The 72,089-nt window shown below is 43.8% G+C and overlaps 2 protein-coding genes across 2 annotated transcripts; one reads left to right on the top strand and one right to left on the bottom strand.

Moving 5' to 3' along the window:
* The first annotated feature begins 8,641 nt into the window (after window positions 1-8,641).
* LOC117058962 (vomeronasal type-2 receptor 26-like) lies at window positions 8,642-9,541 on the top strand. The gene has a single exon (XM_033170389.1). It carries the CDS (start codon window positions 8,642-8,644, stop codon window positions 9,539-9,541), a length of 900 nt encoding a protein of 299 aa, XP_033026280.1.
* A 2,446-nt stretch (window positions 9,542-11,987) lies between these two features.
* Window positions 11,988-24,514, bottom strand: LOC117058965. The gene is made up of 5 exons (XM_033170393.1): window positions 24,448-24,514; window positions 24,009-24,358; window positions 22,602-22,776; window positions 22,200-22,504; window positions 11,988-11,996 (listed from the first exon to the last, which is right to left on the bottom strand). The coding sequence occupies exons 1-5, from the start codon at window positions 24,482-24,484 to the stop codon at window positions 11,988-11,990; spliced, it is 876 nt and encodes a 291-aa protein (XP_033026284.1). The 5' UTR covers window positions 24,485-24,514.
* Between the last annotated feature and the right edge of the window lie 47,575 nt (window positions 24,515-72,089).

Here is a 72,089-nt window from a genome sequence, read left to right on the forward strand (position 1 = left end):
CTGTAATAATTTTGAAAGCAACATTTCCTTCTTATGACTCACACAAGTGAGCAAAGCCAAACAGCAAAGGGGAACTTTATCCCCTGCTCTTTCTATCCCATCCCCAAATATGGTAGTCATGACCCACATACACAGCTGCCACGCATTCTTATCCTCCTAATTTTTCTCAATAAATTCTGCTGGCATTCAGTGATTTCTTCCTCCACTTTACCGCTTGCCAGTGGTGGTCTAGTAAGGACATTGTGACTGAACTCTGTCACATTATGCTTCCTCTATCACTGGCTAATACCAGAGAGGTTTGGAGCACTATGGCCAAATCGCCTCTGTAAATTATTGGTTGGGCTCTGACCCAGAACACCCTTAAAGAAAGGATAAGAACAGAAGAATAATTTTTTGGATCAGCCAGCACCCCATCCGTTCCACCATGTTTTTTCTTACAGTGGTTAATTAGGTTAATTAGGTGCCTATAGGGGAGCTTGCAAACACCACTCCTGCCATTTCCAACAACTAGTACAGTCATACATTGATCTCAAACAAATTGGCTGCTGAACAATCAAAACCTGGATGTAAGTGTTACGGCTTTCAAATAATTTTTGGAAGCCAAACGTCTGGTGCAGCTTCAGAAGCCGCACTTTGGAATGTTTTGGAAGTCGAACGGACTTATGGCATGGATTCTGTTCGACTTCCAAGGCACGACTGTATTCAGTGGACACAGAGCAGAGCAAACATGGCTAATAGCTATTGATGATCTTATCATCTGTGCATTGGTCCAATCATCTTTTAAAGTAATCCAAGTGATCATCTCTGCCTCTTTTGGGTTTGAATACCATAGCTGAACTATATACTCTTTGAATAAATACTTATACCCAAGAGACAAACAGAATAAACTCCTGTCATTTTGTGCTGAAGTAGTGCAAACACAATACTATCTTCCCAGCTTCACATTCTCACATGGAAAAGAAGATACTTCCTGCACTAATTTGTGATGGAATGACAAACTTCTTAAATTTCCCAGGGCCCGGATTTTTTTTAAAAAAAGTCACCAGCAAGGGTTTTTTCAAGTTTAATCATGTTACCCTCCCCTAACAAAACAACAACAACAACAACCTTTATTTCACCACCTGTGACCCTTGGGGTGTTGCACACACATTTCCAACGTAGCCCAGCCAGCATAACCAATAGTCCATCAATGAGAATGGAATAGACAGTTCAATAACACCGGAAAGGCCACTCCTGCCTCAGGCCCCCACTTTCCTGTTGGTATTTGCTCACCCTATAAATCATTCCTTGATCCACCATGGGGTAGAACTGGTAGGACTGGGGGTTGGAGAAGAACCAACATGTTTGCTATTAAAAGCTCAGTGCTACAGATATAATTAATTCACCCTGCAATTATCCATTTATTCGTATGGTGAAAACTCCAGGGCTTTCTTTCAAGCATGAACTTGCCACCAATAAACTAAAAGTTGTCATAAATAATTATCTGTGCCACTGGAAGCCTGAAGCTGGCAGGGCTCTATCAATTTCATTGCTGACTGTCTGCATGATTAGTTAAGGCTTCAAATCAGAGTGTTGGCCATCTCTGTGAGTATTTGAAACTCTCTGGATGCTGAAAGTAAGCCTGGGGAGTTTCCTTTCACGAAGTGAATATGCAGTTTGTTCAACATACTTAAGCCAGAATGTTGTTGTAGACAAGGCATAGGAGAGTGTGAAATAAAATCAAAATTTTGTTGCCATGATGTTGTGGCTAATGGTGCTTCTGTTCCTGTTGCCTGAAAATGCATGCAAAATAGATATTGTGAAGTGCCCTGCAATTGATCCCTTCCCTATTCCACATGAGTGGTACCAGCCAGGTGGCCTCCTCATCGGTGGAATGACTTCCCAGATCATTTACACTTCTGATGAACTATTATTCCTGGAACACCCATCTCAGAAGCTGTTTGAGATTTCAGAGTATGTGAATATTCTTGAGATGGCTATTAGGTTTTAAAAAATAGGACAACCATGAAAGCTTGTGCTAGGGTTGAACAAATGTGTTTAAAAAATGTAAACGTGTGAAAAAAATTGCAAAGGTTTGAACAGTGGTACCTTGGTTTACAACCATACTCCATTCCAGAGGTCCATTTGTAAACCAAAACAGGTTGTAACCCAAGGTGTGCTTTTGCCAATGGGGCCTCCCCCCCAAAATTGTTCGTAATCCAAAAAAGAAAAGATAAAAGGGTTGTAATCCAAAAAAAAGGTTGCAAACCAGGACACGCACTTCTGGGTTTGATGTGTTTGTAATCCAAAATGTATGCAAAGCAAGATGTATGCAAACCAAGGTACCGCTATACTAACGATGGTCTGGTTCCTATATGTTGTGCTGAGGAGTCATCATCACAACTTCAAATGCTGGGAATAGTTTGAACTTTTAAAAGCATTGTGTTATTTTTCTGGCAACTTCAGTCTTCCCAGCTAGTGCATGTCCAGGAATCCCTGTTGCTGGATATCCTGATGTAACATCCTCCCATTGGCTTTTCAGAAAATGCTGCAGCAAGTTCAGATACTGTGTTATTCTTCACACTAGTGTGAGCAGCCTGATACCTGTCCTATTTTCTTGTTAAATTAAAATGGTAAAAGAAGGAAAACCCTCAGCCACCTCATAGAGGTTTTAAGTACAGTAAGTTAAGTGCCAACCCATCAACCTCATTCTGAAAATTATCTGAAATGATCCTCCACCATCCCAGAATGAGCATAATATGGGTACATATAATCAAGATGGGGGGAGGGTGAATAGACCCCCCAAGATTGTGGAACCATTTGGGCCCTCCTTTAATTATATGTGGCATACATTGGTGGGGGTTGGCAATATCGGACATAATCTTACTTTTCTGCACTCGGGTCAAACATGCAGCATTGCACTTTCTATGCTTTTTCTATGAAACTTGATTTTATGCCCAGCTTTTCCCAGCTTATTTCCATCTGTCTACATATACTACCAACCCCATACACTTCCTTTTAACATTTTGAAAGCCATATCCCACCCCACCCCCTGTTATTGGCATTTGATTGTTTGTTTCCATTTTTAAACTCTAAGTGGGAATGGTGAATTAAAAAAAAAAAACTCACAGAAAGTATAGCCCACACTACAGTTGCTTCTTCTTCTTCTTCTTCTTCTTCTTCTTCTTCTTCTTCTTCTTCTTCTTCTTCTTCTTCTTCTTCTTCTTCTTCTCCTCCTCCTCCTCCTCCTCCTCCTCCTCCTCCTCCTCCTGCTTCTGAACACAAATCAGAAATAAATTTGGGACCACTAATGTTGTGAATTGTTTTGTTAAAGGCAAAGTGGGAACTATTGTAAACCTACCCACAATATGGAATTTTTATTGTATGTGTGTCTAATTTCAACTGATTTTATTCCTATCATATCCCTTTTGTAACCCCTTTGTACATAGCTTAGAAACTGTGGTGTTAATCGATATAAGAATGGTTGAAATAAATAGGGGAAGAAGAAATTCATTCATTTGAAGAATTATCCTCTGAAATAGTCATTTATCTTTACTGGCAGTGTGGTGACCAAGTTCTACCAACACGTCCTGACCTTGGCATACACCATCAATGAGATCAACAAGAACCCCAATGTCTTGACCAATGTCTCATTGGGATTCCACATCCATGACAGCTACTCCAATCCAAGGATGACCTATCGTGGCACTCTGGATGTGCTCTTCAAATCACATAGATTTGCCCCCAACTACAAATGTGACACCCAGAAAAACCTCATAGCTGTTATTGGTGGACTTGGATTTGATACCTCTTCTCTTATGGCAGAAATTCTAGATCTCTACAAGATTCCACAGGTAAGATATGTGCATGAGGAGGTGGAGACATTCACAGGCTGCACTCTTCTTTTGTAATTCTGTGAGTAGGTTTTCAATTACTACTACGACAGATAAGTGAAACATGTGCATTACTTTATAGCTCACTTATGGCTCATTTGCAGTAGAGGACAGGAAAAAACCACAGTATCAATCGTTTTACCACATGATTCCAAATTTAGTTCATCAGTACAATGGGATTGTGCACTTGCTTCTACATTTCAGATGGACATGGGTAGGGCTCATTGTTTTGGATGATGGCAGTGGAGAACATTTCTTGCAGACCCTGGAAGCATTGTTTTCCCAGCATGGAATCTGTTCAGCTTTCACACTAAGGCTTCCAGCACAAGCCCACTGGGATGAACTTGATGAAATTTTTCATGTGTTCTCAAATATCAATGGATCTTTCACAGACGATGGAGCCAATGTATATATAATCAATGGGCAGGCCGTGGCAATAGCATGGCTGAAAGCATGTATAACTCTACATGAATGTACAACTCCTGGAAATGTGGAGGTGCCTTCATTTACAAAAGTATGGATGATGACTACTCAGACTGATTTCTTAGCAACAGGCATTCAAAGAAACTGGGGGTTTCAGCTCTTCCAAGGTGCCATTTCCTTCACCATTCACACAAAAGAGCTTCCAGAATTTGAGGAATTTCTTCAGAAAATAAAACCTGGCTGGAACAAAGGGGATGGGTTTCTCAAGGATTTCTGGGAGCAAGCTTTTGACTGTTCATTTCCAGATACAAACATGACGTTGCCGGATAATGGGACATGTGGTGGAGATGAGAGGCTGGATAGTCTTCCTAGGCAACTTTTTGAAATGGACATGACTGGCCACAGCTATGGTATCTATAATGCTGTCCATGCTGTTGCTCATGCTTTGCATGCAATTTACTCAACTAGATCCAAGCACAGAGCAATGGTGGGTAGCAGAAGATTTGACCTTCAAGATATCCAGCCTTGGCAGGTAATGGCAGTGCAATTAAGCATGTTTATTACATAGTACATGTTGCTGCAGGAAACTACAACCAATTTTGAGTAAGTAACTGGTTGAATAAAATGGGCATGGGGGATGGAGAAGTTAAGAAAAGGGATCTCATTAACATGTAGCTGTGTTAGCTATTCCCTAGCCCACTCTTGAAGGCAGAGCAATTGCGTGGCAATTTCCTTCCCTCCCCGTGAGAAATAATGACACTTGACATATCATATAAGTTTAATGGGCGAAAAGGCCACAACTTTATTGGTTACGGATGTTGAGCGGTATTGGCTTAGGCATTGGACCCTAACCAACTATATCTGACCCCAACCCGTGTGTTGGAAGTCCGAGAAGGGTTAACCACCAGTAAGGAGCCCAGTGATACACATCGACTGGAACTCCCCCTGTGATCACCGTTAGGGGCATGCCTTAGACCCTAAAATCCCTAGGCTTCGGACAGGGCCATGCCTCCGGAATCCTTTAACGGAATACCCTTCGAAATGAGGGGCAGGTGATGGAGCTACCTCCCCATCTCACCTCTATAAAAAAATTTCCAATGCCTAACCACCAAAACCAATAGTTGTGACAAATTGCTATGTGGTAGGCAAAAAAACAAAAACAAAAAAAAACACCCTTGGCTAGCCCAAGTGGAAAAAGTCCTAACAGGCCCCTTGGCCAACCAAGATGACCAACTGAGGTCCATAGCAAGGTCAAGAGATAAACCTAAAGGGCGGGTGGGCAGGTGATCCGTTGCAGCTGGGGAGCGGGTCGAAAGAGGGAGGGGTTCCCGTCCATCTCCTTCTTAAAGGAAGCAGGACACGCCCCCCGGACAACCGGATTGGTCGGCCTGAGATTGATGCGGACGGGAATCCCACCAATCGTACAGGGGCTGAGCTCTCAGTCCCTGCATGCGTGATCGGGTTGTGACGCCCGCAACTCCACCTCCCGCTAAGGGCTGGAAGTGGCTTTCTCAGTATTGCCAAGTTCCCAATATTCTCCCTCTCACATCTTCTGAAGACAATAAATGCCATGCAAAGGTGGAAAAGAGCTCTTCGCTCTGTCCTAGATCAAATTATGCAATGAACATCAGGCAGGGAGAAACTTTACAATTCTTACTGCAAAATCTCCAAGGTCTAGTATCATCCATCCATCCATTCATTTACTTACTTACAGTATCATATGTATCCTCTTGTTTCAAAACCCTTTCTTCTTATCTTCTTTCTGTTAGCTCCATCTGTTTCTTCAAAACATTTCTTTCAACAACTCAGCTGGCGAAATGGTGTCCTTCAATGGTGACGGGGGAGTGGGAGGTGGATTTGACATAATGAACATAATCATATTCCCTAACAAGTCATTTCATAGAGTGAAAATTGGAAGAGTACTGGAGGACCTCAAAGCACTTGAAGGAAACATACTCACTCTTAATGAAGACATAATTGTGTGGCAAAAAGGTTTTAACCAGGTAGGGAATTCCACATATTTAGGGGAGGTGCTCTGTTCTCTGAATCGTTGGGTTTTTGGTGTTGGTAGGCCAATTCGACCACTGAGTCACAGTCTAATTTGTGGTGGGTCACAATACTACCATCTAAAAAATAATAATGTTAAAATTGTGCTGCCAGATGTGTGCTTCAGTTAAAAGTGGATCCTGAGTCTGAGAAAGTTGTAGACTACTGCACTGGATGTATCATTCAGGTGCAAGGACTTCCTTTGTCTACCTAATCTGAGGATATGATGAGTGATCAGGTTCTATAAAAGCTGGACTACCTAGCATATTCAAAAAGTAGATATGAGTGCTGAAAGATTTCTTTTCTTATTTTGAAAACGATGCTACATTTTTACCATGCCTAGCTTAAATATGGTAGAGCTCAGGTATGGTAGAGCTCAGGAGTAAATCCATGTAAGATGCCTTGAAGGAACACTATTTGGCACTGACTGTTTCTATAGAATATGGTACGTGGTTGAAACATCAGCTTCTTGATCTCTAGATGTGCAGTAGGACGTTTATGTAGCTATATCTGCATCTATTTGTTACAGTGACTAACAAAATTAGAAGTTAATTTTTAAAGCAAAATGTTTCAGGTGCCACCTCCCTCAGTCGCTCTGCTGTGGATCAAAGGCTGAGTGGATGGGCAAGTTTGTGTTTGTGTCCTTATGCATTCCATCCCAAACCCCCTTCTTGTCTATGAATAGGAGCGGCCTATTTCGGTCTGCAATGAACACTGCCATCCTGGGTACCAGAAGAAAATGAAGGAAGGAGGGAAATTTTGCTGTTATGACTGTGTTCCATGCTCAGAAGGGAAGTTTTCAGAACAGGATGGTAGGTGATGTAGAAATCTTTTTTTTTTCTTCTTCTCATTCCACAAGCTTAAGATATTATTATTATTATTATTATTATTATTATTATTATTCTGCCTAATGACCATTTGCAAGTAATAGGTTGCCCTATCGTTCATGTAACTAGTCATACTATCATGACATTTTACTCATGGCAGCACACCTCACATGTATAATATCACATGGTGGTGAGCAGAAAATGTACATTTTTTTTTGCTACTTCCCCAGTGCTTCCCCTTCCCTTTGCCTTATGTGAAGCATTGTTGATTAGTTGCTTCAAACATCTTGTTTAAACACATGTCTTTGTCCATTCTTCTCACAACCTAACCCATAGGATGAGACCCTGCTATTACAATTTTGCTGTTTTTATTTCTTTTATAATACTGTTTTACTGGCTTTTATATTTGTCTCTGTTAGACCACATTATTGCTTTTATTCTACTTTTTTAACCTGCTTAGAGATTTTTGAAATATTAAGCCGAATAGATATGCTTTAAAAAGCCAAGCAAAATGAGTACTTGAAGTGATATGTAGGAACATAGATAGATGATAGATAGATAGATAGATAGATAGATAGATAGATAGATAGATATAGATAGATGATACATAGATGATAGAGATAGATAGATAGATTATAGGTATAGATAAGATGATAGATCTCCTGTGTTTTCCACATTTTCAAAAATAAATGTATAAATAAGTTCACAAAATTATACATTTATATATCAGAGTAAGATCCAACAAAAAAAGTTCTGCTTTCTTCTCTACTTTTGCTTCTCAGTTGACACATACAAGATTGTGGTACACATATACTTTTAGCATATCTGAAAAATGAGTTGCTTGATCCCAGAAGGCATTCAGTAGGGCTCTGCATCGCTTTCCCAGTCTATACTGGGGCTCAAACCAGCACAAAAGGGTTGGCCCAAATCCAGGCTTCAGATCAGTGGTGAGCCCTGTTATTTAATTAGGACTTTAAATCCCTATTATGCATACATGCAGGAGGGGCGGGGCAGGGGAAGAAGGAACAAAAGTTGCTGGTGGGGAAGTGTGATACTGGTGGTAACCGGGACGGGAAGGATGGCAGTAGAGAGCTCCATGCTTTTCAAATATTTCATTAAAATGCCAATTATTGACTCCATCAAGGAGAGAACAGGAATGTGGCAATGCTCAAATTTTCTACTCATTTACTGAAACTTTATATACCTTGCCTTTCAGGGTGCAATCTTCCCAAGGTAGCACACATGCAAAATATTAAAATACATTTAAAAAATAAACATAATTAAATTACAACTTTAGGATCCTTCATATAGCACAGCTGGTGATAGAAGATGAGCACAAGTGTGATCGAGAGATTATTAAAAATAATTTTCATACGACCATGTACAGAAATGTATCTGTTCCAGGTCAGGGAAATCTTCCCCAAATTGAAATAAAAATTGGCACTGAAACTGGACCTCTTTCAATTTTTAGATATGGATGACTGCTTCAAATGTCAAGAAAATCAATATCCAAACAATTGCAGAGATGGCTGTATCCTCAAATCTAGAAACTTCCTTTCTTATGAGGAACCTTTAGGAATCATGCTATCTTCAGTTTCTATTTCTTTTTCCCTAATCACAGCTTTGGTACTAGGAACTTTTATTAAGCACAAAGATACTCCCATTGTCAAAGCCAACAACCGAGGCCTCACCTACACTCTCCTCGTCTCCCTCCTGCTCTGCTTCCTCTCTTCTTTGCTGTTCCTTGGACAACCTGGAAAAGTCACCTGCCTTCTCCGTCAACCCACTTTTGGCATCATCTTCTCAGTGGCTGTATCTTGTGTGTTGGCCAAAACCATCACCGTGGTTCTTGTTTTCTTAGCCACAAGGCCAGGATCCAGGCTGATGAAGTGGGTGGGCAAAAGACTGGGTCAAGCCATTGTCCTTTCATGCTCCCTGATTCAAGCAAGTATTTGTATAGGGTGGCTGGGAATCTCTCCCCCGTTCCCTGATTTAGACATGCACTCTGTAACAGAGGAAATCATTGTGCACTGTAATGAAGGATCAGTTGCCATGTTTTACTGTGTCCTGAGCTATTTGGGCCTCTTGGCCATCGTCAGTTTCATTGTGGCTTTTTTTGCACGGAAGTTACCAGATAGTTTTAATGAGGCCAAATTCATTACATTCAGTATGTTGGTGTTTTGCAGTGTTTGGTTGTCCTTTGTTCTGGCCTACCTGAGCTTAACAGGAAAATACATGGTGGTTGTGGAGGTCTTCTCCATCTTGGCCTCCAGTGCTGGGTTACTGGGTTGCATATTTTTCCCTAAATGCTACATCATTGTCCTGAGGCCCAAGCTGAACAACAGGGAGCAACTATTAAGGACAAAAACATAAAGAATCTGCTTGTCATCAGCTAAGTTGGTTTATAGGTAGTAGAGTAGATGTTTTAGCAGCAAAGACAACAAATTTAATTATATATATATATCACATTTCTGTTGCTGCACCAATTCAACACCATTCCAATTGTCATTTTTCTCCCAATGGCAACAGGACTGGTCCTGTTGTTTGCTATTATGATAAATGATTAAATGAACTGATCTGGGAAGCCTTGCAGTGTTCTATACTATACTATACTATACTATACTATAATAGTATACTATATTATAGGATAGAATGAGATGATTTCACCGCAGCTGTGACGGGTGAGCTCCGACTGCAGTTAGCAAGTCGGGGTGTACGCCGGTCTGGGGGGGGGTACGTTAGGCTAAAACGACCCCCAGAAGGCTTGGAAGGAAGCCCAAGCTAAAGGAACTTCGGCAGTGCTATTCGGGATCCCGGCACCCCTCGCCAGAAAAAAAAAAAAAAAACGGCTGAGGTGGGGGGGAACCAAGGCACAGAGAAGAACAACACGCAGACCGGCAGAAAGCCTCAGGTTACCGAAGCAGCGATAAGACGGTGAAATTTCTATTTTTATATCAAACTAACATAAAGTGGTGCCAGTGGGAAAGGATTGAAATAGAAGGGAAGAAAGGAGGAACGAGAATATAAAAGGGAAAGAAAAACCCTCCGCAGAGTGAACTGTAGTAAAAGGAAAAAGGGAGAGAAAATAAGCAGCGGAAGGGAAAATAGCGCTACCACAAATAAATAGGAAAACAGAAAACAGAAGAAGAATAGAAGGAATAAAAAGAGAACATAAAGAAGTCACTCAGACTGTAATTAACTCCATTAAAAGCACACTAACCGAAACGGACTTGAAACCAAACGAAGCAGAGTGGTGCAGGCAGTTGGCGATTGGGAGGGAGGAGCGTGAAGCAGCCGCTCTGAAATAAAACGCAGATCTCTGAAGGGAAGGCAAGGACAAGGGAAAAAGGATCGCTGTGGGGGAAAGAAGGAGGACAAAGCAAAAAAGATGGCGACGATGGTCTGAAAAAGCTGAGCTTCCACCAAGAAGAAGGAAGTAACAGAGACAAAGAGCGGAAGCAAGCTAGAGAAAGGAGGACACTGGCGGACTGGAAACAAGGAGCACAGCGACACCCACTGGACAGAGTAAGAAGGACAACTAGGAAAGAATTTAAAAGTGACAGAGGGACACCTGGTGGTCGGAAAAAGAACGTAAAATGTCTCAAGGAGTCAGGAAACAGACTGGAATTGTAAGTCAACAACAACAAAGAAGGAATTCAGGCTTGGAGCAGGAAATGGACTTGAGAGAACTTATTATGAGCCTGAAGGGGGACATTGGAGAAATGAAAAAAGGACTGGACGAAAAAATTAATATAATTGATGGGAAATTAGGAAAATTAGAAAGTACAATGGAAAAAAATGAGAAGGAAAATGAAGAAATAAAGGAGAAATTATCAGAAGTGTTGGAAGGAATGAAGGAGACGGATAAAAAAGTGCAAGAATTAAAGAACAAAAATCAGCAAATGGAAGAGGTGGTGAAAAAACTCAGTAAAGAACAAAGGGAATATAGAAAAGAAATAGATAGACTGAAAAAAGAGCTGGAGGACCTAAATATAATCCAGGAAGCTACCGGGGATGCTTTGTCAATGATACAGATGCAGATCAAACAGAAGACCTTGAGATTTAGAAATATTCCAGAGGAGGAAAAGGAAGATATTTGGAAGAAAATGATTGATATCTTAGCAAAGTGGCTACATCTGGAAGAAAAAGACATAATAGAACAGACAGAGAAAATCTTCAGGGTGAACTCCAGGAAAGCTAAAATGAACAAATGGCCAGCAGATTGTATAATTGAATTCACATCAAACTGGATGAGAGATAAGATTCTTCAAACAAAGAGTAAGAATAAATTAATGATAGATAAAAAAGAAATAATAATCATGAAAGAAATCCCACCAAGGCTGAGGAAAAAGAGACAGCAATTCCAATTCTTAACAAAAGCACTAAGGACAAAATCAATATCCTTCAGATGGGAATATCCAGTGGGGATCTCTTTCAACTTTAAAGGAAGAAGAAGACGATTTGAGACATTTGAGGAAGCGGATATATTCTGGAGGAAATACCGTGAAGAACTGGGAGGAGGGAAAAGTGAAGGAAGAACGGATGAAAGGAAAAAGGGAGAACTATCGGAGGAAGAAGAAGGAGCCAACCAAAAGGTGGAAGGATAAAGAACTGTGCCAGGGGTAATAACCAGACCAAAAATTAACACAAAATTCACTTCTTTTACCACCATAGAAAGCTTAAAGTCTTTCTATTGATCTTACAAGTTTTTAAATAATAAAGAATGAAATTTAAATTATTATCTTGGAATGTAAATGGTTTAAACAATAGGAGGAAAAGACAAAAAATAGAACGCATTCTAGATAAGCAAAAATGGGATTTAATCTGTCTGCAAGAGACACATGTTAATATTAAACATAAGAGAGTATTGGTAAAGCCAAGGCTAGGGGAAGAATTCATCTCATCTGATGTTAAAAAAAGGAGGGGGGTTGTAATATATGTTAAAAGTAAGTATGAACCCAAACTATTATATGAGGATGAAGAAGGGAGGATAGTGATTGTTAAAATAATATTAGAAGGAGAATCAATTGTAATTGCTGGTATCTATGGGCCAAATTATGGGAAATCTGAATTCTATGCCAAAGTAAGATCTCTGTTAATGGAATATATAGATATGAAAATTATCCTGCTAGGAGACCTGAATGGAGTAATGGAACCGGAACTGGACAGATTGCAGAAAGTGAGGGGGGGAAATGAAGGGAAGCTACCAAAAAGTTTTGTGGAAATGGTGAAGATTTTTGATTTAGTTGATATATGGAGACATAAACACCCTGTGGAAAAGGAATTTACTTATTTCTCAGATCCCAACGAATCTCACAGCAGAATCGATGGGATATGGGTAACAAAAGATATGACATTAAACACAGAGAAAGCGGAAATATTACCAAGAACACTTACTGATCACAACCCAGTATCATTAACACTTAAGGGAAGAGAGAGGAAGGGAAACAAAAGGTGGAGAATGAATGTTTTTTTGCTAAAAAATCAAGGTGTGATCCAAGGAGCTAAAAAGCTATTAAAAGAATATTTTGAAAATAACTGGAAGAAAGGAATAGATATCAAAACAGTGTGGGATGCTGGGAAAGCAGTCGTCAGAGGGTATTTCATACAACAAAACTCAATAATATATAAGAATAAAGAAAAGAAAAGAAAGGAACTTTTAGAAGAAATTAGGAGGAAAGAAAAATTAGCCTATGTGAGTAAAAATAAGGAGAGATTAAATGAGGAAATTAAAATATTGAGAACAGAATACAATAGAATTATAGAACAAGAGGTAGAACAACAAATAAAATTTTGGAAATATAGAAATTTCGAATGGGCAAATAAACCAGGCAAGGTACTTGCCTGGCAATTAAAAAAGCGAAGAAGTGAAAAATTAATAAATAAAATAAAAATAGGGGAAAGAACATTAAAGGATATAGCAGAAATCAAAAAAGAATTCGGAGAATATTATAAAAAATTGTATCAGAAAGATGAAGTCTTAAAAGAGGATATAGAGAAATATATAAAGGAAAATAAATTAACAGGAATAGAAGAAGAAGACTATAAATTACTTAATGAACCAATATCAACTGCAGAAATCAAGGAAATAATTCAAAAGACCAAAATAGGAAAGTCACCAGGCCCAGATGGCATACCATCAGAATATTATAAAGAACTGGCAGAGGAAATAATCGAACCATTAAAAGAAGTAATGGAGGAAGCACTGGAGAAGGGGAACATTCCGGACTCTTGGACCCAGGCGTATATAACATTGTTACCGAAACAAGGCACGGATTTGGAATCTATCTCAAATTATAGACCAATTTCGTTATTAAATTCAGATTATAAAATATATGCAGGATTACTGGCTAATAGGTTAAAGAAAATAATAGGGAAAATAGTACATAAAAATCAGGCTGGATTCGTGAAGGCACATTAAAGATAATATTAGGAATATAATAGATATAATAGAATACTTACAAATTAGAACTGACAAACAAGCAGCTTTGATTTCAATTGATGCAGAAAAAGCATTTGATAAAATTTCATGGGAATTTATGGGGAAATTAATAGAAGAATTGAATTTAGGCGAAAAATTCCAAAAAGGTATAAATGCAATATATAATAAACAAAAGGCAAAAATAATAATTAATGGAGAGATGGGTGAAGAGATTAACATATCAAAAGGTACAAGACAAGGATGCCCCCTATCTCCAATGCTATTTATAATGGTATTAGAGACTCTGCTAAAGAAAATAAGATTGGATAATCAAATAAGAGGCATAGCAGTGGGTATCAAAAGATATAAGTTGAGGGCTTATGCAGATGACATCATGATAACAACGGAAAATCCTCTGCAATGTGTACCCAGAACACTAGAATGTATGAATGAATATGGTAGACTAGCAGGTTTTAAATTAAATTATGGGAAAACAAAAATATTAGTGAAAAATATGGAAGAAAAAGACAAAGTGGAACTACAAGAAATCACAGGATTGGGAATTAAAAAAAAATAAGATATTTGGGAATTAATATAACAACAAATACTATGGATTTAATTGAAGAAAATTATGGGAAAATATGGAAAGAAATTAAAAAGGATCTATCAATATGGGATAAACTAAATTTATCTCTATTAGGGAGAATATCAGTAATAAAAATGAATATCTTACCCAAGATGATGTTCTTATTCCAATGTATCCCAATATTAGGAGGAGAAAAATGTTTCAAAAATTGGAAAAAGGATTTGGCAACATTTATTTGGTCCGGGAAAAAACCGAGGATAAAATATAAAATTATGATTGATAAGAAGGAAAGTGTGATGGCCTGGGAGTCAGACTCTGATGCTGAACCTGAGGGATCCCAGCCTGCACGGGATTCCCCGCCTCCAGAACCAGCTGAGCCGGGGCCAGGGCCAGGGCTTGAGCCTGAAGGATCCCCACCTGTGCTGGATCCCCAGGTGCAGGCATCAGCAGAGTCTGCTCTGGCTCCTGATGGGAGGGAGGACCCATTGCCTGCAGGTGCTCCACTCCCAGCCTCTTCAGAGGAAGCTGAGGCATCCCCTGGGTCCAGTAACCCACCATCCTCTCCTGAGCTACAGAGGCTCAGGGCAGAGAGGCGAAGGGAGTTAAGTGTCTGCAGGAGGAGTGCTCGCCTCCAGGCCCGGAGGAGAGGCGAGTCTCCGGAGGATCGGGACCGCCCTAAGCATAGGGCCAGATAAAAGCCAGCCAGACCCAGCCCAAGTTGCGTGAGCAACTTTGTTGCAAGCGTGTGCTCAGCCTGCAACCTCGTGCCTTGGACTTTGACCTGCTCCCTGCCTTGCTCCCTGCCGGACTGACTTCCTTTGGACCCCTTGACCCAGGACTGGACTTGGACCTCGTTTTACGGACATACCCCTGGGGCCAGCACAGTTTGCTCACGCCACACCCGCACTCCCCCCTTTGCTGGGGTGCGTTCGGGAGGAACTAGTAGCCATGGCTGACCAGGCGGCTGCGCTGGTGGCATTGGCGCAGGAGAACCAGGCCTTGACCCACACCGTGCAGCAGCTAAGCAATGTGGTTACGGCGCTTCAGCAGCGTTTGGATGCCTTACCGGCTCCTGGGGCTGCCGCCCCAGCTCCTGGCAAGTACCCAGTGGCCCTGCCAGAGAAATTTGATGGGTCCCCAGCCAGCTTTCCCATGTTTCTCGCCCAGGCCAAGCTGTATATTCAGGGGCGAGCTCGGGATTTCCCTGACGGCCGCACCAAGGTGCACTTCCTGATCAGCTTGCTGAAGGACCAGGCGGCCAAGTGGGCGTTGCCGCTGCTCCGGCAAGACTCCCCCTTGCTGACAGACTATACGGGGTTTTGCAATCATCTGGAAACCACGTTCGCCAACCCTCAGAAGGGGAGTCAAGCCAATCGGGCAATTCGGCGGTTGAAACAGGGCAAGTCCACAGTGGCCACCTACGCCACGGAATTTCGGCTGCTGGCGCAGGACTTGACCTGGAACGACTCTGCCCTGCGGGACCAGTATCTCGAGGGACTTTCAGACGAGATACTGGATCAGCTGGCCACGTTGGATCGCCCTGCCACACTGGATGCCCTCATCCAACGGAGTCTGCAGATAGACGATCGGTTGGAGGACCGTCGCCAGGCCCGGGGCCGCCAGCACTCCGGGCTCCCGGCGCCGGTGCTTCCCTGCAGTTCCGTGGCCAAAGCTGAGTCATTGGAGGAGCCGATGCAGCTCGGGGCAGCGCGGCCTCGCCTCTCCCCCTCGGAAAAGACTCGGCGTCGGGAGGGGAACCTGTGTCTCTACTGCGGTGGGAGTGGACACTACGCCCGAACCTGCCCTGAGAAACACCAGCCGCAGGGAAAACGGCCAACCCCAGTAGCCGATGGCCCAGGCTACCTGGAGTCCCAAGCATCGCATGATGGGCCCTCACCAGTGGAATTGCAACACCTCATGATACCGGTGCGTCTATACCCCCCCGGTGGGCCCTGGATTCTCACCCACGCTCTGGTGGATTCGGGGGCAACCCGCTCCTATATGGACTCTGCCTTCGCCACTCAGCATCAGGTGCCGCTTCAGAACAAGCCGGAACCAGTACAGGTGGAGGCAATTGACGGACGGCTCCTACGCTCGGGCGCTGTTACTCGGGAGACCCAGCCCTTGGTCCTGTGCTACCAGCAGCACCGGGAGGTGCGAACCCTGGACATTGCCACCATGCCCCGGTTTCCCCTGGTGCTTGGGATGGACTGGCTGGAGTCGCACAATGTTCAGATCGACTGGGTCAATCGGACTGTACGTTTCCCAGACCCGGGTTCCCATGCTCAGTCCGAGTTAGTAGCAGCTGCCCCCATGGGTCAGGCTGTGTCAACGCTCCCTGCCGTGTACCAGGACTATTTAGACGTGTTCGAGGAACAGGGGGCAGACAAACTGCCGCCTCATCGGTCCTTCGACTGCGGCATAGACCTACAGCCTGGGGCGCCCCTGCCTGTGAGCCGCTTATATTCTCTTTCGGAGCCAGAGCGTGAAGCCTTGCAGGACTTCCTTCGCAAGAACCTGGAACGCGGGTTCATTAGACCCTCTACCTCACCCACTGCCGCTCCTGTACTCTTCGTTAAGAAGAAGTGTGGGGAGCTTCGCCTCTGCCATGACTACCGGGCCCTGAATAAGATCACCATCCCAGACCGGTACCCCTTGCCCCTTATTGCAGAATTGCTGGAGCGGGTGCAGGGGGCGCAGATGTTCACCAAACTGGACCTCCGAGGGGCCTACAACTTGATTCGGATCCGTGCCGGGGACGAGTGGAAGACTGCATTCGGGACCCGGTATGGGCAGTTTGAATACCTGGTTATGCCGTTCGGATTATGCAACGCGCCCGCCGTGTTTCAACGGTACATCAACCACGTGTTCCAGGACTTGCTAGACAAATACGTGGTGGTGTACCTAGATGATATTCTGATTTATTCCCGTGACCCAGCCCGTCACGAGAGTCATGTTCGGTCCGTGTTGCAGCGCTTGCGGGAGCACCGCCTGTACGCCAAGCTCAGCAAGTGCGAGTTCCACCAGCGGTCAGTAGACTTCCTTGGACACCGACTCTCCCCTGACGGGGTGCAGATGGACCCTGGGAAGGTGGCTGCGGTTCGAGAGTGGGCAGCGCCCCGGAACCGCAAGGACTTACAGCGGTTCCTAGGGTTCGCCAACTATTACCGGACCTTCATTGCAGATTATGCTCATCGCACCACCCCATTAACCCGACTGCTGCGCCCCAAGACGCCCTTCTCCTGGGATGAGGAGGCTGAAGTGGCATTTCAGGGGTTGAAAGCCTGTTTCCAGAGGGCGCCGATTTTACAGCATCCTGATCCCTCTCGTCCCTTCGTGGTGGAGACTGATGCCTCCAGTACGGCTCTCGGTGCCATCCTGTCTCAGCAACACGGACCCGATGCGCCACTGTTACCCTGCGCTTACTACTCCCGGCAGCTCCTTCCGGCGGAGCGTAACTATACCGTGTGGGAGCGGGAACTACTGGCCATCAAGGTGGCCTTTGAGGTCTGGCGCCATCATCTTGAGGGGGCACGACACCCGGTGGAAGTGAGAACGGACCACCGGAATCTGGAGTACCTCCAGACCACCCGCAAGTTGAACCAAAGGCAGATCCGGTGGGCGCTGTTTTTCTCCCGGTTCCAGTTCCGGATCCGCTACATCCCTAGCTCCCAAAACCGGAAAGCGGATGCCCTGTCCCGGAAACCTGAGGACGTCGCAGACACTGTACAGCAGTCAGTGCCTGCGACTATCTTACCACCAGCCGCATTCCTGGCCACTCAGGAGGCCAAGCCGCTGCAGGCTCGGGTGCGAGAACAGCAACGGGTCGACGCTTGGGCACAGGAACGGCTCCGGGAACTGTCTGACGGGTCATGCCCTCGATATCCGGGGCTGGCCCTGCACCAGGGCCTACTGCTGCACCAGGGTCGTCTATACATCCCACCAGGACCATTGCGGGCTGAGGTTCTCCAGATGTCCCACGATGCCCCAGCAGCAGGGCACTTTGGGCGGTACCGGACCACCCATCTGGTAAGCCGGGAGTTCTGGTGGCCCCGCCTGAAGGCTGATGTGGCACGCTATGTTGCTGGTTGCGATGTCTGCCGGCGGGCCAAGGGTCCTACCGGGCGACCCCCCGGTCTGCTCCAGCCATTACCAGTCCCACCGCGTCCCTGGCACACGGTCTCGCTGGACTTTGTGGTGGACTTGCCCCCATCTCGTCACTGTACCTGCCTCCTGGTTTTCACGGACCATTTCACTAAGATGGTGCACTGTGCCCCCTGCCCGTCCATACCCACAGCTAAGGAAACGGCTCAACTGTACTTGCAGCACATCTTCCGCCTGCATGGCCTGCCCGAGCGTGTGGTTTCTGACCGCGGCGTCCAGTTCACATCCCACTTCTGGCGAGCCCTGCACCAGACCCTTGGGACGGAGGTCTGTCTATCTTCGGCCCACCACCCGCAGACCGATGGCCAGACGGAACGGGCAAATGCAGTGCTGGAGCAGTATCTCCGGTGTTACTGCAGCTTTCAGCAGGATGACTGGGTCGATCACTTGCCATTGGCGGAGTTCGCCTACAACAATGCAGTGAACGCCTCCACCCAGCAAACCCCGTTCCAGGCCTCCTACGGCTACCATCCTCGTTTGTTCCCAGACGTGCTGCCAGCTTCCGCGGTCCCCGCAGTGACAGACTGGCTTCAGGAGCTTCAGTCCCAGCAACAATTATTGATGGAGCAACTGCACCAGGCCAAGGACGCATACAAGGCCCAGGCTGACCGACATCGTCAGGAGGGGCCAGAACTCCATGTTGGTGATCGGGTGTGGCTCTCTACCCGTCACCTGCATCCTTCTCGGCCCTCACGAAAGCTGGATGCACGGTTTGCCGGCCCATTCACCATCACTGCGCAGGTGTCGCCGGTGGCGTTTCGCCTCCAGTTACCTCCATCGCTCAAGGTTCACCCGGTATTCCACCGGTCCCTACTTAGTCCAGTCGCCCCGCCCGACGAGTTCCACCCAGACAACCCACGACCGCAGCCAGTTTTGGTTGAGGGGGAGCCTGAGTACGAGGTGGAGCGCATTCTCGACTCACGACACCGCAGGGGGAAGCTCCAATACCTCATCGACTGGAAAGGGTATGGGCCTGAGGATCGTTCATGGGAACCAGCGGAAAACGTCCACGCGCCTGCCTGCCTCCGTGATTTCCATGCAGCTTACCCCAGCAAGCCTGGTCCGGCCCCTCGGTTGAGGGGGAGGCCTGGGAGGGGGGATGGTGTGATGGCCTGGGAGTCAGACTCTGATGCTGAACCTGAGGGATCCCAGCCTGCACGGGATTCCCCGCCTCCAGAACCAGCTGAGCCGGGGCCAGGGCCAGGGCTTGAGCCTGAAGGATCCCCACCTGTGCTGGATCCCCAGGTGCAGGCATCAGCAGAGTCTGCTCTGGCTCCTGATGGGAGGGAGGACCCATTGCCTGCAGGTGCTCCACTCCCAGCCTCTTCAGAGGAAGCTGAGGCATCCCCTGGGTCCAGTAACCCACCATCCTCTCCTGAGCTACAGAGGCTCAGGGCAGAGAGGCGAAGGGAGTTAAGTGTCTGCAGGAGGAGTGCTCGCCTCCAGGCCCGGAGGAGAGGCGAGTCTCCGGAGGATCGGGACCGCCCTAAGCATAGGGCCAGATAAAAGCCAGCCAGACCCAGCCCAAGTTGCGTGAGCAACTTTGTTGCAAGCGTGTGCTCAGCCTGCAACCTCGTGCCTTGGACTTTGACCTGCTCCCTGCCTTGCTCCCTGCCGGACTGACTTCCTTTGGACCCCTTGACCCAGGACTGGACTTGGACCTCGTTTTACGGACATACCCCTGGGGCCAGCACAGAAAGAGGTGGATTCAGCCTCCCCGATTTGGAATTATATCATGATGCGGTGGGTCTGACCTGGCTAAAGGAATGGATTAAATTAGAGGATTCGGATGTATTGGATCTAGAAGGAGTGGAGACGAGGTTTGGATGGCATGCCTATTTAGTTGATGAAAAAGTTAAAGTACATAAAGGCTTCCTAGGGCATATAATTAGAAAATCTATATACAAAATCTGGGAAAAACATAAAAGAATCCTAGAGCCCAAAACACCATGGTGGGCGTCGCCAGCAGAGATCGTAGCAGTGAAAAAATGGAACATGAAGGAGAATTGGATTACCTATAAAGATGTATTAGAGGAAGAAAATGGTGTACTCAAACTAAAAGATTATGCAGAAATTAAAGCGTATATCACAGATTGGTTTCAATATACTCAAATTAAATACAGATTACAAAAAGACAAGAAAGTAGGATTCGAAAAAGAATGTTCTAAATTTAGTAAATATTTAATACAAGAAACATCAAAAAATATATCTAAATTATACGATCTATTATTAGAGTGGGAAACAAAAGACGAATTAGTCAAAGCATCTATGATTAAATGGGCACAAGATATTGGGAAAAATATTATGTTCGAACAATGGGAAAAATTATGGAAAGAAGATATGAATTTTACCAGATGTAATATATTGAAAGAAAATTATTTAAAAATGCAACACAGATGGTATTTAACACCGGGAAAAATAGCCAAAATGAATAAAAACTGTGGAGATATCTGCTGGCGATGCAACACTGGGAAAGGTACCATGATGCACATATGGTGGAACTGCTCGGATATAGCACAATTTTGGGATATGATATACAATGAGATGAAAAAAATGTTTAGACACTCATTCAAAAAAACAGCAGAAGGTTTTCTACTGGGAATAGTCCCAAGAAGCCTAAAGGAAGAAAGTAAAACATTATACCTATACGCAACAGTAGCCGCAAGGCTACTGATAGCGAAAAATTGGAAAAGCGGGGTAATTCCAACAAAAATGGAATGGCTTGCCAAACTTTTAGAATATTACAATATATCCAAAACAATGGAAGAAATTGGAAGGACCACAAGAGAAAAGACAGAAAAAAACTGGAAAGCGTTCAAAGGGTACTTACAAAATTATGTTGAAAAGTCGGATCTCCTATTGTAATAAACAGGTTCCGTTATAAATATTAGATATTAAACAAGCTGAATAATAAAGGAGAATTGTAAAGAATTGTAAAGAAATAAGAAATGGGAATAACAGTGTGTTGAAAGAAAAAGGATAAGTGGAAATGAACTGCAGCTGAGTTGACTGGAAGTCAAGCACAGGGTGAGGGGGGTGTTGAAAGGTGGTGGGGAAAACAGGTGTAAGGATGCAAGGGAAGACTGGTCGATCTTTTTGTTTTTTTTTCCGTTTCTGTTCTTTATCTGTTGTTTTTGTTGTTGTTGTTGTTGTTGTTGTTGTTTTTCTGTAAATGATTGAATGTTAGTTTACTCTGTTTGTAAAAATGAGTGAATGTAATAATGAGTGAATGTTAGTTTATTTTGTTTGTAATATGCGAATGTATTAATAGTTGTATTGGCGAATAATAAAATAAAGCTTTTTTTATATTAAAAAAAATTTTTTTTTTTAAAAAAGAGATGAGTCATAAAGAAATTAAATAAAGTGGTGTCAATGAATGGAGATGAAATGGAGATGAACAGAATGAAAGAATAATTTAGAGGGAAGCTCTATACAGCAAGATAGTGGATTGCAGTTCTTTTAGAAGAAATACATGAACAAGAGTTGCTTCTGGTGGCTCATGCAATTGAGCCAAGCCACACAGTACAGTGGAGGTTTATCCTAGCCCTGCGTGATGCCAGCCCCCCAAAATGGCAGAGAGATATACCTGTAGAGTTGGATAGAAGTGGGGTTGTGTTCTGACCTAGTGAGTTGGAACAGGATGATACAGGGGCAACTCACAAGAAGACTGGCCCTGAACCAAAGAATAAAATGGTGTTCAGTATTATTAATAATTCTTGTATAATGACTTCCCTTGAAATTGTTTGTTTTGATGTGTAAGCGTCTGGTTTGTGGTTCTCTGCTGTCTCCTTGGGGAACTCTTCCCTAAACTGAATGCAGTGAAGAGTTTTTTGTGTGAGGTCTAGAGGGATCTCTCTCACTGTGTCTCTTGCACAGTAATACACAGCTGTGTCGTCTCCTTTCAGATTATTCATTTGCAGGTAGAAGTTGGAGCCACTCTTCGATGCTGTGAATCTCCCTTGAATTTCAGATGAGTAATAGTTGCTCCCAGAATTAAGATACCAAACGAGCCATTCCAGTCCTTTGCCAGGTTTCTGCCTGATCCAGCCCATCCAGTAGCTGTTAATGTCAAATCCGGCAGTGGCACAGCTCAGTTTATGGGATTCTCCAGGTTTTTCCAAGACTGGATCCGATGACTGGGTCAGAACCACCTGTGAGAGCACACCTGGTTGTGGAGGAAGAAAATGATAACTTATATGCCTGTGACTACCTTATGAAACTCAAATTCATTATCTTATAATATAATGTAAAACCCAACACACTTGAAGAGGAGGCGGCCAGTGCAAGCAACATCAATAATGAAGAAGGCATGGTGGTGAGGTGAGGTGAGATGGGTCTGAGAGGAACTCTGGGTGCCATTACAGGAAGCCTGAATTGAGGTGAGGGAGTTTGAGGGTTTAAGTAGGAGGTGAAAATGCCTCTTGGCTTTGCATAAATCTGCAAGGGTAAAATTGGAGGGTATTAATATGAGATACAATTCACTGAGACGTACAGAATCCTTAATAGCATTGCAGGAAAGGGGAGGAATTGCAAATTGCCTTTGAGGTGTGGCTTGAGTCACAGCTTTGAGTCATCCAAGGCAATTTCTTCTGTAGGCTATTTTCTTTGCCTGCTTGTGTGATTGGCAGGGAGGGAGGGAGAGAGGAGGTGGGTGGGTGGACCCCTCTCCTTTAAATTCATATGCTATAAAGTGAAGTAAAGGACCTTTTCACACATTGCAGAGTAAGCTTGGCCCAAGGGTGTTGGCGCAGCTCCGTTGCATTATACACTCATTTAAGAAGGTGTTTCAATGAGCCGTCTCAATGTGACAACTTCTGCCTCTCCCATTTTTGCTGTCATAAGCGTCCAGTTTAATAAAATGTGCCCCTATAGGCAGGAAGGGAGAGAAATGGGAATAATGGCCCCTGGAGTAGAACATGGTGCATCAGCTTAATCCTGATGATTTTGGCCCTCCAACAGGCAAGCTTGGAGATAGACTCTCCCTGGTGGTGGGTCTGACACAGCAGGTAGGCTTCCCTCAGGTCCACTCCCAGGATATTTAAGGAGGCCTACCCTAGCCCTGGTTTTCCTTCATGCCTACAATACAAAAAAAAGTATGTCAACTGGGCCATATAACATGATGGTCATTTTTGGTCCATTCCTGATCATAGACAGGCCAGTTATATAATCTAACACTCTGAGAAGTTATCTGCCAGAAAAAGAGGTGTTTGAGAGTAAATGTGCCTGTGAGGTCTTTCTTCAGATTCACATCATCTCACACTGTGTCCTGCATAGTAATTCAAAGTACTGTCCTCAGGTGTCAGGTGGTTCATTTGCAAATGAACACAGTGTTCAAATTATCCCTGGAGATGGTGAAGTGTCCCTTTATGTGAGTACTAAATGTAAGATGAACTAATCGATCGATCGATCGATCGATCTACCTAGCTACACACAAACACTTCACCCATTCCTTTTCATGGAGTCTCAGCCTTGCAGCTCATTTTGCACCTGAACTCAGCGTGTGCTGCTTGTAATGTGAATAAAGAGTCTCCACATGCCTGAATGGGTGGCTCTCTCTTTGTCAATAGAAGCCCTGGTATAAGAGGGATCAGATTATTGTCTCCACGTATCTGCATACTTTTACTGAGCACTGTACAGGGAAATCAACCCAGACAGCAGCTGTGAGCAACAGAAGGTTTTTGCCAGGCTTCAGATTCACTTCCTTTCACTGTGACTCTTGCACAGTAATACACAGCCGTGTCTTCGGTTTCCAGGTTGTTCATTAGCAGATAGAGGAGGCTGTTTGAATTGTCCCTGGAGATGGTGAATCGTCCCTTCACTTTGTTCAAGTAGTTGATGGCAGATGAAGCTGCATTTATTTCTCCCAGCCATTCCAGGCCTTTCCCGGGAGCCTGCCGCACCCAGCTCATCCAGTAGCTGCTGAAGGTGAACCCGGAGGCTCGACAGGAGAGACGGAGGGACTCCCCAGGCCTTTTGGCATCTCCTCCAGACTCCACCAGCTGGACCGCTGATTGGACACCTAGAAAAAAGAGGCATTTTAAGAGACCTGTGGCATGTTATTAACACTCAGAATATACCAGCTGCCTTTAATTAAAAGGATGAATTTACCTCCCAAAACTGCCAAAAAGAAAAGAAATCGAAGCATTTCCCCTGTCTAATGCTTCGAAAGGGATGAACAAAAAGTGATCCCAAGTATGCAGGGGACAGGAGGGTGTCTGACTTCTTTAAAAAGGAAGTCCTCTCTGAAGATTTACATACCCATCTGGATAAAAGAACCGGTTGAGATTTCAAGCAATCTCCAACTAGAGGGAAGACTGGCGTTTGTCATACTTTGCTTCTTTGGTACGATATCAAATCAGCACGTCTTAACAGGTGTGGAGTTTTATATGCCTCTCAGAATAAAAGAGCAATGCAGACCATTGCAATTTCTCACCCTTTGAGCATTGCCAGCACAGATGGTGTTGAATGTCATGAACAATTTCTTAACAGGGTTAACAGGTCTCTCCCCCTTCCACTATAAATGTGGATTTCTCATGCATCTTCCCAGAAACCTGTCCCAAATGGGAGGTAACAGACCTATGACTGAGCCCTGCTGTCCACTCCTAGAAAGAAAGAGGGACAAGCAATGTTGTATATAGCTTCTTCACACATCACCTTCACAGAATCATAAAAATGCAGAGTCGGAATATGTAGGGATCGAACCTGCAATCTTGGCATTATCAGCACCACACTCTAATCAACTGAGCTATCCACTGCTAGATGTAAGAGAATGTCATATGATCATACCCCTGGTCCAATTCCCATATTCCAGATATATGCTGCTTTTAATTTCCATTTTCAGTATATAATCCATATAGATTCTAACAGGAATCAACTCATTTTTCTACAGTTAATTGAGCCGAGGAAACAAAGAGAATTGTAATGAAATCCCACAGGATGTCAAAGTCTCCATACAGTCTAGGTTCAGGTGGAAACATCTGATAAAATAACTAGCCTCACAGATGAAACCACCAGCAGTACTCTGAGCAACATTTTATTTCAGTTATGAGTGATTTTGTGTTCCTCAGACCACACCTGCTCCCTAGTGAGAAAGAGGAGGAGAGAGTTCTGAGGCCTGCCTTTATGGCAAGATATTTAATGTGCAAATTGACATTAATTCAAGATTTACATTGAAGTTGGGCAGGGAAAAGTGGCAAGAAGAACAAAACAAAGGTTCTGCCTAAGAGCTTCCAATATTCCTAGCAGTAATTTGTAATGAGGGATGTAATGCCAGTATGGACTTCTGACAAGTTCGTTTTTGATAGGAAAGCCTACACCATGGGTAGGCAAACTAAGGCCCGGGGGCCGGATCTGTCTCAATCTCCTTCTAAATCCGGCCTACGGACGGTCCAGGAATCAGTGTGTTTTTACATAAGTAGAATGTGTCCTTTTATTTAAAATGCATCTCTGGGTTATTTGTGGGGCCTGCCTGGTGTTTATACATGAGTAGAATGCATGTTTTTATTTAAAATGCATTTCTGGGTTATTTGTGGGGTATAAGAATTCGTTCATCCCTGCCCCCCCCAAAAAAATAGTCTGGCCCCCCACAAGGTCTGAGGCACAGTGGACCGGCCCCCAGCTGAAAAAGTCTGCGGACCCCTGGCACCATGTATTTGATGTTCTTGTTCAGGTAGACCTTTCCAGAAGAATGTGTGGCCTCCTTTTTCTTCCTTCAGTTGTCCCTCTCCTGCTCTTTGAGTTTCTTGAAGCACTGCAATATCGATATTAAAATGTTACAACTCTCTTGCAATGATGGTAGCCCTGTGCTCGGGATGCTCATTATCTGTGTTATCCAACAAAGTCCATATATTCCATGTTCCAAAGTTCAATTGTCTTTTACGACCGCTGGGTGGTGATCCCACTGGGTACAGTAATCTAGTCATGGGGAAAAGGGGGCAGACTACATTTAGTGCACCTTTTCTAGCCCCTCCCCCTTTTGGGGGTGAGCAGAGTGGATTCTAAATAGGTCTGCTCAGTCATGGATACAGTGGGCGAGCTACTCAACTGCCTCATTCCTTGGGTCAGAATGATTGAGACTGTATCCACCACCCTTGTGCTGGTTCATGACTAGGGGCTTCCAGTTTTCATGGGCCTGCCCCCATTAGCATTTGACATTCACCATGGGACTTTTTGGGGTTTGGGGTGGGTTTTTGGAAGACGCCAGTGTGTGAATTTGTTTTATGTGTGTAGATCAGTGCACACTGACCAATGCACACACTTCACAGCAAGGTACTATTCCAATGGCATGAGTATCACGACAACTGGTAGATTCTTAACTGCTGAAGCTTTCATCCACCTTCACAGCCGTTGTAACATACTGCTTGTTATCTTCCACCTGTTCTGCCTTTAAGGACTTCTTGGGTCATTCTTTGTCTAGCTCCTTCCCTTTGACCTTACCGCCTTGGGTGACCTTGCTGGGTGTATGAGACTCCCGACGGCTTCACTCACAAGGGTCATAGGAATGTGGAAGCCCACTCACCATGACAAGATGATGATCCAGCGAGCAGGTCTTGTACAGTCATACACAGCCGTATCCTCAGATTTAAGAGGGTTTTAGCCTGGCTTCAGATTCACTTCCTTTCACTGTGTCTCTCTTGCACAATAATACACAGCTGTGTCCTCAGGCTTAAGGTTGTTCATTTGCAGATAGAGCAGGTTGTTTGAATCATCCCTAGAGATGATGAAGCGCCCTCTCACTTTATCCAAGTAGTGAATGGTAGTTGAATAACTATATGCTACCCACTCCAAGCCTTTTCCTGGAGCTTGTCTCACCCAATTCATTGCAAAGTTGCTGAAGGTGAACCCAGAGGCTCGACAGGAGAGGTGAATGGACTCTCCAGGCCTTCTAGTATCCCCTCCAGACTCAACCAGTTGGACCTCTGATTGGACACCTAGAAAGAAAGAGGTATCAATTAGATCTTCTGCATATTATTAGTAGTAAGGCTGCCCAATCCTTGTTTATTTGAAAGGATAGATTTACCTCCAAAAACAGCTGAAAAGAAAACAAGGTGAAGCAAAACTATCATTTTTGCCATCTAATGTCTAGATAGAGTTGAGCGAATTGTGGCCCCAGGTATTCAGGGTCCTGTGGCTGAGGAAGGGAGGGTGTCTGGTGGATTTAAAGAGGGAGCAATCTCTGATAATTTGCATATTTATCAAGGTAAAAGCACCACTACAGCTGTTGGGCAAACTATGACTCTGAAGGCAAGCCTGGTCTATATAATGAGTTGCTTATTTACAGTTTAGCAGTTGATACCGCAGTAGGTTTGTATATCCCTCTCAGGATAAAAGAGCAAAATGTGAGAATTGGCAAAAAAAGATAGAGAAGTCATGTTCCCTGGAACCAGGCATTGAATTAACCAATATTTATGCAGAATAATTTTATTCTGTGCAAAACCCACTATCAATATCTCTGGAGGCTGAAGCAGAATCATTCAAGCAAACTGATGCTCTGTATTTGCTTGTGGATCAGAAGGCAACTCCCAGGCTCATCCGCATTTCTGCCTCTTCTGTGCCTTGAAAGTGTGTGTCTAAGCAATTTTTTGTTTATCCCTTGCTTTCCAGGCATGTGTCCAAGAGATTTTGCCTTTGACACTCCACATTCCCCTGGAAAACGTGCTCTTGAGCACTGAATTGGAAGAAACAGCAATCGGCGGAAAGACCGATTGCCATTTGTTCTGATTCAGCACTAAACCATGGGTTTTGCCAGGGGAAAGTTGCAGGGAAAAGTGATGCTTGGGTAAGCCCCCGGTCAGATCTTGTTCTGCAGCCTACTATGCAAAACAGCTGAGACAGGGGTGTAGCAAGGTAAATTGGTAACTGGGGGCAAAAAAAAAAATTGCCCCCCCCCCCGAGGCATGGGAAAGTCAGGTGGTACCCGATGCGGAAAATTTCTTGTCAACCCCCCCATTGATTCCCCCCCCCTGCAAAAATGGTTTTAAGTGATTTCATATTTTCTTACAAAGGAATAATAACAAGTAATAATAATAATAATAAACTTTTTTATATATTAGGGTTGGGAACAGTAAGTGTTATCTGAACTGAAATTTCAGCCTTCATGACCTAGGAAAACAGCCAAGTGAACAGCTATTTTGGTGGAGGAGGGTCAAGATATTAACCGATATGCATGAAATTTTATATATAGCTATATAACCCCTAGTATTGTAAGATAAGACCTTTGGAGCAGGCATTTTCAAAAAAAAAAAATCAAAAAAATTGTTCCTTGATAATTTGTCACCCCCTACATTATGGAACCCGGGGTGGCCCACCCCCTGCCCCCCCTTGCTATGCCCCTGGCTGAGAGAGAGAAAATACATGAAAAGAAATACATACAAATTACATATTTTATGAGGAAAGGCTATATTGAAATCCACAGGATTTTTTTAATGTTATATTAAGTACAACAAACGCACAGTTTAAATATATACTTTTTGTGTATTCGTTCACAAAATAATGGATAAAAGAGAGAGGGAGCACACTTTTGACTTGAGTACAGCAAAAACTGAAATGGGAGAGAATTAGGCCACTCCGGCCATTCTTGGACAGATATAGATACACACAATACTGCATGTGGCTTCTTCAGACATAGCCTTCTCCATGGATGAAAGAACAAAATGTCATGTGCTCCTGCCCTTCGTCCAATAACCATATCTTTGATTTATACTGCTTTATTATTATTGACTTCAATCTATATGCCAGAAAGTGTTTGTGCCAGTTACATTTCCCTCTGCCATGAATTGTGATCCAAGGAGAGGAAGAGGAAAACTGTGATAAAGTCTCTCAGGGAGTTCAAGTCTCAAGGGACCCCTACAGTGATAGTTGGCAAGGAAACATCTGAGGGAATAATTGGCCTCGCAGATGAAGCCACCAACTGTAAAAGGGTCACCATTTTATTTCAGTCACAGTTGTCGGCATTTGGTATTCTATATACTACACTTGCCCACTTGGGGGAAGCAGGAGGAGGAAGTTCTTGGGTTTTGTTTTCTAGTAAGATGTTTAAAGCACAAAATGACATTTGTGAAGATTTATGATTTTTCCTTCCACAGATGTTGAACAGAAAGAACCAGCACCATGCATATAGCTACCCAAAACCAATGTGGAGTAGTGGACCTCGATTTGTTGATTTTTTTCAGTCAGCTCCATCCCTGCCAGAGCTGGGGCTTTAACAGATATAATTGGACTCTAAAGCAAAGGAGAGAGGTAGAAAGCAAAAAAAATATAATATGTTGTTGTTGTTGTTCAGTCGTTCAGTCGTGTCCGACTCTTCGTGACCCCATGGACCAGAGCACGCCAGGCACGCCTATCCTTCACTGCCTCTCGCAGTTTGGCCAAACTCATGTTAGTAGCTTCAAGAACACTGTCCAACCATCTCATCCTCTGTCGTCCCCTTCTCCTTGTGCCCTCCATCTTTCCCAACATCAGGGTCTTTTCTAGGGATTCTTCTCTTCTCATGAGGTGGCCAAAGTACTGGAGCCTCAACTTCAGGATCTGTCCTTCTAGTGAGTACTCAGGGCTGATTTCTTTGAGAATGGATAGGTTTGATCTTCTTGCAGTCCACGGGACTCTCAAGAGTCTCCTCCAGCACCATAATTCAAAAGCATCAATTCTACGGCGATCAGCCTTCTTTATGGTCCAGCTCTCACTTCCGTACATTACTACTGGGAAAACCATAGCTTTAACTATACGGACTTTTGTCGGCAAGGTGATGTCTTTGCTTTTTAAGATGCTGTCTAGGGTTGTCATTGCTTTTCTCCCAAGAAGCAGGCGTCTTCTGATTTCGTGACTGCTGTCACCATCTGCAGTGATCATGGAACCCAAGAAAGTGAAATCTCTCACTGCCTCCATTTCTTCCCCTTCTATTTGCCAGGAGGTGATGGGACCAGTGGCCATGATCTTAGTTTTTTTGATGTTGAGCTTCAGACCATATTTTGCGCTCTCTTCTTTCACCCTCATTAAAAGGTTCTTCAATTCTTCCTCACTTTCTGCCATCAAGGTAGTATCATCAGCATATCTGAGGTTGTTGATATTTTTTCCGGCAATCTTAATTCCGGTTGGGGATTCATCCAGTCCAGCCTTTCGCATGATGTATTCTGCATATAAGTTAAATAAGCAGGGAGACAATATACAGCCTTGTCGTACTCCTTTCCCAATTTTGAACCAATCAGTTGTTCCATATCCAGTTCTAACTGTAGCTTCTTGTCCCACATAGAGATTTCTCAGGAGGCAAATGAGGTGATCCGGCACTCCCATTTCTTTAAGAACTTGCCATAGTTTGCTGTGGTCGACACAGTCAAATGCTTTTGCATAATCAATGAAGCAGAAGTAGATGTTTTTCTGGAACTCTCTGGCTTTCTCCATAATCCAGCGCATGTTTGCAATTTGGTCTCTGGTTCCTCTGCCCCTTCGAAATCCAGCTTGCACTTCTGGGAGTTCTCGGTCCACATACTGCTTAAGCCTGCCTTGTAGAATTTTAAGCATAACCTTGCTAGCGTGTGAAATGAGTGCAATTGTGCGGTAGTTGGAGCATTCTTTGGCACTGCCCTTCTTTGGGATTGGGATGTAGACTGATCTTCTCCAATCCTCTGGCCACTGCTGAGTTTTCCAAACTTGCTGGCATATTGAGTGCAGCACCTTAGCAGCATCCTCTTTTAAAATTTTAAATAGTTCAGCTGGAATATCATCACTTCCACTGGCCTTGTTGTTGGCAAGGCTTTCTAAGGCCCATTTGACTTCACTCTCCAGGATGTCTGGCTCAAGGTCAGCAACCACATTTCCTGGGGTGTATGAGACCTCCATATCTTTCTGGTATAATTCCTCTGTGTATTCTTGCCACCTCTTCTTGATGTCTTCTGCTTCTGTTAGGTCCTTTCCACTTTTGTCCTTAATTGTGGTAATCTTTGTACGAAATGTTCCTTTCATATCTCCAATTTTCTTGAATAAATCTCTGGTTTTTCCCATTCTGTTATTTTCCTCTATTTCTTTGCATTGCTCGTTTAGAAAGGCCCTCTTGTCTCTCCTTGCTATTCTTTGGAAATCTGCATTCAATTTCCTGTATCTTTCACGATCTCCTTCGCATTTTGCTTGTCTTCTCTCCCCCGCTATTTGTAAGGCCTCATTGGTCAGCCACTTTGCTTTCTTGCATTTCTTTTTCATTGGGATGGTTTCCGTTGCTGTCTCCTGTATAATGTTACGAGCCTCCATCCACAGTTCTTCAGGTACTCTATCCACCAAATCTAAATCCTTGAACCTGTTCTTCACTTCAACTGTGTATTCATAAGGAATTTGATTTAGATTGAATCTTACTGGCCCAGTGGTTTTTCCTACTTTCTTCAGTTTAAGCTGGAATTTTGCTATAAGAAGCTGATGATCTGAGCCACAGTCAGCTCCAGGTCTTGTTTTTGCTGAGTGTATAGAGCTTCTCCATCTTTGGCTGCAGAGAATATAATCAATCTGATTTCGATGTTGCCCATCTGGTGATGTCCATGTGTAGAGTCGTCTCTTGTGTTGTTGGAAAAGAGTGTTTGTGATGACCAGCTTGTTCTCTTGACAGAACTCTATTAGCCTTTGCCCTGCTTCATTTTGATCTCCAAGGCCAAACTTGCCAGTTGTTCCTTTTATCTCTTGACTTCCTACTTTAGCATTCCAATCCCCTATAATGAGAAGAACATCCTTCTTTGGTGTCATTTCTATAAGGTGTTGTAAGTCTTCATAGAATTGATCAATTTCGGTTTCCTCAGCACTGGTAGTTGGTGCATAAACTTGGATTACTGTGATGTTAAAAGGACTGCCTTGGATTCGTATCGAGATCATTCTATCATTTTTGAAGTTGCATCCCAGTACAGCTTTCGCCACTCTTTTGTTGACTATGAGGGCCACTCCATTTCTTTTACGGGATTCCTGCCCACAGTAGTAGATATGATAGTCATCCGAACTGAATTCGCCCATTCCTGTCCATTTTAGTTCACTGATGCCTAGGATGTCAATGTTTATTCTTGCCATCTCATTTTTTACCACATCCAGCTTACCAAGGTTCATGGTTCTTACATTCCAGGTTCCTATGCAATACTTTTCTTTACAGCATTGGACTTTCCTTTCGCTTCCAGGCATATCCGCAACTGAGCGTCCTTTCGGCTTTGGCCCAGCCGCTTCATCAGCTCTGGATCTACTTGTACTTGTCCTCCGCTCTTCCCCAGTAGCAAGTTGGACGCCTTCCGACCTGAGGGGCTCATCTTCCAGCGTCATATCTTTTATATGCCTGTTGTCTTTGTCCATGGAGTTTTCTTGGCAGGGATACTGGAGCGGCTTGCCAGTTCCTTCTCCAGGTGGATCACGTTTGGTCCAAACTCTCCGCTATGACCTGTCCATCTTGACCTGTCCATAGCTTGCCTGAGTAATTCAAGCCCCTTCGCCACGACAAGGCAGTGATCCATGAAGGGGTAATATAATATGGCTTTCTGCTAAATCTATCGTCTTTATGTTATTCTCTCTGTCTAAATGCAGAGTGTAGGCAGAGGAAGCAAGAGATTAGCATCTCCTAAATACTATAATGCAGGTTTTAGGTTCTGCCTTGGAGTATTTCTTCATCCTAGCATGCCATCTCACACCCAGCCCAAATGAAGGATGCTTGTGGGCTCAAGATGGGGTGTGACATGTGTGAGAGTGACAGCTTATATATGCTCCCATTAGACTGAGGCTTCATCGCCAACACTGAACATGCCTCATAACTGCATCAAAGGCAAAAAATGTATTCCTATCACTACGGACTATTTTATTACACCAACCAAAATGCTGCAAAACAGTGAGCATGGTTTGAGGTTTTTTTTTATCTCTTCATCAATCTGGCTGTGAATTAAAGTAGGGAATGACTTGGTTTCACAGTATGTAGCAAACTTAATAGAATAATCCTCCTCGGTGCTACAATTCAGGTTTCAGGCCATGCCTGGGGATGCTGAGAAGGACATTATGGTTGATGCCCTATTTTTGAAAAGATATGGTCCAGCATTGATTGAGATCTTTCACCAGGGAGGGTTTATGCTGATTGGGCCTGAATAGGCTAGAAGGGTATTTTATCCACTTTCATGATTAGTATAATATGAAGGGTGCCGTCCAGAAGAACTAGAAATATATGTTCAAAATCAGTCTTCCCTTTTTGTATAGAGCCCCAGTACAATATGTCTCACTGTGGTTCTCTCGGAAACAATAATACACAGCTGAGTCAGCAACAGTCAGAGAGTTCAGCTGGAGGGAGAACTGGTTCTTGGAGTTGTCTGAAGAAAAGGTTACCCGGCTCTTGAAAGAAGGGGCATATGCAATGGCTCCACTAGATGGGTACATTGCAGCAATCCAATCTAGACCTTTCCCAGGTGCCCGACGGATCCAGTGCCACCAATAATCAGTGGTAGAGCAACCCACCACTTTACAGAGCAGGCGAAGGTTCTCTCCTGGTCTCACCATTCCTGGCCCAGAAGATACAAGTTGAACATCTGAGAAGACCCCTTGGAAACAGAGAAGATTTCAATAAATATCAGCACATCATCCTATTGGCCCATAACATAAGATTTCGGGTGCTTACATTATGGAAATGCCCCCAAAGAAAACAAGAACAGCAGGATGTTCATACTGTTGATGAAGAAATGCCCTAGCTAGAGAGGAAAGAAGATCCTCTGGACTTGAGAGAAAGTGGAAGATTTCGTTTGAGAGCAGGGGTTGCAGAGGGTGCCTCAAGACCACAAAGGTCCTCCTCAAGTGATTTGCATGAGTCCTTCCTCCAGCAATGTACAGTGTATAAAGGTTTAAAGTTGAGCATAGTATTTGCAGATTACTTTATTCCCAGTCCAGGAGGTCCACAACATGGTGGTGGCAGAAGCTGCTACTGAATATCTTCCACTGTAATCAGAATTTTTGAAAGAACAGAAATTTTGAGGGAAGTAGTCCTATGTGAGAAAGAAAGGACTGGGCAGGATGACTTTGCTTTGAACGGGCCTACTGGGTTAGAACAAGATGATCATGGGACAACTCCCAACAGGCTAGAGATGGGCCAAAGAAGAACAGGTGTTACTTACAATAACAGCTATTGTTGTTCCCTTGTTTTGTTTTGTCTGCTCTGAGAGTTTCTGGTTTGTGGTGCTTTAGTGCCCCCTCTAGAAACTTCACTAAAGGAATGCAATGAAGGGTTTTTGTCTAAGGTCTAATGGGAAGCCTCTCACTGTGTCTCTTGCACAGTAATACACGGCTGTGTCTTCTGCTGACAAGCTATTCATTTGCAGATAAAAGTTTGATCCACTCTTTGAGGCTGTAAATCGCCCTTGGATTGCAGAGGAATAATAACTGTTCCCAGAACGGGTATCATAATAGTGAACAAGCCATTCCAGTCCTTTGCCAGGTTTCTGTCTGATCCAGTCCATCCAGTAGCTGTTAATATCAAATCCAGCAGTGGCGCAGCTCAGTTTATGGGATCCCCCAGGTTTTTTCAAGACTGGATCTGATGTCTGGGTCAAAACCACCTGTGAGAGCACACCTGGTAGTGGAGGAAAAAAGGAGAAACCATCAGCCAAATACTATCTTAGAAATCCAAAATTAAGTGATGAGCTACATTGGAAGACCTAACCCACTTGAAGAGGAGGCAGTCAGTGCCAGGAGGAGCATCAGCAAGGAAGAAGGCATAGTGGTGGGATGGGTCTGAATGGAGCTCTGAGTGCCGTGCCAGGAAGTCTGTGTGAGGTGAGAGACTTGGGGCTTTAAGTAGGAAGAGAAAACAAACTCGGCTTTGCATAAATCTGCCGGTGTAAGAGGGGACAGTATTAAAACGGGATGAAAAACCTTCAGACATGTGGAATCTTGGGTACAAGGTTGGTTGGAAAGGGAATGAACTGCCAATTGTCTGTGGCTTAGCTCACTGATTCAAGTCTTCTGGGGCAATTTATTCTGTAGGTTTTCTTTTTTTCTCAGGGAAAGAGAGGGATGTGGGTAACCATGTCTCCTTTGAGTTTGTGTGTTAAGAGGTGAAATAAAGGACTTTTCTACACAATACAGTGTCAACGTGGCCCAGGGGAGATTAAACTGAGTTACCCACTCCTGCACCGCACCGTGACAATTCTGGGTTAAAACAAAATAAATTTAAAAATTCCTTCCAGTAGCACCTTAGGTCTCTAAGGTGCTACTGGAAGGAATTTTTTATTTTATTTTGTTTTGACTATGGCAGACCAACACGGCTACCTCCCTGTAACCAATTCTGGGTTAGTCATTGAAATAGTTTTGGCATGTTAGCTTGTGTCATGACTGCGGCAGGGCTGCTGCTCCTGGGGATAGAACAGCTCAGCGAAAGCAAGGGCATGAACAGCCCTGATTGCAAGAAGGCTTCTAGAATCTCCCACCCATGAGGCAAGGTGAAGAAACTGCCTCAGGTGGCAGGATCCACACAGCCAGAAGACAGTATTGTTCACCGTGGCACAGACAGTTGTCTGTGATTTCCTGGGTGACACAGACACTGTTGGGCAGTTAATGTATATGTGTACTTCATTTCCCTCCCTCCCACCCAGGTTTCCACGCAGCCCCTGGAGCTGGCAACCCACGCTACAACACTGTTTGTTTTTTGTAAACCATCTTTATCCTGTAGAATTTTAGCCAAGTTGCAGAAGCTTCCAGTGCATGTATGAGCCCCCCTCCCTTCCCCATGTGTTACCCCTACATTATGAAGACTGCTAAACAGCTCTTGGTTGGCTACTGAGTAAAGCTTAGTTTAAAATCTTCCCACAGGACTGCGTCATACTCAGAGTAGACCCATTGAAAGTGTATACTCCATTCTGACCAAACTGATCCCCCTATGCATATTTTGCTCTAGAAGGCTTGGTTTGGTCAGTATATACTTCCAGAGATAATGCTAAATACATTATGTCTGCTAAATGAGCCACCATAGCTGCTAGAGGGCCATGAAAATTTATGTCCTGAGCTTTTTAGACTTTTCTGCCCATGTAATGTATGAAACCAAAGGGGTGGCTTGGTTTCCAGGTGTGAAATATATTGGCATTATTTTCAGCTCTCCTACCCCACCAGCATACAAACAGAAGACAAAATGACACCCTACCCTTAGAGAATGCATCACAACTTTTAAAGTATTTAATTGAATTGTCCTTTCTCTTTGTGTTTGCAAGCTTAGTGATTGATTTATTGTAACTGAATGCAGCTAGATTTGTGCAGTGAGAATTGTTTTTCCCTTTTTTACAGAGCTTGTCTCAATGTTATAGTCTCTGGTACAGAAATACTCAGAGGCGTCTGCAACTTTCAGGGAGTTCAGGTGGAGGGAGAACTCATTCCCGGAGGCATCTGAAGAAATGGTTGCACGTCTCTTGAAAGAACATGCATACCAAGTCCCCCCGTTATAAGGGTGTATCTTTGCAATCCATTCCAGGCCTTTCTGGGGTACCAGGCAGATCCAGTGCCAGGCATAAGTATTAGTATATATAGAGAAACCCATCACTTTAAAGAGCAGGCTGAGGTTCTCCCCTTGCTTCGCCATCTCTGGCCCAGATGATACAAGCTGAATGTCTGAGAAGACCCCTTGGAAACAGAGAAGATTTCAATGAATGTTTGAAAATCATCAAATGACCACATGAAACAACTCATCACAAAAGATGTACTTACATTTTGGAAAGGCCACCATGGAAAGAAAGAGCAGCAAGAATTTCATAATGTTAGTGAATAAATGTCCTAGACTCTAGAGAGACAGAGAAGAGGAGTCTTTCTAATAGGAAATGTGTGAAAGCTGTATATTGACGAGGTTTCATTCAAAAACTACCCAAAGTCTCCTGAAGGTATTTGCACGAGACCCTCATCAGTAATGTACAGCAGGCGAAGAGGCTGTTGCAAGTAGTGTTAGGGTTCAGGTTTGTTGCTGGCTCTGTCAGTCTCCAACTACCAGCATCCTCACTCACACAGAGGAACAGTTGTAATGGGTGGAATGTAACATTGACTCCAATTTGGCCATGAACTTCAGCAAAGCTGTGCACACACCATCCATTTAACGTGCATCCAGATTACTTTATTCCAAATCCAAGAGGACCACAACATGGTGGTGGCAGAAGCTACTCCTGAATATCTTCCACTGTAATCAGAATATTTGAAAGAACAGAAATCTTGAGGGAAGTAGCCATATGTGGGAAATAAAGGAATGGGCAGGATGAATTTGCTTTGAATGGGCCTACTGGGTTGGAACAAGATAATCATGGGACAACTCCCAATAGGCTGGAGATGGGCCAAAGAAGAACAGATGTTCCCTATAATAACAGCTATTGTTGTTCCCTTGTTTTGTCTGCTCTCCTCTGAGAGTTTCTGGTTTGTGGTGCTTTAGTGCCCCCTCTAGAAACTTCACTAAAGGAATGCAGTGAAGGGTTTTTGTCTAAGGTCTAATGGGAAGCCTCTTACTGTGTGTCTTGCACAGTAATACACGGCTGTGTCTTCTGCTGCCAAGCTATTCATTTGCAGATAAAAGTTTGATCCACTCTTTGAGGCTGTAAATCGCCCTTGGATTGCAGAGGAATAATAACTGTTCCCAGAACTGGTATCATAATAGTAAACAAGCCATTCCAGTCCTTTGCCAGGTTTCTGTCTGATCCAGCCCATCCAGTAGCTGTTAATATCAAATCCTGCAGTGGCGCAGCTCAGTTTATGGGATCCCCCAGGTTTTTTCAAGACTGGATCTGATGTCTGGGTCAAAACCACCTGTGAGAGCACACCTGGTAGTGGAGGAAAAAAGGAGAAACCATAAGCCAAATACTATCTTAGAAATCCAAAATTAAATCTTTAAACATCCTTTAAGCAACTTTTAATCCACTTTTAAAAAGTTTGGCAGAGTTCGCAAAACTTTCCCGTTAGTCGCGGCTTTGATCTTTTAGCGCTACCAAGCTCGCGCAAACAGTTCAAAGGGAACAGGCTTCCTTTTGCAATTTCCTCTGCAAGCAGTGCTCTTTAAACTTGTAAAATAATCCAATTCTTTAACTTACAGAGTTTCTTTGGAAGTTTCTGTGTAGGAAGTGCCGGGTGCTCAGGTCTGGCGGGATCGCTGCTTTGATCCTCCGCAGGCAGTCGCTTCTTCAGTCCCGTGCTGGGGCTCCGCTCGCCTGACTTTCCCCCTTACGAGGGTCAATCAGGAGCGGAGACAGCACGTCTGGGACCCACGAAGCCGTCGGTCCACGGGACGCTCTTCCCGTGGCTTTAAGGGACCCGTGGCGCAGGCACGGAGATCCCTATCGCCTAGCGGAGGACGGAGCCTTCAGACTCCCGTCCGCCATTGACTCGGCACCTAACCGGAAGATTTAAAAACAGTTGATATGGCAGAAGAAGATGCCCCTCACCCTCTGGATTAGGATTCCGGGTCAGTAGCGGGCTGTGATACATTGTTGCCATTTTTTCTTTGTTGGTGTCTCAGTGACTGTTTACCAGTGGAGACATTTTGACTTCTTTGTAACCAGATACAAGTTACTCTATGGACTTTGGTGGTAACACTGCAAGTTAGAAACTGTTACTGACTTGGGCTACATGAAAATAAACCCTTCTTGGCTTTAAGGAATTTATATCTTGGAAAATTTAAACTCTTTGCCTAAAAGTTGGATCTTTGGGACTGGTGTGGGCTCCTGGCTCAGCAGTCTCTTTGTTCTCAGAACTGAGCTGCTGGCCACCTGGTGTTTACTTTTGGGACTGTTGGCCTTCTGCTGTGAATGTCTGAGATTGTTACCACAGCAACTGGAGTGACCTTGAGATTACAATTGCAGAGCTCACAGGAGATGGACACTAGATCAAAAACAACTGGTTCTAGCTCTGCACAAAAAAGAGGCTCTGTTTCCCTAACTCTACAGGAGCAAATGGAGAAATTGGTTGTTAGCGTGGCAGAAATTGCAGCAGGACTGAAAAGCGTCACTGAAGGGTTGAAGCAAACACAAGATCAAGTTTCATCAGGAAATACAGCAGTGAACTCAGCAATTGAAAAGTTACAAGCTGATATTAAAGCGGATATTAAAAATTCTACGCAGACCCTGGAAAAATCAATTGGGCAAATTGAGGAGAACGTAAGGAAGAACAGAGAAGAAATTAATAGAATTGGGCAGGAGGTGACCACCTTGAAAAAGGACTCTGAGGAAATTAAAGTGGTCAAAGAAAAAATAAAAAAGGTGGAGGAAAAATTGGACAATTTAGATTTGGAGCAGATAGAGAATATTGGAACACGACAGAGAACTGTTGAAGAGTCTCTCGCATTTCTGCAACTACATCAGAGAGAGGGCAACATCCGCCTAAGGGGTCTTCCAGAATTGGAAGGGGAAGATCTAAAAGCTTATATTGTGAAGTTATTTTCAGGATTTTGGGAGATAGAAGAAATTAACGTCTCAGCGCGCATAGTGAAGGCCTTCAGATTTGGTCCAAGAGGTTCCAGAGGAAAGAAAAGCAATAAAACAGTCAGTGACTGTTTGATTGTGCTACACGATCGACACGACAGGGACTACTTTCTGGACTTGCATTACAGAAACAACCTGGTGGTAGAGCAGAACAAAGAAATTTTTTATAAGGATATCCCCAGATTTTTCCTTGACAAAAGAGTTCCTTACAACGACTTGGCGACTGAGCTTAGAAAAAGGAAAATCCCCTTTCCACCAAATGATGGAAAGTCAATTTTTTAAAAGAAAATACATGATCTGATGTTGGACTACTTGGATTACAAATTAATTTGCCTTGGAGACTTTAATGGGGCAGTTTCCACACTAATGGATAGATCTCAAAGAACAAAACTAACAAATGATGGGAAACTCCCAAAGACTTTTTTTGAAATGGTGGACAATTTGAATTTGGTGGACTCTTGGAGATTAAAAAACCCCACAGAAACAGAGGCAACGTACTTCAGCGAATCTCAGCAGTCATGGTCGAGGATAGATTATATCTGGATCTCGAATGAATTGGCTCCAAAAATACAAAAGGCAGAAATCGGCCCTAAAACTCTTTCAGACCATAATCCGGTACAGTTAAATTTAAAAATGATTTCCAAGGATTCTTTCAGATAGAGAATGGATGACGCTTTGATGAGAGACACCAAGCTAGTAGAAAGAGCGGCGAAAAAGATGAAAGAATATTTTCAGATAAATTGGAGTTCCGAAGTGGAGAAGAGGATTGCTTGGGATGCAAGTAAAGCGGTAATGAGAGGATTCCTCATTAGTGAAAAGGCAAAAAAGAAGAAACAACAAAGTGCAGAAATGGAGAGATTGTTGAAATCAATCAAAGAAAAGGAAAAAGAATTAAGAGGACATCCCAGATGTGTTAAAATTCAAAAAGAAATCAAATACTTGCAATCCCAATATGCCAATATAATGAATCAGGACATTGAATGGAAAGTGAAAATGATGAAACAAAGAACATTCGAATCGGCTAATAAGTGTGGAAAACTACTAGCTTGGCAATTGAAGAAAAGACAAAAGGCAAATGTCATCAGCACTTTGGTAGTAAATGGAAAAAATGTGGAGAAACCGGAGGAAATCAGATGGTGTTTTCAAAGATTCTACAAGCAACTGTATAAGGAGGAGAAGATAGATGAAGTAGAAATAGACCGATTTCTGGAAAAGAATGGATTGCAAAAAGTCCCAGAGGAAAAATTAGTCACTCTCAACCACCCAATATCGACACAGGAGATAGAAGATGCAATAAACAACATGCAACTAGGGAAGGCTCCAGGACCGGACGGATTAACAGCAAAATATTATAAGACACTGAAAGACTGGCTATCGCAGCCGCTAAGAGAAACTTGCAATAAAATACTAGAAGGAGATAGGGCACCAGAGACGTGGAAGGAAGCCTTTAACACACTGATTCCAAAACCAGATACTGATAAGACTCAAATGAAAAATTATCGTCCAATATCCCTTTTGAACGTGGATTATAAAATCTTTGCAAATGTATTGGCTACAAGGTTGAAAAGAGTGTTGAAAGATTACATACACAGAGATCAAGCAGGTTTCTTGCCAGGAAGACAAATTAGTAACAACACGAGAATTATTGTGGACATTTTAGAAAAAACTGGAGAGAAACATAAATACAGATGCGGCACTACTGTTTGTTGATGCAGAGAAAGCATTTGATAAAGTTTCTTGGACATTTATGAAAAAGAATCTGGAAAGGATGGGAGTTGGTGAAAAATTTCTGAATGGCATTAAGGCCATTTATACAGAACAAAGAGCTAAAGTAATAGTAAACAGTGTGATATCGGAGGAGTTTGAAGTTGAAAAGGGAACAAGACAAGGGTGCCCTATCTCCCCTCTACTTTTTATTACGGTCCTGGAAGTCCTTCTAAATATGATACGAAAGGACAAACAGATAAAAGGAATTCCGGTTAGGTGCCGAGTCAATGGCGGACGGGAGTCCGACGGCTCCGTCCTCCGTTAGGCGATAGGGAGCTCCGTGCCTGCGCCACGGGTCCCTTAAAGCCACGGGAAGAGCGTCCCGTGGACCGACGGCTTCGTGGGTCCCAGACGTGCTGTCTCCGCTCCTGATTTACCCTCGTAAGGGGGAGAATCGGGCGAGCGGAGCCCCAGCACGGGACTGAAGAAGCGACTGCCTGCGGAGGATCAAAGCAGCGATCCCGCCAGACCTGAGCACCCGGCACTTCCTACATAGAAACTTCCAAAGAAACTCTGTAAGTTAAAATACTGGATTATTCTACAAGTTTAAAGAGCACTGCTTGCAGAGGAAACTTCAAAAGGAAGCCTGTTCCCTTTGAACTGTTTGCGCGAGCTTGGTAGCGCTAAAAGATCAAAGCCGCGGCTAACGGGAAAGTTTTGCGAACTCTGCCAAACTTTTTAAAAGTTATTTAAAAGTTGTTTAAAGGTTGTTTAAAGACTTAAAAATAGTTGATATGGCAAAAGAAGACACCGCTCCCCCTCTGGACTAGGATTCCGGGTCAGTAGCGGGCTGCAATATATTGTTGCCATTTTTTCTTTGTTGGGACTTTAGTGTTACAGTGACTGTTTACCAGTGGAGATACTTTGACTCTTTTGAAGTAGAGAAATGAAGTAGAGTTTGAAGTAGAGAAAGGAACAAGACAAGGGTGCCCTATCTCCCCTTTACTTTTTATTACGGTCCTGGAAGTCCTTCTAAATATGATTCGGAAAGATAAACAGACAAAAGGAATTAAAGTGGGAGAGAAGGAATACAAATTACGTGCCTTCGCGGATGATTTGATGCTATCCCTGCAAGAACCAGAAGGCAGTGTCCCCAGAGCCTTGGAATTAATTGAACAATTTGGACTTGTAGCTGGCTTCAAATTAAATAAGCAGAAAACCAAAGTTTTAGGTAAAAATTTGAGTGCAGAACAGATCCAAAGAATTCAAGAAGCCACAGGCCTCAATTTTGTTAAATCTGTAAAATATCTAGGTATCAATCTCACAAATAAGAACTTGAACCTGTATAAGGATAACTATGAAAAATTGTGGATGGAGATAAAAAAAGATATGGAGATCTGGACAAGACTTAAATTGTCGTTAATGGGAAGAATAGCAGTGGTTAAAATGAATGTCCTACCAAGGATGCTGTTTTTATTCCAAGCCATACCAATATTGGACAAACTAGACTGTTTTAAGAAATGGCAAAAGGACCTATCGAAATTTATATGGCAGGGCAAAAAGCCAAGAATAAAATTTAAGATTTTAACAGACTCTAAAGACAGAGGAGGCTTTGCCCTGCCGGACTTAAGGCTTTATTTTGAAGCTGCGGCCTTTTGCTGGTTAAAGGATTGGTTTAAATTAGAGAACGTTGATGTGTTGGACTTGGAGGGACATGATAATATGTTTGGCTGGCATGCATACCTTTGGTATGACAAGGTTAAAATCCACAGAACTTTTAAGTCTCATATTGTTAGAAAATCCCTATATCAGGTTTGGACTAGATACAAAGACTTGTTTGAGAGAAAGACTCCTAGATGGATATCTCCAGTGGAGGCCAAGGCATATAAGAGACCGAATATGTCTGCAAACTGGTTAAGATATATGGACATATTGCAGCAGGAAGGGGACTCTTTTAAGCTAAAAAGCTATGATCAAGTAAAAAGTCAGGTCCCCGACTGGCTGCACTATCATCAGGTTTATGAAATATTTAAAATGGACAAAAAAGTTGGTTTTCAAGTAGAAAAATCAAAACTGGAAACAGAACTGATAGAATCGAACTTCAAAAACCTTTCCAAAATGTATAATCTTCTGCTAGAGTGGCATACAAAAGATGAACTGGTTAAATCCTCAATGATAGATTGGGCAAAAGATGTAGGACATAATATTACGATGGATGACTGGGAGAGATTGTGGCAAAAAGGTATCAAATTTACTGCTTGTCATGGTTTAAGAGAAAACATAATGAAAATGGTTTATAGATGGTATTTGACACCAGTTAAGATTGCTAAGATGAATACCAAAATGTCAGATGTATGTTGGAAATGCAAACATGCGAAAGGTACCTTTTTTCATATGTGGTGGTTGTGCCCAGCGGTAAGTGCTTTCTGGGATAAGATTTACAATGAGCTTAAGAAGGTAATGAAAGTTACCTTTTGTAAGAAACCAGAGGCATTTCTTCTGAGCATAACCAATGAAGAGATACCCAGTCAGGATAGAGTGTTTTTTATGTATGCCACAACAGCAGCCAGAATTCTATTGGCAAGAACATGGAAAGGTGAAGAGACACCAACGGTGGAGGAATGGCAGATGAAGATGATGGAATACATGGAACTCGCAGAACTGACCGTCAGAGTCCGGGACCAGAGGGAGGGGAAGGCGTCGCAGGAGTGGAAAAAATTTAAAGACTATTTAGTTAAATCAGTTAAACTGAATATTTGAGCAGAATTAGACAGAACATCGGCTTTGGTAGATATGTGTCAGATATAAATGGTAAGAGGAATTGTTGTTATGTGAAAGATGTATGTGTCAAAATATGTTAAGATAGGTTGTCAAGATAAGATACATAGTTATTGAGATATTTGACTAAGTAAAAGCTAAGTATATTAAAATTTGGGTAAATGTGAATCGAACAATATATAAAGCTACCTTGAAGAAGTATTTGTTTTTTTGAAGACAGTGGAGGGAACGGGGGAAGTCCCCAAATAGAGAAGTTAGAAACAAGAAATATACAAAGATAGATATTGGTTAAGGTTTGTATATGTTTTCTTTATGTTTTTATTGCTGTTATTGTTTCGAATGTTGATTATGTTTATTGTTGATTATGTTTAATGTTGATTTTGTTTTTTATTGTTTTTTATTTTTTGTGTTGATGTTGTATTTTGTTTTCTCTTTGTCTTATTGGAAAATAATAAAACCTTATGAAGTTGAAAAGGGAACAAGACAAGGGTGCCCTATCTCCCCTCTACTTTTTATTACGGTCCTGGAAGTCCTTCTAAATATGATACGAAAGGACAAACAGATAAAAGGAATTCGTGTGGGAGAGAAGGAATACAAACTACGCGCCTTTGCAGACGATCTGATGTTATCCCTGCAGGAACCGGAAAGCAGTGTCCCCAGAGCCTTGGAATTAATTGAACAATTTGGACTTGTAGCTGGTTTCAAATTAAATAAGCAGAAAACCAAAGTTTTAGGAAAAAATTTGAGTGCAGAACAAATTCAAAGAATACAGGAAGGCACGGGCCTCAATTTTGTCAAAACAGTAAAATATCTAGGTATCAATCTCACAACCAAGAATCTGAACCTGTACAAGGACAATTACGAAAAACTGTGGATGGAAATAAAGAAAGACATGGAGATATGGACAAGATTGAAATTGTCGTTAATGGGAAGAATTGCCGTGATAAAAATGAATGTCCTACCAAGGATGCTGTTTTTATTCCAAGCCATACCAATTTTGGACAAACTGGACTGTTTTAAGAAATGGCAAAAGGACTTATCAAGGTTTATATGGCAGGGCAAAAAGCCAAGAATTAAGTTTAAGATTCTAACAGACTCTAAAGAGAGAGGAGGCTTTGCCCTGCCGGACTTAAGACTTTATTTTGAAGCAGCGGCCTTTTGCTGGCTAAAGGATTGGTTTAAACTAGAGAATGTTGATGTATTGGACTTGGAAGGATATGATAACATGTTCGGTTGGCATGCATACCTTTGGTACGACAAGGTTAAGATCCACAGAACTTTTAAGTCTCATATAGTTAGAAAATCCCTGTACCAGGTCTGGACTAGATATAAAGACTTGTTAGAGAGAAAGACCCCTAGATGGATCTCTCCAGTGGAGGCCAAAGCCTATAAGAGACCGAACATGTCTGCAAACTGGTTAAGATATATGGACATATTGCAGCAGGAAGGGGACTCTTTTAAACTTAAAAGTTACGATCAAGTGAAAAGCCAGGTCCCCGACTGGCTGCACTATCATCAGGTATATGAAACATTTAAAATGGACAAAAAAGTTGGTTTTCAAGTAGAAAAATCAAAACTGGAAACAGAACTGATAGAATCGAACTTTAAGAACCTTTCCAAAATGTATAATCTTTTGCTAGAGTGGCATACGAAAGATGAACTGGTTAAATCGTCAATGATAAATTGGGCGAAAGATATAGGACATAATATTATGATGGATGACTGGGAGGGATTGTGGCAAAAAGGTATTAAATTCACTGCTTGTCATAGTTTAAGAGAAAATATAATGAAAATGGTTTACAGATGGTATTTGACACCAGTTAAGATGGCCAGGATGAATACCAAAATGTCAGATGTATGTTGGAAATGTAAACATGCGAAAGGTACCTTTTTTCATATGTGGTGGTTGTGCCCAGCGGTAAATGCTTTCTGGGATAAGATTTATAATGAACTCAAGAAGGTAATGAAAGTTACCTTTTGTAAGAAACCAGAGGCATTCCTTCTGAGCATAACTAATGAAGAGATACCCAGTCAGGATAGAGTGTTTTTTATGTATGCCACAACAGCAGCTAGAATTTTATTGGCAAGAACATGGAAAGGCGAAGAGATACCAACGGTGGAAGAATGGCAGATGAAGATGATGGAATACATGGAACTCGCAGAACTGACCGCCGGAATCCGGGACCAGAGGGAGGAGAAGGTGTCACGGGATTGGAAGAAATTCAAAGACTATCTAGTTAAATCAGTAAAATTGAATATTTGAGCAGAATTAAATAGAATAGCGGCTTTAGCAGGTATATGTTAGATAAAAGTGTTAGTAAGATATTTTTGTGTGAAAGATTTAATTGTTAGAAAATGTGTTAAGATTTGGTGTTTAAGTTAAGATATGGTTAAGTAAAGCAAAGCGCATTAAAAATTGAGCAAATGTGAATAGAATAAGATATAAAAGCTACCCAGAAGATATATATGATTCTGAAGACAGTGGAGGGAATGGGGGAAGTCCCCCAAAACAGAGAAGATAGTAATAAGAAAAGTAAGAGGATAAGTGTTAGTTTAAAGGTTTGTATATGTTTCTTTTTATTGTAATTGTTTGATTGTGTTTTTGTGTTGTGTTTATGTATTGCATTTTTGTATTGTTATTGTTGTTGTTTATGCTATGTTTTTCTTTTGTCTGAATAGAAAATAATAAAATCTTATAAAAAAAAAAAGAAATCCAAAATTAAGTGATGAACTACATTGCAAGACCTAACCCACTTGAAGAGGAGGCAGCCATTGCCAGGAGGAGCATCAGCAAGGAAGAAGGCATAGTGGTGGGATGGGTCTGAATGGAGCTCTGAGTGCCGTGCCAGGAAGTCTGTGTGAGGTGAGAGACTTGGGGCTTTAAGTAGGAAGAGAAAACAAACTCGGCTTTGCATAAATCTGCCGGTGTAAGAGGGGACAGTATTAAAACGAGATGAAAAACCATCAGACATGTGGAATCTTGGGTGGAAGGTTGGTTGGAAAGGGAATGAACTGCCAATTGTCTGTGGCTTAGCTCACTGATTCAATTCTTCTGGGGCAATTTATTCTGTAGGTTTTCTTTTTTCTCTCAGGGAAAGAGAGGGATGTGGGTAACCATGTCTCATTTGAGTTTGTGTGTTAAGAGGTGAAATAAAGGACTTTTCTACACAATACAGTGTCAACGTGGCCCAGGGGAGATTAAACTGAGTTACCCACTCCTGCACCGCACCGTGACAATTCTGGGTTAAAACAAAATAAATTTTAAAATTCCTTCCAGTATCACCTTAGGTCTCTAAAGTGTTACTGGAAGGATATTTTTTATTTTATTTTGTTTTGACTATGGCAGACCAACACGGCTAGCTACCTGTAACCAATTCTGGGTTAGTCACTGAAATAGTTTTGGCATGTGAGGTTGTGTCATGACTGCGGCAGGGCTGCTGCTCCTGGGGATAGAACAGCTCAGCGACAGCAAGGGCATGAAAAGCCCTGATTGCAAGGAGGCTTCTAGAATCTCCCACCCATGAGGCAAGGTGAAGAAACTGCCTCAGGTGGCAGGATCCACACAGCCAGAATTGTTTACAGTGGCATTGGAGAATGAGGTGACCAAATTATAGTTTTTGTATTTTTGCAAATATTTAGCTGAAGCCTGCTATGGTATAAGTTTATATCTTTTGTATAATTCTTACTGTGAGCTGGTCAGTGCTGCTAAAAAGGCTCCCTTTTACAAGAGGGATTTTAGCATCCCAAAAACTAAATGCAGTTAAGTGAGAGGCTTGGCATTCCACTTTCACCTAAAGACCTGAAGACCCATTAGTGCTCTGCTAAGCATTTCAGATAATAAGGAAGGTCTAAAGTCACCAAAACACAGGAAGGTAAAGCAGGATAGACAGCCTGCTAGAAAGAAAGACGACCCTGAAAGAGAATCCTTTATCACAGAATGACGTATTACCCAGCTAAAATCCAGCAAAAGCATAGACAAAATATAGGGGTTGGAGAGGCCTCTCAAGGATTCTAAAACATTGTATTAGGGTAGGAGGTTACCCGTGTCAGCAAGGTATAGACAATGCGTGTAATGATGGGCTGCAGACCAAGGTCTCTAGACAGCGTGACTCTGATGAACATCAGACCAAGTTCCCCCTCTATTCCTGTATACAATAACCCCTGACCCCACTTGCGTGCACCCACTTTTAGGTGGAGATTCCGAAGGTGGGGAGAATGAGTTGGAAAACTGTATAAGAACTGCTGGTAAACTGACTAACTTTTGTACTTGCTTTGGGTGTCTGAACACCGCAAGTGCCTTCTGCATGCAGAATAAATCTTTCTCCCTTCGAAGCCAGAAGCCTCGTGTCTTTTGACTGCTTCCTTCATTTCTCACCGGGCGCAACTCAAGGTACCCAGGGGGAGCAAATAAGGCTCCAGCATAGCCACAGGGGTGGTTGACTGTGGTCTCCTGGGTGACACAGACGCTGTTTGGCAGTTAATGTATAACTGTATAAATGTATAAATCTTGGAAGCATTTTTTTGGCAGGTGCGCAACAGCAGATAAAGGTTCACACAGACCATAAGAACCTGGAATACAGGAAGACAGCTCTGCAGTTAAACCAAAGGCAGATCAGGTGGGCAGAATTCTTTGCTGGGTTCAGTTTTAAGATAGAGTATGTGCCAGGAGGGCAAAATGCTGAGGCAGACTTGCTGTCGAGAGACCTGGAGTATTTGGGGGAGCAGTCACCTCCGACAGCAATGCACATGTTCAAATCGGAGCAGTGGCAGTGTGTAGCAATGGTAGTGAGTGATAGGGAGCTACAGACGTTAACTGCTGATGATGAGTATGCAAGGAAGAAGTTAGCTAAACTGAGCCAAGGGAGAAGTAGGGAAGGCGGTTTTGAAGAGAGTGAAGGCTTGCTGTATTACAAGGGGGCACTGTACATACCGGGAGATGAGCTATGAGCCAAAGTTCTCAGCATCGTGATAGCCCAACTGCAGGGCATTTTGGTCACAGCAAGACCATATACATGTATATATATTGAGGGAATCTTGACAGAAACGTATATGAAATCCAGGAATGGACATACTGTATATGCTGTGCCAAATAAATGCATATGTTATTAATATCTCTTGTATGTATGTTTTCCTTGTTCTGTCTTCTCAACTCACTGGTGATTCTCTTCTGCCCCCAAAGAAGAACAGGTGTTCCCTGTAGTAACAGCTGATGTTGTTCCCTTGTTTTGTCTGTTCTGCTCTGAGGGTTTCTGGTTTGTGGTGCTTTAGTGCCCCCTCTGGAAACTCTACTAAAGGAATGCAATGAAGCGTTTTTGTCTAAGGTCTAATGGGAAGTCACTCACTGTGTCTCTTGCACAGTAATACATGGCTGTGTCCTCAGGCTTAAGGTTGTTCATTTGCAAAGACAGCTGGCTGCTTGAATCATCCCGTGAAATTGTGAATCTTCCTTTGACTGAATCCAAGTAGTTAATGGGAGATGAAGCTGTACCTATTCTGGCCACCCATTCCAGGCCCTTTCCAGGAGCTTGTCTCACCCATGACATGTAATAGCTGCTGAAGGTGAACCCAGAGGCTCTGCAGGAGAGGCGGAGAGACTCTCCGGGCTTTTTAACATCTCCTCCTGATTCCGTGAGCTGGATTTCTGACTGGACACCTGAAAAGATAGACTTATGGTTAGACTGCAGGCTCATTTACAACTACAATGCAAAAGGTGTCTTCATCTGAAATAAGGATTACCTTCAAATACTACTAATAGAAAAACATATTGAAGCCAAGATGTCATTTTGCCTTATTTTTAATTGGAACGTGAGTAAGTAAAAAATAGCAACCCAGGAAGTGACACACTGAGGTTGTGTACATGGGTTTGAGTTGCGGCAGGAATAATATATGGAGACTGGTTAAGTATTTGCATATCTGTGATGATAAAAGAGCAGCCCGACCCTTTGACAACCCCATCACATTAGGCATACATGTGACTATGGACAGTCAAAACTTTCTGGCAACACCCATGGTGAGGAACAGGGCAATTGCCTCAAGATATTGAAGTTAAAACTGAACTGAAGCAAGCTAGGGATTAAATTGTTAGCAGAATATCCACTCTTGGTGCTTTTAACCAAAGAATGGATGGAGATTGGATGCCTATTATCGATAATTTAAATACCAGCCCCGGGCATAATGTTGCAAAATGTAGACCTAGATCAACATTAATCAACCTGTTCCCCACTGGTCTTTGGGAACGATAATGCCCATAATCCCCAGCCATCTCAGCTTCTGTTTCATCCTCTCTCTGAGGGAAATTTTTCTCTTGCAAAATGTAAGTCAGCGAATAGGAAAATCTTTTCTACTTGAGCAATGGACAAAACAATATGAAGAAGTCATTGGCTCTGGTCAGGACAGTATAAATGACCCCCAAGCTAAGAAGTTCCTGTTCCACCATGGGTTTCTCTTTTCATAACAAATAGACAACGTGGGTGTGACTAGCCCAAGGTCACCCAGCAGCTGCATGTGGAGGAGTGGAGACACGAACCCGGTTCCCCAGATTACAAGTCTACCGCTCTTAACCACTACACCACACCGGCTCTCACTGTGCTTTAGGCTGGTTGTGCTAGTTCCTTTCTATGACAAGCAATCCATAGATCAGAGACAGAAAGAAATGAATGGAGGCAGCTCAATAAAAGAAATCAAAGCATCTCTAACAATTTAGCATACCACATGTAATAAATGGAGAGAGAGAGAGAGAGAGAGAGAGAGAGAGAGAGAGAGAGAGAGAGAGAGAATTGGGTGAGGGGAGTAAAAAGCATGCTCAACTATTAATGAAGAACTGTTGGGAGTCTTCAGAGCAGTGAAATTCTCAAACTTTGTACTATTAGCTGTCCCAAATTAGCTGTCCCATACTTAGCTGCTCATTTCTCTGCACCCCCCTTATAGCCTTACAATGGCACCAGCTTGTTGGAAGCAGAAAGAAGAAAGTTTTTTTATGAAGGGACAAGTTGCTGCTAGCATTTTGGAGGTGTCTTCATCCCAAGGCTCCTGCCCTTGGGACTCTGTCTCTGTGGAAGCTCCACCCGCTATCACCAGGTGAGGCAGGCAGGAAGGCTGCTTATTTGAGTGCTGAGTGATAAGGCATGTGTAGTACCACACTTCACAAGGAAGAAACTTACCTGCACAGGGAAAGGAACTCGGATGGGAGGAGGTTTACCTGCCTAATTTATGTGGGTCCAGCTAGAAGGAACAATGAAGCAGTTGAGCTTTGATGTGTGTGAGAGAGAGAACTGTAAATTGCTGTTGTTTTACTTATCTAGGCCAGAACACCAGTTTCTCTGAGTCTCAAGAAATGAGCATAGTATTTCCAGATTACTTTATTCCCAGTCAAGGAGGACAACAACATGGTGGTGGCAGAAGCTGCTCCTGAATATCTTCCACAGTAATTAGAATTTTTGAAATAATAGAAATCTTGAGGGAAGTTTGAAGCCCTATGTGGGGAAGAAAGGAATGGGCCGGATGAATTTTCTTTGAATGGGCCTAATGGGTTAGAACAAGATGATCATGGGACAACTGCCAACAGGCTAGAGATGGGCCAAAGAAGAATAGGTGTTCCTTATAATAAAAGCTATTGTTGTTCCCTTGTTTTGTCTGCTCTCCTCTGAGAGTTTCTGGTTTGTGGTGCTTTAGTGCCCCCTCTAGAAACTTCACTAAAGGAATGCAGTGAAGGGTTTTTGTCTAAGGTCTAATGCGAAGTCTCTCACTGTGTCTCTTGCACAGTAATACACGGCTGTGTCCTCAGGTTTAAGGTTGTTCATTTGCAAATACAGCTGGCTGTTTGAATCATCTCTGGAAATGGTGAAGCGCCCCTTCACTTTATCCAGATAGTAAATGTAAGATGACCTTGTAGATACATATGCCACCCATTCCAAGCCTTTTCCTGGAGCTTGTCTCACCCAGTTCATGCTATAGCTGCTGAAGGTGAACCCAGAGGCTCGACAGGAGAGGCGGAGGGACTCTCCTGGCCTTTTCATGCCCCCTCCAGATTCTTCTAGTCGGACTTCTGATTGGACACCTAGAAAGGAAGAGATCCTAATGAGACATTTTGCACACCATCAATTGCCGGAATATCTAATCTTTCTTCATTTGACATAATGGATTTACCTCCAAAAATTGCTGAAAAGAAAACAAGATGAAGCAAAACTATCATTTTCCCTGTCTAGTGCTTGGAGAGGGTTGAGCAAAAAGTGGTCCCAGGAACTCAGGGTCTTGTAGCTGAGGAAGTTTGGATGTCTGACTGATTTAAAGAGGAAATGATCACTGAAAATTTGCATACCTATCAATATAAAAGCATCACTACAACCCTTTCGCTCTGTAGTTAAACCTGGGCTTTAAAATGAGCTCATTATTTCCTAATGTACAAGTTCAGCAGTAGTTACCACAACAGATTTACTGTCGGAATACGTTTCACGGATCCGCCATGGATTCACATTTATTTGGTTATTTTATAAGTTTTTCGAGGTCTACTTTTGGTATAATTGCGCGTAAAAGCGAAAGTGAAAGCATGAATGAATAGTGTGGTTCACTTATGAGATTAATCCGCCTTTATTTTGTAGATCCGGTCATGTTCAAAGTTGTTAATGAGCGTTAAACTTGCTTCCCGCTTTTTTGGAGGGCAGCAACAGTGATTTTATTGGTTAAAGTACTAATGATGATGTCACGTTTGTTCCCTAATAAAAGGCAGAGGCACCCCGCTTAGGCAGAGGAGTTCGTTCATGTTCTTTTAGTTGGGTTTTAGTTGAAGTCAAGTTTAGTTTAAGGGACTAGGAGCGGGCTGGACGGGTTGGATGGGTTTTTCTTTAGTTAGAGTTAGATCGCGGAAGATCATTCGGTTTTAGCCTTAGTTAGGTTTTCTTTAGGTTAGCCTAGGGTTAGGCCCGCGGAAGATATTTCGGTTTTAGTTTATTTAGTTAGCCTCGCGGAAGATCGGGCGCGCAGGGTCTTTAAGCTTAGGGGAACTTAGCTTAGGGGACGAGCCTACGCGGGTTCTGCCGAAGCCACTAAAGATACAACCGGTGTCTGTCTTCCTTTGGGGTTAAAGGGGGGAGTAAAGTAAAAATTTTAATTTCTTTAATTTGGTCCGCATATTCAGAGTCAGGGTATATATTTATTTTCACGAGGCAACTGTTCATTAAAGAAGGCAATTAGGAACTCACACTCCACCAGAGTCTTCAATTGGCTTACTCATCATCCTTCAGACTGTGAGGCTTGGCCGGCGACCGTGCTCAAAAGCACGCGGAACGCTGGCCGCTTTCCCCGCAACTGGTACCTCGTGCATAACCAGTCTAAGGCCGTGCACGAGGAGCTCCAGCAACCAAACCCCGACAAGTGGTGCCCTCTCTGAGGCAAAGCGTAGTCAAAAATCGCTTCCACGAAGACTCCGGTTAAAGGCAACATATCGGAAGTGGCTCGGAAACAGACATTGAGAGGTGAGGTATAACGGCCCGGTTTATCCAGGATTTCGCTGCAGTAGCGCGAATCCACCGCTTGCCCAAAGTAGTGTAAATAGAAGTCGCGCGCGTATATTTTGCCCCAAGGGGTCCCCGGGTAGAGCGGCAAGGAGTTTAGTGTAAGCCTACGGGCAGAGTAAGGTCTTCCCTAAAGCCTACGGGTGGGAAGGGTTCTGGCAAAAGCCTACGGGTGCCAGGGTCTGGCAAAAGCCTACGGGTGCCAGGGTTTTCGGTCAAAGCCTACGGGTAGGGCCGGTGTCTCCCGAAAAAGCCTACGGGTGGGAGGGAAAGGTTTTCTGGCTAAAGCCTACGGGTGCCAGGTTTTTCGGTCAAAGCCTACGGGTAGGGCCGGTAGCCCCTAGTAGAAGCCCACGGGTGGGGGCGGAGGTTTTCTGGCTAAAGCCTACGGGTGCCAGGTTTTTCGGTTAAAGCCTACGGGTAGAACCGGTGTCCCCTAGTAGAAGCCTACGGGTGGGGGAGGAAAAGTTTGGAAAAGTGTTTAAAAATGGGCTCCTCACTCTCAACTGCTCAAGTAAAATTTTGTGAAGATTTATTGTACCTTTTGAAAAGAAATGGTCACCCTGTCTCTGAATCAGAAGTAGAGCTTTTAGTTAAAACCATTGGGGAAATTTGTCCCTGGGTCCCTAAGGAAGGAACGAAAGATTTAGCCTCATGGGAAAGGATCGGGTTAGAATTTATGGCCAACCCGAAAATCGGAATTCCTGTACAATTAGTATGGAGCAAAGTAAGAAACTGCTTTCAACAAATCGCTCCAAGAAATGTTTTGCTTAATGGAACAGTGAATTTGGGAAATACTGCTTTTAATAGTGCCCCTGTGCTGCCGCTTGCGGTTGTGCCATTTTCGGCCCCCTCGCAGCAGCCAGTTCAGGCCCCGTTGTCGTACACGCACTCGCCCTTGTCCAATTTGTCATTGCCAGATTCATTGCCGCCTGTGCCGGTGCAGCAGACGCCGTCGGCCTTTCAAGCCCCGCCGCGGACTGCCCCACCGCCAGTCGCTCAGCAGTCATCGCAGGCCTTTTACCAGCCAGCGATTTCAAGTCAGCAGCAGCCGCGGACCTCGCTCCAAGCAACGGTCCCGCTTCCTCCATCGCAAGCCGCGCTTTTGCCAGCGATCCAGCAGCAGCAGCAGCAAGCAGCCTTTTTGCCAGCAAACCCTGCTGCCCTGCAGGCCGCGCTCAAGCCAGCAGCTCCAGTTTTGCAGCAAGCTGATTTCCAATCAACAGCAATCCAAGCTTCAATGCAAGCAGCACAACAGCAATTTACCAACCCTTCAGCACCTCCAATGCCAATGCAGATTCCAAGACAAGAGCAAAGCCAAACAATGATGATCCAGATGCCAGGACTTGCAGTACAGAGCCAACAACCTTATGCTCCAACTTCAAGTCAGCCATCTTATCTTCATCCAACTTCAAGTCAGCCATCTTGTCTTCATCCAACTTCAAGTCAGCCATCTTGTCTTCATAGTCAGCCATCTTCAAGGCATCCAGATGTCAAAGACTCTTTAGCACCATCTAGTGGCTCATCATTTGGAAAGCATCAAGAAGATTTAAACTCACTGATGCCACCTACAGACCCTACAGCAATGCAGCCCATCTGCAGAACCCAAGCTTTGGAAGCAACTTTGGGACAAATAGACTTTAGTGCTGATCCAATGCACATCTTTCCAGTGATTCGTGCTAATGGAGGACAACCTGCAAGATATCAAGCCATTCCTTTTGAAACACTACGTGAACTGCGAAAAGCCATACGCGAAAATGGACTTCAAGCTCCTTATACTAGAAGTTTACTTGAAGGACTGTCCACTAGTAGACTTCTGCCATCTGATTGGAAGTTGATTCTTCGCACCTTCCTGTCGCCTACAGATGCTCTTCTGTGCCTGCAAGAGTGGAAAGAAGTAGCAGCCAGACGTGCAACGCCACTTGCCACAGAAGATATGCTCACAGGATCAGGACATTACTCCAATCTCAATCAACAGCTAGCCATACCTGATGCTGCACTTGTCACCATAGCAGACATTGTAGTCAAAGCTTGGCGCAGACTACCCAATCGCACAGATGCTAGCTCAGTATCAGGATTCGCTGCAGTTAGGCAAGGTCCAAAAGAACCTTATGGGGACTTCGTGGATCGCCTGATTGTTGCAGTGGAACGCCAGATAGAAGATCGTCATGCCAGAAACATGCTGACAAAACAACTTGCCTTTGAAAATGCCAATGATGACTGCAAGAATGCCCTAACAGCAGTTGCAGCTCGTCCAGATGCCACATTGACTGAGATGCTACGCGTCTGCCAGAATGTCGGTACCCACTCCTACAAAGCACAGCTCTTGGCAGCTGCGGTACAGATGCCACGTCAAGACAGCTCTACGCCAGTCAAGAAGTGCTATGGGTGTGGAGGCGATGGGCATTTCCGGTCGCAGTGCACAACAACGCCAAGACCTTCTGCCAAGCCGCCAGAGAGATGTCCCATCTGTCAGAAAGGATTTCATTGGGCGAATGATTGTCGCTTGAATCCACAAAACACATCACCTACCTCATCTCCAGTTCAGGGAAACGGTTCTGCGGGCCGCGCCCCGGCCCCGGTAAAACAATAGGGTGCAAGTTCAAGAACATCATGAAGGTCAACCATCCCAGAAAGGTGAACAACGCTACTCCTTATCCAGGTCATCAGGAAAAAAAGGTGATCCAGAGAGATATCCACTCTTCAGATGTCCAGAGAAAAGATGTGACCTCATCAAGCATTCAGGTTCCAGAGGTTTCATCATCTGCCTTACCTATTCAAAGGATTCCAGTAGAGAACACAGCATTCAGTTCACCTTCTGCTGACCGCCCTTCAGTTCCTGCTGATGTTGATCCTGCTTCACAGCAAGCAATCACAGTCAAGCCTCTGATCGCAGAATTGCCTTCAACGTTGAGAAGACATCCTACTGAGATCAATCTCGCAACTCCTGAGCTTTATTCATCTTCAAATCAAGGTCAATCTGTCATTGAAGGACATTTGCCCTTGATGAAACAGCAGTGTTCAAGTTGCAACCCAGCTGATGATCACTTTCCATGTGGCCAAAGAATGCAAGTGGGTGGGCCAGCTCCCTCTTGTGGAAGCTTAAGCATCACTCCAGTTAACAATGTCCACACCTTTGTGTCACCTCCAGCTTTTAAGCTCAGCCCGCCACAACCAAACAACTATCAGGAACAACAACTTCTACTGCCTCGTGTCAAAGAAGAAGTTCCATCCTGCCAGTTTGATGCACAACTGACTGAATGCCAGCAGATTCAACAGCATCAGCAACTTTTACCAACAGAGGAACCTCAAGTTTGCCAACTCAACGCCAAGCAGCTTCAGAGTTGCCAACTTCAGCAGTGCAAAAAACCCGAAGCCAAAAAGATATCTTCAAACACTGCCAACGAAGAACAAGAAGAATCTTCTGTCCCAGGTATACCACTCTTCTTAACAGAGGACTGTTACTTTTCAAATCCATGGTTTGCTCAGCAATTGCCAACATCCATTCGTGGTCCATTCCCAGACACCTCAATTTGCCTTATCCTGCCTAGGATGGATCGCCTCCCTGCCACAGTCACACTGACTGCAGGCCTAGTTCGAATCACAGATTCATCGCAGTTGCTGATTCCAGGATTTTCAACTGTTCCTTGTGTCCTAACAAAAGGTTTGGAAATTGCCAGACTCTATTTGCTTACTTCTACGCCTACAGCTCCTGTAGACTCTTTGCCTCCTCAGACAGCAATGGCGCTAATCAAGATTACAGAAGAACGCCCTCATCTCGTCTTAGAAATGGGTGGACGAAAGATCAAGGGTCTTCTTGATACAGGCGCAGATGTCACAGTGATCGCCAGAAAGGATTGGCCTGACCAGTGGGCAACGACTGTCACCCAGGAAGTCTTCGGAGTCGGAGGTTTCGAACCCGCCCACCAGAGCGTGCATCCGATTACCTTCCAGTCAGACTCAGGCTCCATGGTGCAGCTCCGTCCACTTGTTATGGATGTGCCTATCACCCTTTGGGGTAGAGACTTATTGTCTAAAGCAAGAACTGTTGTCCATACACATTTTTGATGTGGGCCTTTGCATCAGCGCCAGTACATGCTCTTCCACTCACATGGAAGGAAGGACCCCCTGTATGGGTCGACCAATGGGCGCTGACGTCAGAAAAGCTCGCTGCAGCAGAGGCCCTAATCAAAGAGCTGCTACACCGGAATCACATGCAACTCTTTACTCTCCATCAGTACCTCATGGATAAAGCTCCACAGTCATTAACCTTAGAGCGTTCCCTTGATAGTCTTAAAACTGTCCTTTGCAGAAAGCCTATTGCAAAGTTCTCCTGGAGAGCTTCACTGCTTGGTAAGGTGAATTCTCCTGTCTACAAGTTCTATTCAGCAGATTCTTCAAGCACTCTCACATCGTTCAAGTTTTCCCCTGCTCTAATGATCCAATCGCCAACCATGGGACGTTCCTTGCTATGTTCCGTGCTGTCTTTTGCATGGGCATTCTGTTGGCCGGTTTTGAATGGTACTCACCGTGTCTACAGATTGCTGCCATCACTTCTTGCAGCATACCTGTTTCCAACCAAAACCGCAAACCCTTTTCACCTGCTTTCTGTTGCTCTCTACCTGGTTGCAAATATGCTCCGCATCTCCCCAGGTATTCTTCTGGAGTATCTTTTCCTGCATCAACCAAGAACTCTACTACAGGCTCTTCAGGCAGTTCCTCCTTGTGCTCAGAAGTACTGTCTTCCGCAAGGAACTCTTCACCTGAAGATCAAGTCATGTAACCCTGCGTGGTACTTGCCAGCCTGCATCTTCAACGACAACCCCTTGTTGCTTAATCTTCTCAGCGGAGGACTGTCCCTACTTCTGCGGAAAGAACCCCTATTTCCCACACCTGTTTGTGTGCTCAACTCCATTCTTCACTCAAGAAACACGCTGGACAAACTTTGCGTGAAATTCGATACTCCCTTTTCATCACAAGCCGTGATGTCTAACTCTGGTTGTTAGCTATTCGCTAACTTCTCAACTTCCTGTCAAATGCAGCAATTCTTCAAAAGTGCTCAACTAACAGCACCAGTTGAGTTCTGGGCAGTTTGCCTTGCCTTTCTACTGCCTAGGCCTTTTGTTTGCCTCTGGGCAGCCCCTTGGTTCCTGGCTGCCTAGATTTGTTCCAGTCATTCTCATACCTGCATTCACTAGCAGATCACCTTGATTTGCTTGCTTAACCTCCTTTCCTCTACAGGTATCATTGTTTCTTCAGAACTCGATGTTTCAGTACTTTCCTGAGCTCCACGAACTTTTCCTGAGTTCCAGGACTATTTCTTCTACATGGTCATGTGTAGTCGGAGAAGAAGACGACCGGCAACTCATTCATCGTCTTCATCCTCCTCTCCAACACCATTTTGCAGTTCTAAACCTGTCTTGTACTTTATATTGTACTTGTAAAAATTGCATATTTACCTTTGTATGCTTCTTGAAATATCCGCCTCGCATGTTACATGTGTTTTCCATATAGCTTGGTAATTAATGATATGGATGTTTATATATGCAAAGCTTTTCTGAAATGGTTTCCATTTAGAGCGTCACAATTTTGATGATATGGAAATGTTTATGTAAGGTCAAAGCATCATCTTTGTGCAGTTCTAGTCATAGACATATTTATACATATATGTTTTATTTCAATGATCCTAAATCTCCACGTTGTGCTTACAAAAGTTGTAGTTTAAAATGTGGTAACACTTATATGCCTTATTTGAAATATTTCCTTTGGTCAAAGAATTGGTCATTCTCGGATTTGTTCAAGATATATATGTCAAGTCTGGTGGCGTCCTACCCTTTTGGTACCCCTATTTTCTTTGAAGAATACCCCTCTATATGCTACCTTTGGCAGTAAACCAGGTTCCCAGCTTTTCCCTTCACTCTGTTTCCTGCTGTTGATGGGAGACCTTTATGTAGTTGGTTTAAATCCCATCTCGTTTCGCTGGAAACCCTTGCGTAGATGGTTTAGATCCTCATCCTGGCTGGGACACCTTTATATAGGTAGCTTAAATCCCCTCTAGTGGCGCAAACCACTTGTACTTAGGTGCCTTAAATCCCCTCTCTGGAATCGGACCCTAGTTCCCCGTTACCTGTGGTCGCTGTGGTAAGTCCAGAATCTAAAGTTCCCTCGATTCTGTAGCCTCAGTGCCACACACCTTTTATGTTTCCTTATCCATTTTCCTTAGTTTCCAAATAAAAAATTTAAAAAAAAAAATGGGGGAGGGGTCTGGGTAGGCCATGTAGCCCCAGCTCTAGTTATACTTTAATTTTGGGTCCCGGATCGGGACCTCTCTTATGTTTGGGCAGTCGTTATCCGTTATTTTTAATTTTGGACCTGTATCAGGTCCTCTCTTGTGTTTGGGGAGTAATTTGTTGTTTTACGCTGCACGCGAAAGTATATATGCTTATGAGGTGATTTGTTGTGTTACATTACGTATTGAAGTATTTATATATGCCTAAAAGGTTTACAGTGTATCGGATCGATCACTTTTTATGTTTGGCTAGTGGTTTGTTATTTTCATGACTTTATTGCTACATTATTGTACAAGTATTTCCTCCTATGAAAAGGATGGATGTTGATGGTGTTGCTAGTGTTTATATCACAGTCTTGATGTGGACACTGTCAGCACTGTTGACGCTTTGCCTTTTCATGTCAAGGTTTATATCGAAGCAAATGGTAATGTTTATGTCAGATAAATGCTTATGATATCTCTAACCTTCTTTTTTTATATAACTAAATCAAAAATAATTTAATTTAAAACAAAAAAAGAAAGATGATATGTCGGAATACGTTTCACGGATCCGCCATGGATTCACATTTATTTGGTTATTTTATAAGTTTTTCGAGGTCTACTTTTGGTATAATTGCGCGTAAAAGCGAAAGTGAAAGCATGAATGAATAGTGTGGTTCACTTATGAGATTAATCCGCCTTTATTTTGTAGATCCGGTCATGTTCAAAGTTGTTAATGAGCGTTAAACTTGCTTCCCGCCTTTTTGGAGGGCAGCAACAGTGATTTTATTGGTTAAAGTACTAATGATGATGTCACGTTTGTTCCCTAATAAAAGGCAGAGGCACCCCGCTTAGGCAGAGGAGTTCGTTCATGTTCTTTTAGTTGGGTTTTAGTTGAAGTCAAGTTTAGTTTAAGGGACTAGGAGCGGGCTGGACGGGTTGGATGGGTTTTTCTTTAGTTAGAGTTAGATCGCGGAAGATCATTCGGTTTTAGCCTTAGTTAGGTTTTCTTTAGGTTAGCCTAGGGTTAGGCCCGCGGAAGATATTTCGGTTTTAGTTTATTTAGTTAGCCTCGCGGAAGATCGGGCGCGCAGGGTCTTTAAGCTTAGGGGAACTTAGCTTAGGGGACGAGCCTACGCGGGTTCTGCCGAAGCCACTAAAGATACAACCGGTGTCTGTCTTCCTTTGGGGTTAAAGGGGGGAGTAAAGTAAAAATTTTAATTTCTTTAATTTGGTCCGCATATTCAGAGTCAGGGTATATATTTATTTTCACGAGGCAACTGTTCATTAAAGAAGGCAATTAGGAACTCACACTCCACCAGAGTCTTCAATTGGCTTACTCATCATCCTTCAGACTGTGAGGCTTGGCCGGCGACCGTGCTCAAAAGCACGCGGAACGCTGGCCGCTTTCCCCGCAACTGGTACCTCGTGCATAACCAGTCTAAGGCCGTGCACGAGGAGCTCCAGCAACCAAACCCCGACAATTTACATATCTTTCTCAGAATAAAAGAGCAAAATGGGCACTTGCAATTTAAATATCCTGCCTTCTGAGGGAATATTGGAGTAGGTCGAAATCTCTGTTATTTGTTGCTGCCTTTCTCAGAGATGGGGAAAACTTGTCACCTGTAATGTGTGATTTGGCAAACATCAACGCTAGGTTTACACAATCCCAGCACTTGATCAACATATCTAAATGCAGAATCACTTTATCCTGCACAAATTCCACTCTCCCAGTCAGATCACACACTACTCCAGATTTTGCTCTGCAGTCTGCTAAGCAGAGCATTCATTCATAGGTGTGTGGGTATCTTACATGAACACACACACACACACACACACACACAAAATAAGTACCTTATGAGGAAAGGTCTTGAAAACACTGAAATGCATTAAAAAAGATATTTTATGCTAAGTCAAGTTTTTTTTACAGGTGGGTAGCCGTGTTGGTCTGCCAAGTTTTTTTGTTTGTTTAGATGTTTAGTCGTGTCCGACTCTTCGTGACCGCATGGACCAGAGCACGCCAGGCACTCCTGTCTTCCACTGCCTCCCACAGTTTGGTCAGACTCATGTTGGTAGCTTCAAGAACACTGTCCAACCATCTCGATAAATCAAGTACATTTGTATAATTTAAATGTATACTTTTGTGGATTCTTTCACAAAATATGTACAGAAATCGAGAGGGGAAAAACCTGTGAATGTGCAGAAGAAGAATAGGAGAGAACTAGGCCACAGTCCCTTTCTGGGCAGGAATGGGAGAAGCAATACTGTATGTATCCTGTTCATATATAACCTTCTCCTCAGATGAATGAACAGAAGTTCACATGCTCAAGCCCTTTATCCAATTTCCATATCCTGGATTTTATGCTGCCTTTATTTATTGGCTGATTTTGGGGACCAGGGCAAGGCCTGGGCCCTGCACATATGCTGTACTATGTGTGCAAGAAATCTTCCAAAGCAGCTGAAAGGCAAAAAAAGTGGTGATGCTGTTTGCTGTTCCATGCAAAGGATCGCTACTTCTGCATGGTTAGGGTTGCCATATTTCTCAAAGTAAAAATCTGGACAAAGCTGTTGAGGTTTTTGGGGAAACGTCTCCCAAAGATAATGAGATTTTGGGACTTTTCCTGGATTTTGAAAGCATTTTTTTTAAAATCACGCTACTTGCCATACATCTGGGTTTTCCTGGATATTTTGCCGATCTAGCAAAAATCTGCCCGGATGCCATTTTGCAGCCTGATTCCTGGCTATGTCTGGGGAAACCAGGACGTATGGTAGCTCTAAGCATGGTGCCACTTGTTTCTGGAGGCATCATGAGGAAAATAAAATAGACAGTAGTATATCCAAATATCTGTATAGTTAAAGCTATGGTTTTCCCAGTAGTATTGTATGGAAGTGAGAGCTGGACCATAAAGAAGGCTGACCGCCGAAGAATTGATGCTTTTGAATTATGGTGCCGAAGTAGACTCTTGAAAGTCCCATGGACTGCAAAAAGATCAAACTTATCCATCCTTAAAGTAATCAGCCCTGAGTGCTCACTGGAAGGGCAGATCCTGAAATTGAGACTCCAGTACTTTGGTCACCTCATGAGAAGAGAAGACTCCCTAGAAAAGACTCTGATGTTGGGAAAGATGCAGGGCACAAGGAGAAGGGGATGACAGAGGATGAGATGGTTGGACTCTCGAAGCTACTAACATGAGTTTGGCCAAACTGCGAGAGGCAGTGAAGGATAGGTGTGCTTGGCGTGCTCTGGTCCATGGGGTCACAAAGAGTCGGACACGACTGAAGAACAACAACAACAACAACATATCCAAATATACCATCTGCTGTCCGAACAGTTATGCATGGTGAAGAACTTCCCATTTCTGAGCCTCTGAAATGGTTTTTCAGTGATTCAGATGACAAACTTATTAAAACATTTTCATGATACAATAAGATAAAAGGAACTAATGGAAACAAGATAAAAGAAAGAAAGAAAGAAAGAAAGAAGGAAAGAAAGAAAGAAAGAAAGAAAGAAAGTCCCTATTCTGCCTTGGGGTAGAGATGAGGAGTGTCGACGGCAGTGATAGCCAATTGTTCCACCCAATATAAAGATATAAGTATGCAATAAACTTAAAGCATTGCATACAATGTTAGAAATACTCAGAGTAGACCCACTGGATTGTGACAGATTATGGTTCCCCTGAGTCTCAGCAGGAGCTTTCTATACAACTCTTCTTAAATGAACCTTTCACTGGACATGGAGAATGAGGACGGAAAGCTCCGCTGGATGAGTTATGAGGCATCTCCTTGGTACCATATATCAAATTGAAACAAACATCTAAATGGGGGCATTCACTAGGTAGAGGGACAAACGATAATAAAATGGGGAACAAAACTTAATCAGGACAGAAGACTGTCAAGAATTTTCTTTAAAAGAAAGCTGCAGTAACAGGAAATTGCTTCTCTCGTTCACTGGAGATCCTGCAGAATGAGGAGGGTACATTCTGCACACAAAACATGTGTTCTACGGTTAATCCTCCTCATCAACATGCCCCAATGAATGTCCAAAAATATGTAATGTTTGAGAATTCCTGTAGTATGTCTATCTTCATATGTATCACCCAGGTTGCTATTAAGACTGATTGATCAGGAGGTTAGAGTGAATGGAACTCATGATTCAAGAGATCAGCTTCCTCTCTTTGCAATATAACATCTTTCTGCATACAGAGTAGAGTCAGAAATGTGTGTTCAAAATCAGTTTCCTCTTTTTGTACACATCCCCAGTCGGCCTTGTCTCACTGTGTATGTCGGGCACAGAAATACACAGCGGTGTCAGCAGCTGTCATGGAGTTTAGCTGGAGATAGAACTCATTCTTGGAGGCATCTGACGAAATGGTTGTTCGGCTTTTCAGAGAAGGGGCATACCATTTGCCCCCTGTGTTGTGAATTGTTGATCCAATCCATTCTAGCCCTTTCCCAGGAGGCTGACGGATCCAGTTCCAAGCATAAGAAGCAGAAGTAGAAATAGAGAAACCTGTCACTTTACAGACTAAGCTCAGATTCTCTCCAGGTCTCACTGTTCCTGGTCCAGAAGATGCAAGCTGAATGTCCGAGAAGGCCCCTTGGGAAAGAGAGAAGATTGCAATGAGCATCGGAAACCATCTAATTCATACATTAAGTAAACAGAGATGTCTTAATCTTCCCCAGAAGGCATGCTTACATCTTTGAACAGCCGCAAAAGAAAACAAGAACAGAATGAAATTCATAATTTGTATGGGTGGCCTATTGAGGAAAGATGATCTTTTGAACGGGAGAAAAGGTCAGGATCTTTAATGTGGTGAGTTTCCTTTTAAAGAGGAATTCTGTCCGCCCCCATATTTGCATGAGCCCCTCCTCCAATGACAGATGGAATATAAAGTGGCTCTTTCAAGCAGAATGGCGTGGGCTTTTCCAGGTCTTCCTTATTTGTCGTTGAGAATGCCTGGACAGAGAGATGGTTTCTCCTCCCCAGCACTTGCTCTTTGGTACATCGTTGCTCTGGGCATTTCTGCAAAGGTTCTGCCCCACAAAACTGACTCAGCAGAAAGAGGGGTGGCTGGAACCGCATAAATAGAGAGAGAGGTTGAAGCTCCCGCCAGCCCAGAGTATATGATTGCATACCCTCCAAAATTCCCCAGATGAAAATAAGGACATCCATCACTCCCCAACCCCACAATTGACCTTTATTGATCTCCTTTTTATTCTCCCCTATGCAGTGTATTTCCTGTCAGAAGAAAAGTGAGTGCCACCACACAGCACACACCCCTCCACTGTCATGAGAATATCCCTTAATCCCATTTTTATTTTACCCTATTCTTTGAAAGATTTAAAAAAAAAAGCAACCAATTTTTTTTTATTTTTTTTTAAGAAAGTGGCAAGATTAGATGTGGACACAGAAAACATTTTTTATTTTTCTATTTTTAAAATCAACATTTTTTTAAATTAAAAAATAAATAAATGAACTCTTCTCCTCCCCAGCACAGCTGAAACTGAAAGCCAGGAAAAGGTGTCAGTTGTTTGAACTATCCGTTTCATTCCCCACAAACGGGGGGGGGGGGGAGGCTAATAAGACTTCAGATGAAAGTTTTTGTCTGAGCCTACATTCAATTCCTCACACTATGTCTCTCTTGCACAGTAATACACGGCTGTGTCCTCAGGTTTAAGGTTGAGCATAGCATTTCCAGATTACTTTATTCCCAGTCCAAGAGGACCACAACATGATGGTGGCAGAAGCTGCTCCTGAATATCTTCCACTGTCATCAGAATTTTTGAAAGAACAGAAATCTTGAGGGAAGTATGAATCCCTGCGAGAGAAAGAAATGAATGGGCAGGATGAATTTGCTTTGAATGGGTTTACTAGGTTGGAACAAGATGATTATGGAACAACATATGCGGCCTAGGACCCTTGTACCTACAGGACCGCATCTCCTGGTATGCCCCGCGGAGGACCTTGAGGTCCACAAATAACAACACTTTGGAGGTCCCGAGCCATAAGGTAGTTAGATTGGTCTCAACTAGGGCCAGGACCTTTTCAGTACTGACCCTGACTTGGTGGAACGCTCTGTCACGAAAGACCAGGGCCCTGCGGGATTTGACATCTTTCCGCAGGGCCTGCAAGACGGAGCTGTTCCACCTGGCCTTTGGGTTGGACTCAGTCTGACCCTTATGTTTCCCTCCCCTTATGGTTTTGATTTATGGGCTACTACTAAAATGAGGCTGCATTTTAAATTTTAAATTGTATTTTAAACCGTATTGTAATTAACTGTTTCTTCTTTCTTTTACGTTTTATCGTAAATTTATTGGTGTTAGCCGCCTTGAGCCCAGTTATGGCCGGGGAGGGCAGGGTATAAATAAAAATTATTATTATTATTATTATTATTATTATTATTATTATTATTATTTAACTGTCAACAGGCTAGAGATGGGCCAAAAAGAACAGATGTTCCCCGTAGTAAAAGCTATTGTTATTCCCTTGTTTTGTCTGCTCTGTCCTGAGAGTTTCTGGTTTGTGGTGCTTTGGTGCCCCCTCTGGAATCCTCACTAAAGAAATGCAATGAAGGGTTTTTGTCTAAGGTCTAATGGGAAGTCTCTCACAGTGTCTCTTGCACAGTAATACACGGCTGTGTCTTCTGCTGCCAGGCTGTTCATTTGCAGATAGAGTAGGCTCTTTGAATTGTCCCTGGAAATGGTGAAGCGCCCCTTCACTTTATCCAAGTAGCGAATGCTAGCTGAATTACCAGATATATATGCCAGCCATTCCAAGCCTTTTCCTGGTGCTTGTCTCACCCAGTGCATGTAATAGCTGCTGAAGGTGAACCCGGAGGCTCTGCAAGAGAGGCGGAGAGATTCTCCAGGCCTTTTAATGTCTCCTCCTGATTCCATGAGCTGGATTTCTGACTGGACACCTGAAAAGATAGACTTACAGTTAGACTGCAGGTTCATTTACAACTACAACGCAACAGATGTCTTTATCTGAAAGAAGGATTACCTTCAAATACCACTAAAAGTAAAACATATTGAAGCCAAGATGTCATTTCTCTTATTTTTAATGGGACAGTGAGCAAGTAAACAATAGTAACCCAGGCCGTGACACACAGAGGTTGTGTACTTAGGTTTGATTTTGCGCAGGAATAATATATGCCAGATTTTCACAGGAAGCTGTTTAAGTATTTGCATATCTGTGAGGATAACAGAGCAGCCCTGCCCTTTGACAACCCCATCACATGTGACTATGGGCAGTCAAAACTTTCTCGCAACACCCATGGTGAGGAACAGGGCAGTTGCCTCAAGATATTGAAGTTAAAATTGAACTGAATTAAGCTCGGAACGAAATTGGTAGCAGAATATCCACTCTTGGTGCTTTTAACCAAAGAATGGATGGAGATTGGATGCCTATTGCGTATCGAGGACCTCAATCCACCCCCCATTGACTTGACACAGGAGACAGATTTTTGGTTTGGGTTTTTGGCAAATAATTTAGGGCCACAACTTTATTTAAATACAAATTCAGTGAGTGGTTGCGTAGGCATTGGTTCAGACTACTGTCACACCGGGACAGAGGCTGGCCTAGAACCAGCGATTGGGAGAATGCGACTGAGGAGAGTTAAGGACCGGGGGAAAGCAACGTGTCCCTCTTCCTCAATGGTCCCGGGGACTCGGCTTATGGCCCTAACCCCTACCGGGGGCGTCGGACAAAGCATAAGAGTCGCCGGATTCCTTTAACGGAATTCCCAGCATCAACCTGATTCTGGATGGGCAGCGCCCAATCCAGCAATCCACACAGGAACCAATGCCTAACCGCCAACCTTACAAGTTGTGACAAGTTGCTACTGCAGTAGGCAAAACCAAAAGGCACAGCCAATCGGCCAGATGGACAAATTCCTACTGGGCCCCTGCTACAAAGCAGACGACCCCATGACAGGCAGAGCAAAGTCAAAGCAGAGGCCTAAGAAAAAAGGGGGGGCGGGACAGGTGATCAGCAGCCGAAGCCAAGAGAAAGGAACACCCTACGTGCGGAGGCTTAAATAGGACGCTAAGCTGTCCATCACAAGTTGCAACATTAACTTTTGCCCAGCAACTCCTAACTGACCATTAGCTACTAAGGCCGGCTACTGGCCCCACCCCCACAGGAAGGGAATGTGTCTTGCCAGGTCCCGATCGCAACACGTGCTCTTACTCATGGTAGAACCCGATTTGCGTATCGAGGACCTCAATCCACCCCCCATTGACTTGACACAGGAGACAGATTTTTGGTTTGGGTTTTTGGCAAATAATTTAGGGCCACAACTTTATTTAAATACAAATTCAGTGAGTGGTTGCGTAGGCATTGGTTCAGACTACTGTCACACCGGGACAGAGGCTGGCCTAGAACCAGCGATTGGGAGAATGCGACTGAGGAGAGTTAAGGACCGGGGGAAAGCAACGTGTCCCTCTTCCTCAATGGTCCCGGGGACTCGGCTTATGGCCCTAACCCCTACCGGGGGCGTCGGACAAAGCATAAGAGTCGCCGGATTCCTTTAACGGAATTCCCAGCATCAACCTGATTCTGGATGGGCAGCGCCCAATCCAGCAATCCACACAGGAACCAATGCCTAACCGCCAACCTTACAAGTTGTGACAAGTTGCTACTGCAGTAGGCAAAACCAAAAGGCACAGCCAATCGGCCAGATGGACAAATTCCTACTGGGCCCCTGCTACAAAGCAGACGACCCCATGACAGGCAGAGCAAAGTCAAAGCAGAGGCCTAAGAAAAAAGGGGGGGGGGGGCGGGACGGGTGATCAGCAGCCGAAGCCAAGAGAAAGGAACACCCTACGTGCGGAGGCTTAAATAGGACGCTAAGCTGTCCATCACAAGTTGCAACATTAACTTTTGCCCAGCAACTCCTAACTGACCATTAGCTACTAAGGCCGGCTACTGGCCCCACCCCCACAGGAAGGGAATGTGTCTTGCCAGGTCCCGATCGCAACACGTGCTCTTACTCATGGTAGAACCCGATTTGCGTATCGAGGACCTCAATCCACCCCCCATTGACTTGACACAGGAGACAGATTTTTGGTTTGGGTTTTTGGCAAATAATTTAGGGCCACAACTTTATTTAAATACAAATTCAGTGAGTGGTTGCGTAGGCATTGGTTCAGACTACTGTCACACCGGGACAGAGGCTGGCCTAGAACCAGCGATTGGGAGAATGCGACTGAGGAGAGTTAAGGACCGGGGGAAAGCAACGTGTCCCTCTTCCTCAATGGTCCCGGGGACTCGGCTTATGGCCCTAACCCCTACCGGGGGCGTCGGACAAAGCATAAGAGTCGCCGGATTCCTTTAACGGAATTCCCAGCATCAACCTGATTCTGGATGGGCAGCGCCCAATCCAGCAATCCACACAGGAACCAATGCCTAACCGCCACCAGAGCCAACTGGCTCCCGCCAAAACCACTCACCCCTCAAGCCAAACCCTAATACCACGAGCTATCGCCCCCAGCCATAAGTCATTCCCCTCAGGGGACAAGATGGCGCCGAGGTAAGACGTGTTTATCGGTGCTCCTCGGACTTCTTTTAATCTTCAAATTTTTATCTTAATTTGACTCTCTGGGTGTAAATTCTACTTACCGGAAAAGACTCTAAAGACTTTGAAGTACTTTTATATATTCTTTGAAGCACTTTGAAGCACTTTTAAAATTCCTTCCTGCTCCTTGGGACAGTAATTGCTGAGAGCGTTGGCTCGGCTCCAGCCTGATCCCAGTCATTCTTATCAACCGGCCGGTCAAGATTGCTAGAGAGGGGGAGAACGCCACTGCCTTAGCTGAAGAGTGACGAGACAATTTATGTTGGGAGTTGCAACGCTGATTTTAAGCCTTGACTGTATTCAGCCTGCCAAGCTTGAGGCTGGTGACGGTCGTGGCAGAGGGCAAGAAGTGAATTAGTAAGAGCTACACTTCGTCTGCTGGCGTTGGACAAAGGTTTACTGCGACTGAGACTCCCAGCTGAAAAGGCTAACCGGGGGTAAGGGAAATTGCCTTGATGAAAACCCCTCTGCAGCATCTCCACACCCTGTTTTCGGTATTATGAAGTTGGGCTTTTATCTCTTTTCTCGTCTTTCTTGTCCTTCTGGCTTTCCTCCCACTTCATTATGACGCCTACTAGTAAACGCAGCAGAGACCCAGAGGAAGCAGTCTCAGCACCAGCTCCTAAACAAGCTAAATTGGAGGACTCTTTTAGTAAACTGACCTTCATGGTGCCAATAAAAAACAGATTTTCTCCCCTTAAAGATGTCTGCGATAACAAGGTGGTTACTCCAGAGGAGGATTTGAATACTCCACAGACTATAAATGTAAATGGAAAAGCTACAGGGGATGGACCCCCCCTGGCGTCAGGTCCAGAAATTGAACGGGGGGATTGTACTAGTTGGGAACAGCTCCATCTAATAATCAGAACTCTTCACTGTATTTTTGAAAGACTCGATGGACTATCCTCACAATTCTGCAAACTTCAACAAAAAATTGTTCTCCCTCCGCCGAAGGCAGCCCAACCTGTGGCAATAGGTGATCCAGGCAGACAGCGTTACCTCCCTTCGAGTAACAAAGAACTGGATAACTTTAAGTTTCAACTTAATCCTCTATTGTCCCACCAATCACTGATTCTGCAACCAAGGAAATTATGCCTCACTATCTGGGATGGGTCTCCGCGGTGGGGTACCTTGCGTGGTGTTAAAGAGCATCTAAGCAAACTTCTAAACATTGTGTCATCACAAGTCGACCTTATTGCAGTGCTACCACTGAATTATCAGCGCAGGCACCAGAAAGTAATGCTCGCTTTTTATTCCTCAAGGATTCCCTCTATCTCCATCAGGCGGAAAGCATTCCTGGCAAGTTGCGGCATTATACCAACAAGAGTTTTCACCGATTCCAAGACAAAACCACTCCTAATCGATAGATCACCCGATAAGACACCCTCACCTATTATCCCAGATACAATCCGGGACCCTGAGCCACCTACCTTAGACACGTATGTCCCGCAACAATCCATGTCCCATGCTTCCACCGTAGTAGCAAAGGATCATAGCTGTGAGGACAACCACTGGACACCCCCGGAGGAAAGATGTCTTATCGCCTCTTTTGGTGAGCTACCAACAACTGAACAACAGGGAATAATCTGTAGGCTGGACTCACTTAAACAACAGCTCTTGCACATCCTCCATACTAAATCGTTCATGAACATCAATCACCCCAATTCAGCAGAACCGTGCTCTATGGAAATGGAGGAGTTAATCCCTCAAAGCCCTATGCCAAAGTGTGCGACACCCTTGCTGGGTGCCAGGGCCTCTCTCCAGGAAACAGATCCTTGCTCCATACCTCAAGTTGGACATCTATCTCCACCATTAATAGATCTACATTCACCCCTCTTGGATAACGAGCCGAAGAAGGATGCTCAAAATCCTTCCTCTCCTAATAAATCATTGCCATCCTACTCCTCTATGCCGGAACTGGAGTCCTCCTACTCTACCGACATACAAAGAGCGGATGCATTAGTGAATTCTCCTTGCTTAGCCCCAGAGGCAGTTCCAGATCTACAGTCTCCTCTGATACCGAGACAAACACAGGAGGATGCGGTCCCAGAGCTGAGAGTTAACACCGTGCTGATTGAAGATCCTGCAGGACATATAAACCAGATCATCTCAACCTCATCTGGTTGGCCTACTAGGGGGCCCGTCTCTGCCGTCCCTGTGAGAACTGATACACAATCCCTTAAAGACCGACGGCTCTACTTGGAGGCCCTCCACACATCGTCCCCTAACACCATGGAGGCGTGTGACCTGTCTGTATTAGAAACTCCACCCAATAGAGGGAATGTCCAGCTGCGTCAGCCTGTCCATCCCTCCTTGAACTCTATGCCAGTGTGGCCCCCACTTGAGCCACTCCTACAAAGTAAAATAACTGATTTCTTCGCGGGGTCCTCTCAGCCTCCTAAGGACACTACCTTTCCCCCTAAATGACAGTCAACTAGCTTGCAAAAGAGGACACTCTCCTTTGTATCATGGAATGTAGCCGGTATTA

This window comes from Lacerta agilis, chromosome 14 (assembly GCF_009819535.1).
Source record: "Lacerta agilis isolate rLacAgi1 chromosome 14, rLacAgi1.pri, whole genome shotgun sequence".
NCBI classification, from domain to species: domain Eukaryota; kingdom Metazoa; phylum Chordata; class Lepidosauria; order Squamata; family Lacertidae; genus Lacerta; species Lacerta agilis.

Bases quoted from the DNA above. Each gene is read 5' to 3' on its own strand.
- LOC117058962 (XM_033170389.1), top strand. From the start codon at position 8,642: ATGGATGACTGCTTCAAATGTCAAGAAAATCAATATCCAAACAATTGC.
- LOC117058965 (XM_033170393.1), bottom strand. From the start codon at position 24,484: ATGCTTCGATTTCTTTTCTTTTTGGCAGTTTTGGGAG. The intron at 22,777-24,008 runs GTTGCTCACAGC...TTACCCTTGCAG, and splicing joins AAGCCTGGCAAAAACCTTCT to ATTTATGCAAAGCCAAGAGG. The intron at 22,505-22,601 runs GTGTGTTGGGTT...CTCCACAACCAG, and splicing joins ACTGGCCGCCTCCTCTTCAA to GTGTGCTCTCACAGGTGGTT.